The sequence below is a fragment of the Canis aureus genome, chromosome 1, assembly GCF_053574225.1.
Source record: "Canis aureus isolate CA01 chromosome 1, VMU_Caureus_v.1.0, whole genome shotgun sequence".
Taxonomy (NCBI): domain Eukaryota; kingdom Metazoa; phylum Chordata; class Mammalia; order Carnivora; family Canidae; genus Canis; species Canis aureus.
Genome location: NC_135611.1, coordinates 61,608,359 through 61,680,447, shown reverse-complemented (window position 1 = coordinate 61,680,447; position 72,089 = coordinate 61,608,359). Strand labels below are relative to the sequence as shown.

The window sequence follows — 72,089 nt, the reverse complement described above, 5'->3', positions numbered from 1 at the left end:
GGTTCGTAGGAGTTAAGATGGGGAGGGGAGCGAGGTCGATGTGGCTATAAAAGAGTAATATGAGACAAGTGATGAGTGGTCTTTATGGTAATGACAACGGTCTGTATCTTGACTGTAGGAAAGCCAATAAAATAGTTGTGATATTGAACTATATTTTGTAAGATGGTACCAGTGGGAAAACTGCATAAATAGTTCATGGGATCTCTGTATATCATTTACAACTTCATGTGAACCTATAATTACCTCAAAAATTAAAAGTATATATATATATATATATATATATATATATATACCACAAAAGTACAATACAAAAGTCTACTACAAAAGAAGAAAACAGATACAGATTATTCCATTCAAGGGTCCTACTTCATCTTTTTTTTTCCCAAACATTTTATTTATTTTTTCATGAAAGACACAGAGAGAGAGGCAGAGACACAGGCAGAGGGAGAAGCAGGCTCCCTGCAAGGAACCCGATGTGGGACCCGATCTTAGAATCCTGGGATTATGCCCTGAGCCAAAGGCCGACCCTCAACCACTGAGCCACCCAGGCACTCCCTACCTCATCTTATAAGTAGAAATAATCCTTATATTTGTGCTATTTAAATTTTTCTTCTGAATCATAGAGTTAAATGGAGAGTTCCAATTCATTTTTTGAAGCTAGCATAAACTTGCTGCCAAAACCTGAGAGAGATCACAGAGAAAAAAGAAAACCAAAGAACATTATCACTTATAAATAATACCAAGATCTTGAATAAAATATCAGGAAGTAATTATTTTTAACTATTTCCAAGAATGCTAAGATGATTTAACATTACAGAATTGATTCATTAAATTTCTCCTATTAATAGATCAAAGAAGAAGAAAAATGGTCATCTTCATTAACCAGAAAAAGGAATTCCTTGTAAAAATTCATAGTAAAATGTGAGCAAATACTCTTTATTAGTACATTAAACAATATCTTCCTGAAACCAAGGGCCAACATCACATTGTATAGTAAAATGCCAGAAATACTTATATTCAGGCAAAATAACCACTTTTGCTATTATTGCAACCATATTATCCTTCATAATTTCAATTAAAAAATCAAAATTCCTCAAATATACTTGAAGAACATGAAAACTAGCACTGTGAAATATAAAAGGTATATATAAATGGAAAGGTATTTTTTGTTGTTTGAATGCAAAGCTCACTGTAGTAAATATGTGTTTTTTTACCAAATGGATCTAAGCAAGTAAAATAATTCCAGTAAGAATCCTGATTTTTAATAAATTTAATCAAATATTTCCAAAAGAATTTTCCTTTGCTTGTTATTAGGACCCAATTATTCATTTACTTACTCACTAAAATATTTATTACGCATCTACTATAGGCCATGGATTGTGCTAGGTAAAGGAATTGCCACATTACATAATGTCTATTTGGATCCCGTTTTTATCAAGCATACATTCATATACAAGTAGCATTAGATCACCTAATTGTTAGGAGTCTAGCCATCTGATGGTGCTAGGAATTGTAGTAGTACTTTCCTCAGTATAGCTTATCTGTAATTTCCTTTTTTAAGCTGAAAAAATTACCTATGGAATTTTTCTTAACAAAGCAAATAAACACTTAAGAAAGTAAAGATACTCACCATTTTTATATAACCTAGATAATTTATTATACGAATACTAGGTATAAGAAAGATATGAAAAGCAAGATATGAAAATTACTAAAATTCCATTTACAATTTGCATTGTCTATGGCGTTTAATGCAAATATTCTTTTTTTTTGTATCTTCTTGCCACAAAGGTATTCTTAAAAAAGGGAGCACAGATACCCATGCAACAAACATAGCAGAAATATTTGTCAGTATGTATAAAAAGGATCAAACATGAGTTTTCTTCTTTCCTAGATTTGTAACACATGTAAATTGCAAGTCTCAAGGCACTAAATTTTTTTAACAATACTAATTTGTTTTAAAATGTAATTAATAGTTCTTTATCACATTAATGCTTTTTTTGTTTGTTTGTTTTCTGTCTTAGCTCTTCTTTTGGATGCTTAGTTTCCTTAAAGGCTGTAATTTCCCTCTCCAATTAGTATAATTTAGACCAAGTATTAGTATTGCTCCCTTTTACCAAATAAGAAAATTAAAACTCAGAAAGTTCATTCAATTTTCCCAAGACCACACAACTAGTAAGTTTTAGAGTTGAGATTTGAACTCAAATATTCTGATTCCAGAATTCAGTTGATAACCATCACTTAGTTTTCTTGAGTCTCTGATTATCAAGCATTATGATAGATAATTATTATGTTAACTACTTACTGATTATATTAGTCATATTACACAAAAGAGAAAGCTATTTCCCATATGGCCTATGGCCATATTCAGGATGACCTGGAGACTCAAAAAAAATATTTTAAATAATCCAAGTTAGAAAAAAAAGGGAAGGAAGAAAGACATAAAGTGAGAAGGTCAATCAGATTTATACTGGAAAGATTATTCATTGAAGGGAAAAAACGTAGTTTGGAGAAACAATGACTCATGATGTCCATGATGTAGGTAGGAAATAGACCAGGAAATAAATCACAGTACTGAAATGAGAAACTTTTGAGATTACTATAAAGTTTTCTCAACTTAAGTCCCACATTTTCTATGTAACGTACTTATATTTATTAATTGAAAACTCCTTATTTTGTGGGTAAAAGACACTTCTGAAAATGAAAAATCATTGACTGGTAATAAAAGTGAATCTAATGATAAAATCTAAACCCTTCAAGGATAATTTCAATTCCTCTTTTCTAATTTGATTCAATTGTGTGCTGTTCTTCTCATTAAGAGTTTATATTGTTCTTGTCATTTTGTTTAATTTAATGAGGTCTTTCCCTCTAATTGTATGTGTATACTTTGTATAGTGTGTTTAAGTTAATTTTGGCGCCTTAGCCAAGTATTAAACTCAACTTCCGTTTGAATTTAGTTAAATGTAATCTGTGATATTTTTACTAATCGGTTAGCTCTTCTGATAGTTTAGGTGGATAAACTACAAAGTAATTGTATTATGAAATAAAATTGACTGCATTAAGACTTGATTATCCTACTTTAAAAGAGAGAAGTAATGCATAAAACTGAGTATTTGGGGACAATAGAAATTGAAAACATTTTGTTCAGTGTATTGTCCACCTCCACAAATCCTACAGATATCATTTATTAATCCTAACAGGTTTTTTTTTTAAGTAGGCCAGTGAGTGATTGATTGTAAAGATGGACAGCCTAGTCGCAAAAAACTGGAAAATACTTTTAAAAAATGTTTTCTTGTCCATGAGTAGATATTGGAATCTAATAATAATACTCTAGTTTCCTGATGTAAGCTTAATTGGTTTTTTCCTATGGATCCCTTTAGAAGAAACTACATTATGTTTGCTCATACTTTTGAAAGAGGGAAAGAGGCATGGTGTCACTAAGTCCTCAAAATATCTTTTCATTGGATATGAGGGCAGAAGATCATTTGTTAGTCCCTAAAGGATGGTACAAAAACATTTGGTTCACAGTGAGAGTTAAACTGTGTCTGGCTCCTATCAGTAAAGGAAATTGAGTGAGAAATAGGTGCATACCTGTGCTAGTCACTAACAGTCCTAAGGTTTGTGTAAGAGTGCCAGTTTGCCTTACAAAATACTTCATAATTGTATCACATCATGTATTTCCAGGTGCCAAGCAACTGTTGCTGGTTTTATTATAGATTCACTCTCTGCCAGTTTATTGTGTTTTAAACAATAGGTGTTGCAGACCATGGGAACCTCAGTGAAAATGTATTCCCTAACAGTGTCCGGATGTCATACATATATTTCTTGTGGGAAAACAAGGTAGATAAAGTCATGTCATTGACCACAACAAATAATATTTAAAGTTGCTTAATTAGCATGAGGAAGTTCATGCTAAATTAGGAAGCATGTTTATTTAGAGTAGGAAATGCTCTATATTTTCAACATGGAAAAAAAAAATTCTTGTCTGGAAATTTAATAAACAAAATGCTTCTTCAGTTCTCCAGGTGTTTGTCAGAGTTAAACTCATTTTCCACTTAGTTTCCATCCCTTTATTCTAATAGTACTCATTTACTTTGTCTCATTCTAAAGGATGAGACTATAAAACTTTTTTTTTTTTGATTCCCCCTCCAAAAAATCTTCATTTTTAAATTTAACTTTCTGACAGTACTTGTGCCTTCAAATCTTTCACAGCAATTTTCTGCTCGTCAATGAGGAAAGCACTCTTGACCTTGGCACAGACACATTTAGCACACATGGAACCACCAAGCGCCCTGCTGACGTGTTTTTTCAGACAACCTCAGGAGACCTTTAGATCTCACAGCATGAACTCCACTAAGTTGGCCTGGGCACAGGCCACATGAGGATTTTGATGCCTTCAGAACCTTCTTGGTATAAAGGTAAATAATTCTATTCCTAGGGATTCAAGACAGCCTGCTTTGTTTTGTTTTGTTTTTCTTACAGAAAGAACAAGAATTTTCTATTTTCCTCCCATAAATCCAAAACTAACAAAAAATCCAACACTTAGACTCTAAATTCTAGTGGAAGATGACCTCTGACTGCAACATTAAGTTCTCCTTGAAATCATCTTTCTCAGCTGTCCACTGCCTTGTGCTCTCTGCCCACACTTGTCCTGAGGCCAGCTGGCCAGAGCATCCCAGCTGATGTCAAATGACAGTGAAAGCACTGCAGTGCCCCAGGGGGCAGCCAGTCTGCTGGGGCCACATAGGCAGAGGGATGACCTGCTTGAAAAAGCAACAGCAACCAAAGGCTGTGGTCTTCCTGACCTGGAACATCATGGGAAGTTTGCTGGCAAAGGTTTTGGTTGATATTGGGGAACAAGAAGGCTGGTTTTGGCAAGCCGTTTCCCAGGTGTTCTGGGCACACAGGGGTGTATCAGGGACCCTGACACCCTGCCCTATAGGTGCCACAATGTACACTCAGACACTCTGGAGAAGCCAGTCCACCCCTGTTCCCATTGGACTCCACAGATGTTGCTGAGGAATCTTATTTGTGAGAACACCTTGTCATGTTCCTCAGAACCATCTTCTACCAACACCTTGGAAAACACAGCAGCCTAGGAACCAAATTCTCCAGAAAGGCCCTTGGCTGAGCATAGATGGCAGTGATGGGAGTGTGGACAGGGACCTGGCACTCAGCCCTAGGGACACCATGACTGGCCCTGGTCCTGACAGCCTGGTTTTGTTAGACTATGTTGTAGGACAGTCTGTGATGGTATGTCAAACACTGGACTATTCTGAATGCCTCTAGACACCATCCCTGGAAGAAAAAAATATATATTTTTAAAAAATTTTATGTATTTACTCATGAGAGACATAGAGAGAGAGGCAGAGACACAGGCAATGGGAGAAGCAGGCTCCCTGCAGGGAGTTCGAGGTGGGACTTGATTCCAGAACCCTGGGATCATGACCTGAACCAAAGGCAGATGCTCAACCACAAGTCGTCCAGGTATACCCCCTCTTTTTTTAAAAAAATTTTTTTTAATGAACAGTTTTTTTTAATGTTACAGGAGGTGCTGGCTAAACTTACCTATATTTTTACCCCACAATATCTTTCAAAGACACACCGAAGTAAGTTTTAATCCAAACCTATTAAATCTTGTTAAATACCAAAAGGGAGGACTTTCCAAATGGACCGTCAAATTTATCAAGAGTAAATACATCTAATTTTTCAGTTTGATAGTTATTGTTACAGAAAGAATACTGGGCAGGTGTACTTGGCTAACATAATTCAAGGAATTAAAATTCCCATTTAGATTTAAGGAAAAAGGTAAACAATTTCATGTCAGATTAAAATGTCTATATAAAAGGTGACTAAAGTAAGTATTTTCATAATTTATTCATGCAAGGAAAACCTTCATGAGGTAACATTTAGCTTTAAGAGTATTGTGTGCTTCTTAAGATGACCACTCTTTTTTTATATATATATATCGCTTGTTGCCTCAATTCCTCATGACAGATAAAACTATATCCACTTTACATCGGTCACTTTATACCAGTATACTCTGTATATTCAAAATAAATGCATGCCAACTGGACTGAGTCACATGGCCACTTTGCTGAATGTTGAGAAAACAGCTACTTAATCCACATTGAGCAAACCAAATGAAAGATCACTCAGTCTCCAGTAGGTCATATCACCTTTTGTTTCTTTTTTTTTTTTTTTTTTTTACGTTTTCCATTAGGTTAGACAGGCTTGATTATATGATAGAGGCAGAGGTCCCTAAAGATAAGGCAGGGTGGCATCTCTGCCGCATTCTATTTGGTTTTGCAGGTATGGATCCTGCTTAAGATTCTCTCTCTCTCCCACTCCCTTGCACTCTCTCTCTCTTAAAAAAAAAAAAGTCAGAAAACTGTTCTCAGTGTTGGTCTCCATTATATGCTACATGACTTTATGCATAAAGTTAATTTGTGAGAGCCTCAGTTTCCTCACTTATAATATTGAAATAGTGATACCTGCCCTTCCTTCCTAACTGGGTTTTGCAAAACTCAGAGCAGATGATGTGGTGGGTGGTGTTTTGTAAACTGTAAAGCACTAGACAGATGTCAGGAATGACTGATAATGGCAATGTGACATGTGTTGCACTGACCACGAGTTAAGGAAGTTTATAAATAGTCCTTCAAAATGTGCGCTCAATCTGTTTCTTATTTAGACGATGCTCTATCATTTATATGCTAATAAGGTAGAGGAATAGATCAAAACATTTATATTATTAGAAGTTAATAAAAAAATAAAGCTCCCATCTGTCTGGGGCGGTGCTATACAAATGGAACAGTTTTGAATGATGATAAGTAAAAAAAAAATTGTAAGAATAACTGCCAATTTTTCTATCCTTCTGCAACAATTCAAGGATGAAACATCATGGCAGATTTTATGATCTTTTAAGCAAGGTAGGAAGGACATCAGCAATTTGATTCAAGAAAAGCAGGGAATGCAACTTAAGCCTGGGAGGAACAGTCCCATCTATAGTTTCAGAGATCTCACTCAGTAGATGGTAATTTGAGTTTTAGCTAAGAAAAAGTAGTCTATCACACATGATATATCACTAGTGGCTATTGTGTATTGAGCATTTTCACTGTATCACTTCTTTACATATACTGTCTTGTTTTTGCTTAACATCAGCATGGAGTATAAGAAAACCAACTTACAAAAAAAAAAACAACTTACAAAGATGATATATTCTAACCAATGCCACATGACTATTCAGCAGCAGGCTCAGTCCTCAAACCCCTAGTTATTGCACGGGAGAGTGAGAAAACATCTGAGGTTCTGGTCGCATTGCTTTTTTGGAACCTTCTTATATATTTATTTTTTTAACAAATTCACCCTGATGTTACAAAGACCTATATTACACATAGGTCAGTGAGAAGAAAGCCTTACTCTGCTTAGAGAAGTTAATTACTTGTGAGCAGAATAAAAAATGTAAAGTGTTGGGACGCCTGGGTGGCTCAGTGGTTGAGTGTCTGCCTTCAGCTTCAGATCCCCAGTATCACAGAATCAAGTCCCACATCGGGCTCCTGGCTCCATGAGAGCCTGCTTCTCCCTCTGCCTATGTCTCTGCCTCTCTCTCTGTGTTTCTCGTGAATAAATAAATAAAATCTTTAAACAAAAGTAAAGTGTTGAGGGCTGTTTCATAACCTTGTTCAGTTTGCACAGAATTGGCAATACATTCAAAGATGTGCTTAAGCCCCTGGCAGTTCCTTCACTAGGTACTATGGAGAATAGAAAAATTAATGTTACGAATTACCAGTTCCGGAGGAACTTATAGCTTCTTGGCAAGAAGATGGACAATAATAACAATGCAAAAATTAATAAATATTTTTAAAATAACAATTTTAAATAGAAAATAACTTTAAAATAGTAGCAATAACAAAATATTTGATTTAATAAAAGTCAAGGAAAAGGGGCACATGGGAAGCTCAGTCAGTTAAGCATCCAACTTTTGATTTTGGTTCAGGTCAGGATGTCAGGGTCATGAGATCTAGCTCCCAGGGCTCCGTGCTCAGTAAGGAGTCTAATTCTCTCCTCTTCGCTCTTCCTCTGCCCCTTTCCCTGCTTGTACTCTCTCTCTCTCTCAAATAAATAAATCTTTTTTTAAAAAAAAGTCAAGAAAAAGAAAAGACACATCCTGGGAGATAGGTGGTGAAGAAGAGATTCTGAAGGTTGGGATGCTTTAGCAACTTTATAATGAATAATGAATAATGGGAGATTATTCCAGGTGTAAGGATTTGTATGGACTGGGGAGGCACTGAATAGTGAAGTATCCTCACTCCTCAGGTTGAGGAATAGCAAGCAGTAAGCTGAAAAGGTAGTAAAGGTGATTAAAGGTTGTGCTAGAAAATTGTGATTGTATTCATTTACAATGGTAGAGTTTGAATGAAGGTCTGAAAAGTACAGAGCTATGCTTTAACAAGATTGACCTATCCATGTCCATGAAAAATGAGAGACTAGACATAAGGGGCCTAGGGAAGAAATTCTTGCAAGAAATCGGTCAAGTGGTAATTAAGATTTGTTGCAGAATTGTAGGAAAGGAATAGAAAGAAAAGCCTGAATGTGTAGTACAGAAAATTTGCTGATTGAATGGATGTTGGCTTCAAAAGAATAAGCAGTCTAACTAAATACTAACTCCAAGTTGTCCGGTCTAAGAAGGAAGTTCTTATTTAGGGTGAAAGAAAATGGGATCTGTTAAAGTTGAACTAATGAGGAGGCTTTTAAATGGAGATGTTAAGCAGGTGTTAAATGTTTGGATTTGGCTCTCTGCATAGTAATTGGAGCTGATGAACACGGATTTTGAAGTTAAGTTACACTTGAAGTTGACTTTTGAGGTCTTGGAAGCAGATAATGAGCAAAAAAGAAAAGGAAATAAAGATTAAGGACAGAACAGTGTGAAATGCCTGCATTTGGGGTCTGAGAAAAAAAAGCAAAGCCAAGGATTCTGCATTCTAATTGTTAGAGTGAAAGATTGCATTGAGAAATAAAGGCACTGTTGCAAAGCCCAGTAGAAGTGGTATAAAAAATAAAATTAGAGACTGAATTCCACGTTTAGAATTGGTAATCTTGCATATAGAGTGTAGTATCAGAATAAAATTCATATTTTTAGATATTCAAGAGTGAATAAAGAGATAAAAGATAAACTCTACCTGGAAGAGCCATTCCAGATAATTTGGCCCACTAATTCAACATATTTGGAAAGTTTGAACTATTAGGCCAGATTTTCACTTTGATAAAATCAAATGAACTCTTCCCAAGACTTTTTTTCCCTTTAAACAGCCTAAGACTTCAAGCCTGGCACAAGACAATCAGATTTGAAATAACAAAAGTGCTTATTCTGTGAAAAACTAGATGCAAACTCTCAGTCTTTCAAAATAAAAACAAATTGAAAAATAACTCAAAGTGTTCCTAAAATTGACCTGTTAAAATGGTGTACCACAGGGAAAGAACAAAACAAAGAGCCAGCCTTCTAAAGGAGAAATAAATGTGGAAGAGAACTTGCCTGGTAGGGGAGGATGTCATAGGAAATCCAACATAGGTATGGTAGGATTTATTGCAGGAGATGATAGATTATAACTTAGAGTTTATTATGTAATATAAGTATAGCATTCATCTAAAATAATTTTTGAAGAAATTCCTCATTGCTCATTTGAAGTGCAAAGGCCAGAGGAAATTATAGAAAATTGAGGAAATTGCAGGCAGCTGCCATCTGTAGTCTTTAGCAGACATTGTTGACCCTCTATTAAGGAGTACCCAAATGTGAACAAAGAAAAGAAATATGCCAATATTTCTTTTTAAAAGGTTAAAAACATCCAGGGAGTTTTTGAGCACCATGCCTTAAGCCTCTAAAATAGTCTTTTCACGGTATCCAAGAAATTCACAGCATAAAGCAGTTAAGTGTGGCATCCGAAAAAAAAAAAAAAAAAAAAGAAAAGAAAAGAAAGCATTGACCTCCAAAATGGCATTTCCCCTCTGGTCTAAAGTTGAGATTGGAACGAAGTGTTACAAGGTTCACACCCCAGCCCAGCGTGACTCTGTTTGTGCTTCCCAATCACACAGAATCACCCCACTGACTGAAAACACATACACTAAACTTTGTGATAAATTTCTCTGATGGTCCGATATGTATATAAATAAAGAAAATTATTCTCTTTGGTAAATGAGCATTCACTTCTTTATCAGTTGAGTAACATTTCTTTGGCTGTGTTATTACCAAGTGACAGAAACTCTAAAGTAAATAGAACTTAAATGTAAATTAAATCTACTCATTGATAATTAAAAGGTCCATATAAACATTTAATTTCCGATGAGTTTTTCCCCTCCCCCGGGGCTCAAATGGCATGACCAAAGGCCTACTCTTCTCCATCTCTCTGTTCTGCCTTCCATGGTAGTAACTTTATCCTGAGGTTTCAAAATTGGTTCTTTTGGCAGTTTTAGGTTCTCCCCTTACGGTAGATAGCATGGCTTCTACAGATTTTGACTTCACTTCCTCACATCATGCCCCTCAGGGTGAAAAAAAAAAGCCATCTTCCTCCCACCAGCCTCAGCAAATGTTTTCTCCCTCCCATAAAGGATGACTGGATTATTCTTCAATCATTGTGGCTGAACATCAGGAAAAGCCAATGACTTAACCAAGTCCTATTCCTAAAATATAGAATTGAGTGAAGAAGTGTAGAGTCAATCTCTCCACTGTCACTTATGGAGATAATAGAAAGAATGATTCCCTAGAACAATGTTGTAGTGCTATCTTGCTCCTCTCCCTTCCAGATAAAAAGAAAAAAGGGGGGGATGAGAAATAATGCTGAGTGACAAAAAAACAGGTGTTCATTAAAATCTCTCCTAGACTCATTAGTTGAGAGGTCTAAAGAGGACAGATTATCCCTGAGCAGAAACTATTAATAGCTCCATCATATTGTACAAAGTAGAGATCAGAGCCAACTGCAGATTCATTTAATCTACCAATCAAATATAAATACTAAATAAGAAGAAAAAGAGACAATTTGGAAAACAGAGAACTATTTATTTTTGTTGGTATTCACCTAAAAAGAAATTCCTACCAGCCATGATAAGGCTGTACTATGTTTATCTCTAGGCAGACATATTTTCTCTAATTCTATTTACTTCCCAGAACATCTGCATCAGTATATTTAGTACCTCGGTACATTTTTCAAGTTCTGTTGAATCTTCATTTTTCCAAGATAGAAAATCTTTCCTAATAGAAAGAAAGAATTTTTTTTTTCAACATGGGTTGTTCCCTGGAATAAGTCAGTCTCTGGAAAGGCTGACTGGCATAGGTTTTCACAGACCAAATCATCCTTAATCAATAAGTAAACAGAAGGTATTACTAAATACTTGCTATGGCTTTAGCTGCCAATCAGATTTTGAGATGTGTACGGCTGAGAGGCCAAACTCTTATGGAAACATGAGGAAACATGAGGCCTTTTCTTACTTTTAATCTGTATGCAGCACTCCCACAAGAGGTTTTCCACCTCTACAACAAGAAATATGACAGGAATTTCAGGAAACAGAAGAGCTTACATTTCTAAGCCAAATTTTTTTACCCACTTGTGAATTCGACAAATACTCATGAAGAGAAGGAAAGGATATTTGATGAGAAAAATAACATCATTCCAAAGTAAAAGAAATCTTTAAATATTGATTTTAATTTTAAATATTGCTGGAGGAAGACTGGGGAGGGGAAACATCTTTCTACTATTATGATAACCTGAGCAGAACATTTTACTTTGAAAACCTGGTAATGTAAATGTTGAGTCTCATTAAATCTTGGTTCTAGAGTCCATGGAGAATTACAGAGATGTTTTATGCTTTCATTGGTTGAAAAAATTATTTATAATTCTAATACCGGTTACCTTCCTTTGATGATGCTATAGTAATAAAAAAAAGTACTGATAGATGTATAAAATTTAACTGCTATAACCACTTTTAAATTTAGGGTTTTTAAATTATTATTATGTAAGTTCTTTGTATTTTCTGGTTACCAGTGCCTTATTAGATATACGATTTATAGGGGCACCCAGGTGGCTCAGTTGGTTAAGCATTTGCATAAATATATATGCATATATATATATAGAGAGAGAGAATAATAATGATTAATGATATTCCAAGGTAATTTTTTAAGATTTCAAAGAAATATTAATAATTTTAGGGTCTATTGTTTCCAACTTAGGTAGTATTTAATATAGTACTAATGAAAGATGAGAGAGTGTTGGCTATATTTTGATAAAGTCTTTGTAGAAAAGACCTTGACAAAAAAAAAATATATTTTTCTATCATGACAAAAAAGAAAGGGTCATATATAATTGCCCAAATTCCCATGTTTTAGTAACAGTGATTTTATTTTTTGTTTTGTTTATAAAACTTGTTTATTAACCATAATTCCCATTATTTTTTTATTTTATTTAAATTCAATTAATTAACATGTAATGTATTACTGGTTTCAGAGGTAGAGAACAGTGTTTTATCAGTCTTATGTAACACCCAATGCCTATTACATCACATGCCCTCCTTAATGTTCATCACTCAATTATTTTTAACTGTCTACTCCATATATTTCCAGGATATGCTTCATTTTAAATTAATTTTAACATCCTTCCCAAATCATGGTCTTATTTCTCCCATACTTTATGAATAATGACATCATATAGAATCTCACCCACATTTTATTTTTTCCCTTGATCTGTATAAAATTGTTTTAATTTTTAAAAATCTACTTAAAAGTAAATGTTCCCATATCATGTTTTTCTTTTAGAATAAAACTTCATTGCAGCAAAGGATAGAATGTCCTCTTTGGTCTGAAGATGGAATAAAAAGTAAAAAATAGGGATGCCTGGGTGGCTCAGTGGTTGAGCGTCTGCCTTCCATTCAAGGCGTGATTCCAGGATCCTGGGAACGAGTCCTGCATCCTGCTCCCTATGAAGAACCTGCTTCTTCCTTTGCCTGTGTCTCTGCCTCTCTCTCTGTGTCTCTCATGAATAAATAAATAAAATCTTGAAACAATAAAAAATAAACTATAGAATAAAATTGAAATAATGGGAATTTTATATATCTTTTATCTACCTATCATCTTTCTATCATCAATCTATTTATGTATCCAGAGAGAGAGAGATTGAGAGAATTTATATTCCTTATCATAAGACTTGGACATTTTCAATATAACTAAATGCAAACACAAAATGAGCAATAAGTTTAAAGTATGGGCACGCATAAGAAATCCTGTTAGACTTTTGAAATGTTGAATATTGTTTCACCAGATCTCTCTAGATTTCTCTTATTTGTATCTTCTAGTGAAAATATTTGCATTTCCCTAATGAGTAATGTTAAATGTCTTTTCATCTGTGCATGTTTTATGGGGCAAATGTCTATTCAAATCCTTTGCCAATTTTTTAAATTGAGCTTTTTAAAATTATTATCATATAAGTTCTTTGTATATTCTGGTTACCAGTGCCTTATTAGATATATGATTTATAGGGGCACTCAGGTGGCTTATTTGGTTAAGCATTTGTCTTTGGCTCAGGTCAAGATCCCAGGGTCTTAGGAGCAGCCCCACCCAGGAGAGTCTGCTCCTTCTCCTCCTGCCCCTTCCCTCAACTCATGCGCTCTCTCTCTTCCTCTGTTCTTTCTCTCAAATAAATAAATAAAATCTTTTTTTAAAGATATATGATTTATAAATATTGTCTCCCATTCTGTCTGTTTTCTTCATTTCCTTGATGGTATCATCTTTAGCACAAAGTTCTTAATTTTTATGTAGTCCAATTTATTTATGATTTTCTTTTGTGACCACACTTTTGTTGTCTTATCTAAGAAACCACTGCCTAAACCAAGTTAATGAAGATTTACTCCTAAGTTTTCTTTAAGAGTTTTACGGTTTGAGTTCTTACATTTTGGTCTATGATTGATTTTTAGTTAATTTTTTTGTGTTCTGTAAGGAAGGAGGTCCAACCTCATTCTTTTCTGTGTGGATATTCAGTTGTCCCAGCACCATTTGTTATAAAGACTGATCTTCCCCCAGTCAAATGTCTTGATAACTTTGTTGAAAATAAATTAACCATAAATTTAAGAGTTTATGGCTGGACTCTCAATTATATTCTATTTATTTATAAGTCTATCCCTAATGCTAGTATTACCTCATCTTGATTACTGCAGCGATCATCTTGTCAGTTTCTGCAAAGAAGCTGGTATTGAGCTAGAGATTGTGTTGTATCTGTCCATCCATTTTGGCAGTATTGCCGTGTTAATAATATTATGTCCTCTAACCCATAAATGTGGGATGCCTTTCCATTTATTTAGGTTTTGTTTTTCTTTTAACAATATTGTATAGTTTTTGATCGTGTAAGTATTGTACTTCATTGTTTATTATTATTAAGAATTTTATACTTTTTGATGCTAATGTGAGTGAAATTACATTCAAATTAGCTAAATTCATTTATTGATTCCAATGGTTTTTAGTAGATTCAATTTTTCATAGACAAGATCAAATCTATACAGATAGTTTTACTATACAGATAGTTTTAACTTTCTTTTCCAATCTGGGTGTGTTTTACTTATTTATCTATTTATTTATTTGTTTGTTTGTTTGTTTTTCACTGCCTAACTCACCTGGTTAGTACAATGTTAAATAGAAACCATGAGGGAATACATCATACCTGTTTCTTACCTTTGGAGAAAAGCACTCAATCTTTTATCACTAAATAGCTTAGCTGTGCATTCTTTGCACAAGATATCCTTTATCAGGGATCCCTGGGTGGCTCAGCGGTGTAGTACTGCCTTCAGTCCAGGCCATGATCCTGGAGACCTGGGATCAAGTCCCACATCAGGCTCCCTGCATGGAGCCGGCTTCTCCCTCTGCCTGTGTCTCTGCCTCTCTCTCTCTCTCTCTCTCTCTCTCTCTGTCTCTCCTGAATAAATAAATAAAATCTTAAAAAAAAAAAAAAAAAAAGATATCCTTTATCAGATCGAGGAAGTTTCCTTCTATTCCTAGTTTATTGAGTGTGTATTATCACAAAAGAGTGTTAGATTTTGTCAAATGTCTTTTCTGTATCTATGGAAATGATCGTGTGCTTTTTGCCCTTTATTCTAATTTCAATATGGTGTAGTACAGTTATTGATTTCCATAATGATAAACTAAGTCTGTATTTACTCCTCTGCCTAGTTCTATTATAGAAAGTGTAAATGGAAGTCTGCAACTGTTATTTTTGAATTGTCTGTTTCTTCCTTCAATTTTATCACTTTGTTTTATGTATTTGGGGCTTCTGTTTTTATTTGTGTATGTATTTATAATTGTTGCATATTCCATTTCCTGTAGATTTAATCTTTTATCATTAAGAAATACCACCCTTTCTCTAATAACATTATTTGTTTTAAGGTTTATTTTGTCTGGGATGCCTGAGTGGCTGAGCGGTTGAATGTCTGCCTGTGGCTCAGGGTGTGATCCCAGGGTCCAGGATCAAGTCCCGCATGGGTCTCCCTGAGAGGAGCCTGCTTCTCCTTCTGCCTATGTCTCTGCCTCTTTCTGTGTGTCTGTCATAAATAAATAAATAAATAAAATCTTTTTAAAAAAATAAAGTTTGTCTGATATAGCCACTCCAGCTCCTTTATGGTTGCTCTTTACATGGTATATCTTTTTCTATTCTGTTATTTTCACCAATCTATATCTTTGAAGTAAAGTATGTTCCCTGTAGACAGCATATATTTGGATCTTGTTTTTTCATCCAATCTCTCATCCCTTTCTTTTCATTGGGTTGTTTAAATCACTTACATTTTTTCTGTGTTGGTGGTTTTTTGCTTAGCATTTCTAATATGCCATCCTCTGAGCTCATTCCTATGTTGTTTCTGATGAGACGCCATCTATTAACCTTACTGGGGTTTTCTTTTACTTGGCAAGATTTTTTTCTTTTGCTGCTTTCAAGGAAGGTTCTCTTTGTCTTTAAATATTTTGTGTATGATTAGTACTAGTATGGATATCTTTGCCTTTATTCCATTTGAAATTGTTAGATGTATAGATTAATGCTTTCCATCAAATTTAAGAAGTTCTCAACCTTCTTTTATTTCATGATTTCATTTATTATTTCTGCCCTTTTCTCTTTTCTCCTTCTGATAATCTCATTATGCATATGGTGTCCTTAATGGTAGTTAACATTTCTCTGGATTGTTCCTTTTTCTTCATCTTTTTTTCTCTTTGCGTTCGAATTCCACAATGTCTAATGATTTGTCTTCAAATTTGCTATTTTTTTTTCCTTGTCATCTCAAATCTATTGTTGAGCACCTCTAGTGAATTTTTATTTTGGTCATTTTAATTTTCAACTATAGAATTTCCATTTGGCTTTTTAAAAATAATGTCTGTCTCTTTATTGCTATTTTCTATATGATCAGACATTGTTCTCACACCTTCCTTTAATTATTTATGCATGATTTCCTCTTGCTCTATGCATATCCTTACACAGACTGCTTTGAGGTCTTTGCTAAGTTCCACATCTGGGCTCTTTCAAAAACAGTTCAGTGTTGCCTGCTTTTGTTTGTTTGTTTGTTTGTTTGTTTGTTTGTTTTCCTTGTGTATGGGTCACCCTTTCCTATTTTTTTTTTGCATGTCTCATAATTTTTGACTAAAAATTAAAAAGTTAAATAATATAGCAACTTCTGGAGACTGATGCCCTCCCTCATGGGTTGATGTTGCAGCTGTTTGCTTAGCCATTTATTTATTTGTTTAGTGCATTGACTGATCTGATTCTGTGAGGTCTACTTCCCCTTGATATGCAGCCTCTGGGGTTCCTGTCAGATATTCTTTCTTTTTTTTGTCTTTTAGCCTGTCTACCTCCACATTTCCTCTGGGACTGCATAGGCCACTTATTGTTCAAAGGTTATACTTAAGTCTTGTTTAGTCACTTAGATTTTTATACTTTATCATTGCATGTATGAGTAGCTTAAAGGCTATTACCACAGTTTAAGAAATTTATGTTTTTACCCAATGCTCAACCAGGGACTAGTAGCTTCTATTTTGCCTCTCAGATAACTTCTGAAAAGGCACAGTCTTGAGCATGCATAGTCTGTCACACATCATATGCCAAGAATGCATATGATTTTATTTTTAAGACTCGCTTCTTAGGAGTTGCACTTTGGTAAGAGTAGTTTATTATTCAGTCAATGATTGGTGAGAACCTGTGCTTGTGGTCCTGATGCCAGTGAACCTTCTGGTCTTTGTTGATTGATCTGCATGCGGCTTAGGGAATATCAAATTTATTCCACTCCCTGCTCTGATTACTCCTGAGTGATGCCTAGAGCTTATACTCAGTACTTCTTACCTGCAGGGGTAAATGTGATACCAGAAAATTCTTTTTGGCTATCCCTTTTTTGATTCTATTAAACTTCTAATACCTGTGTCATTTTGCTTATTTTGGCTTGTATCATAGAGTTATGAGAGCCCTTTTAATTACTTTACACCAAAATCTTCCTTCTTTTTAGCAATGCCATTAGGCATAAAATTCTCCACATTCTGTTCCATACAGAGTTGTTTCCTCAGGGAAAGCTATGGGGCCCTTTAAGACTTGTTTCTCCCCCAGGGTAGAGCTTTTGTGACATCACACTAGAGCTGGAGGTAGAGATAGTGACCTAGTTCTCATGGAGTAGCACTGTTTGACGAGGGCTCACTGGGAACATGATATGGTGGTCCCTAGTTTTCCTGGTTTGCCTTCCCCAAAGTAAAATCTCTGCCTTATGAATGAGCTGAACAGGATCAACTGGGGCCCTGCTTTGGATCAGCCTTACATGCCTGGGGAGAGTTTCTAATATGAATGAGGCTCCTTGGGGAAGAGAGACCTGATCTCTCTGCTGCTCTTGCCTGGAATAAAGCTCCTACAACAAGGGACTGAGAGATGAGAAAAACCTGACAGCATGCTCTTCACAAGTTGGAAATGTAGCCCTACACTGATGCTATGAGGAAAGGGAGCCTCCATCTTCATCACTGTACTTACCAGAATGAGAGCTCCTGGAACATTTTCATAAGAAGTGATGTGGGGGAAGAAAAAGGACAGGAGTGAGTTGTGGCTCAAATGCTTCAGATTTTCACTGTTCTTACTGAGATTTAGTAGATTTTCTTGAATGAATGTTTCTCCATTTTCTGTATGCCCTTAGGGCAGTTTCCAGATTCTTTAAATGATTGTTTTAATACCTTTTTCCAGGAAAATGGTTGTTTCTTTTGGGCAAAGAATCTTCCATGCTACTCAGTCCTCAATTCTGAACAGGGCTCAAAAAGCACTCAACTTTTAAAGTCAAGAACATTAATATCCTAGTAAAAATATTTTAAAAATACATTGCTGAAACCCATTGGAATAATAATTTATCATAAGCCATAAACCAGAGTTAATTCTAGATGTCTGAGCAGAGTTGTGTCCTGTTTTTGAGTAGCATATGAAATGCTTCTAAAGGGTGCTTTTGGTCACTGAGTCAAGAGGAGAAGGGAATCAGGTAAATTTCACTTTTCCTGACATTACTGCTCTGTTCAGCACAGTGATTTTAGAGGCCTAGAAGCAGTCTTACATCCCATTTCATCTGTAAGGAAGGATGCCATCTAGACTTGGTGAGGCTAGACATAGACTGCCATGTGACAAGGGTCTACTGAGTGTAAAAACACTCAAGCACTCTGAAAAAGCCCTGCTCACTCTCTGTGTACTTGCCGTTTCAAAAACAGGTAACCAGATGTCATCCAATCTGGAAATTTGGCCTCTATTTCAATGATATCAGGAATTAAACTATTCAGGTGATTGGCTGAGGACTGGTTGGAAAGATCAATATCATATACAGTTAGTGGTTCAGAGATAGATGGGAGTTCTGTGGGACACTAAGACCATGGCATGAGTTCTGATCTGCTCACCTCCCTGGGTCTTGTCTCATTTCTTTGCAACAGGTCTGGCTTAAGATGAGATTATCAGTTTTATACATTACTCAGTGCTCATCATGACAAGTGTACTACTTAATCCCTATCACCTATTTCACCCATCTCTCAATCTTCCTCCCCCTTAGTAATCATCAGTTTGTTCTCTATAGTTAAGAGTCTATTTCTTGGTTTTTCTCTCTCTCTCCCTTTCTTTGTTTCCTTTGCTCATTTGTTCTGTTTCTTAAATCCCACATATGAGTGAAATAATATGGTATTTGTGTTTCTCTGACTTATTTCACTAAGCATTATACTCTCTAGCTCCATCCATGTTGTTGCAAATGGCAAGATTTCATTCTTTTGTATTGTATATATAAAATTAATATAATACTGTATGTTAACTACCCTGGAATTAAAATTTAAAAATGTTTTTAAAAATGAGATTGTCCCCCAAATCTCCCCCAAGTCCAAAGAACATTAAAACTGAAAATGACTGTAAAGGAGATGGTAGACAAAATAATGACCTTCAAAAGATGTGCATGTTTTAATCCCCAAACTTTATATATGTTATGTTACTGGCAAAGAAAAATGAAGGTTGTAGATTAATTAATATGATACTCATCTAATCTTAAAATAAGGCACTTATAAGGATTATCCAAGGGGGCTCCTGAGTGGCTCAGTTGGTTAAGCATTGTACTCTTGGTTTCAGCTCAGGTCATGATCTCATGGGTTATGAGATGGAGCCCCGCATTGGGCTCTGTACTCAGTAGGGGGTCTGCTTGAAGATTCTCTCCCTCTGCCCCTCCCCGACTCATGCATACATGCACGCACTCTCATGCACTTTCTGAAATAGATAGATAAATCTTTTAAAAATAAGTATTATCCAGGTATGTCCACTGTAATCATAATGGTTCTTAAATGGGGAAGAGAAGGCAGGAAAGTGAGTGTCAGACTGGTGTGACATAAAAAGACTTGACTCCTCATTGCTGGCCTTGAAGATGGAAGGTAACCAAGAGCCAAGCAATGTGGGTGGCCTCTAAAAGCTGGAAAAAAACAAGAAAAGTGATTCTTCCCTAGAACTTCCAGAAGAAACCAGCTCTGCTGACACCTTGACTTAACCCAATGAGTTCTATTTTAGACTTCTGCCCCCTAGAACTGTAAGATAATCAATTTATGTTGTTTTAAACCACTGTTTGTTTTTTGTTGTTGTTGCTATAGCAGCAATAGAAAACAAAAACAAAGGCACTGGGCTTTACACTCTGATTTTATAAATGAGATATTAAGGCTCAGAGATGTCAGGTGATTAGCTGCAAATCACACAGGTAGTAGAAGCAGAGCTTGCTGATTCTAATTCAGTAGACAACTCAGACACCAACCCACACATTCATCTCTCATTGATAAAATGGGAATGATAACTCATAGCTTCCAGGGTAAACTGTGGGTTAAAAGATCTAGTCCCATGACTAGCAAAGACCTCATCATCATCAAATGCTAGCCTGAGCATCCACTGCCCTCATCTCTCCTTTTCTACCAGTACTGTTCTAATAAAACACTTCCTTACATCAAACCATGTCACCCATAGTTTGTACCCATTATTCTTAACTCTACCCTTCACGTCATAAAGGAAATCTCTATACCTGAAAATATTTGATACTGAAAATAATCCTCCAGAATCCCCTTCTTCAGGCTAAGTATCCTGGATTTTATTCTTCATCTTGCATGGATCAGAACTCTTGCCTCCTTGTTCCTGTTCCACATGTAATGAGCACTACTTCATTCAGAGGTAGTGAAAGTGGCATCTAGGTTTATATGAAACATCTATTTACTGCCCTACTGACAGGGGCAGAGCTGAATAGGGCAATTTTCTACACAGTTCTATTAATGGTTTCTAGATCTCACACTGAGCTGCATCTCCCATGAAATAACTATATATTTGGCTTGGGGCCCTCAATTCCTCAAAACATCATTAGCACTCGCTTATATTTAAAAGGCATAAAGTGTGACCCATCTTTCCAAATTATTAAGTCTTTTGCAGATGCTCATTTTGTCATGCTATGGATCTCCGTCTACCTACCATCTTAGATGTAACACAGTCACATCCAAACACATGAAAATGAGAGAAAAATGAGCATTAGGAATTTTAAAGAGCCCCAAATCAGTGGCTCCCAGAATTTTATATTTCTTGGATCAAGCAAAATTTAAAATAAAATTTGGGGGACTGACTAGAAGTAATGGTCTTTTATCTTAACAAAAGAGATCTTCAAGAAAATAGAAAAACATTAACATATGCTATTACTATATCATAATTTTAATATTCAAAAAGTAGAAAAACAGAAATCTCAAAATGAAAATTAGTATCTTTTTTTTAAAAAAGGACAAAAGAGAAAAAATTAAAAAGGACAAAAGACATCTATGTGCACACACACACACATACACAAATAAATATATATACTCCATACACTATAATTGTATTTCATTTACCCATAGATCAGTGGTCTTCAAGGCTGGCACATGTCCTTGGAACTACCTAGTAATCACTCTCTAATTTGTCTAATTATATCTAGGATTCCAAACATACTTATTTCATTCATTCACCTATTCAAATATTTATTAAGTAATGTGATGGGTTTTTAATGTTTTCTCCATATTCTGGGATGTGATATGGACAAGTAGGAGAACTGGAAATTTTGTAGGGCCAATATTTCTGTATAGTTTTCATCTATATTGCACTTCAATTTTCTCTTTCTAATATATATTGTATCCTATTTAATGCAAAAGTTTTTTAATTGATTGAGAAAGTGTAGGCAAAATACTACCAAGTGGACACCTCTCTTATATATCACCTGCATGTCTATAAAGTATACAGGCCTTTAATTCAGTAAAATAATATACAAGAGAGGAAGAACATATTGATCTACTATATAAGAGCACTACTTGAAATTGAAAAATAAAGCATTCGGCTTTTGCCCTTGAATATCTTACAGATTGTGCCCATAAAAACACTTAAAATTTAAGTAATTTCACATTATACAGCTCCTTTTTAGAATGTGGAAGATCTATTATCACCAGGACTCAGTCAACAACAATTAAGTAGAGCTAAGTGACTGCCACACCCTCAGATGGGGCAAACTTTCTTCATTTTGTTCCAGTCCCTGCCATTCCTGATGGTTAACTGTACAATGAGGTTAAGTGCTTGTTGCATCACTCATGCAGTGCACCCATGTCTTTAACAGAAGTGGGGGAAAAAAATACTGACTGTTGTTAAAGTGAAGTGGCCTCACTTCACTCACTTATATTATTAGTCTAGAGGGTAAACAGACAAGCCAAAAGGAGATTACAGTATTAGGACAATATGTGCAGTAATCAAAGTAAGCATCACACCATATACATGATAGGCACCAAACAAAAGCAACCACATCTTATAATCTAGTTAGTGTAGCTACAGTGCAGAGTTCAAACAATGCTGTGAATTGTAAAGTCCTGGTAAACTGTTTCTTGGTCATGGCTACAGTGCCAGCTAAACTGTGGCCCTTCCCTGGCACAAACTCCATGAAACAGGGTTTATTTTGTCCCACTCAGGAACTGAAGATTTTCAAGGTCATGGATTTGCTTCTCACAGGTGCTAGTTTCAGGCCCAGTGGTGTGTGTCATATTCTGGCAAGAGGCGCTGCGTGAAAATTTTCAAGGCTGAAAATAAAGCCTAGAAAAACATGCAAACAATGTGCTGTTGTGGATTTGGATTCCTTCTTCTTCTGGAAAGAATCCTAACATTTCTACCATGTTCCCAGCAGGAAAGACTTTTTTTGTCGTTCTTTCTACTTACTAACGTGGAATGTCAAGCATGTAGGGGAACTAATTGTATCAGTCTGCCAACCTCAGAACCATAGTAATTTGTAGTTTCCCTGGTTAGTAAAGCGAGATTGACTAGTATTGGCAAAAGAGAAAATAATTCTCTTAGGAGTTTTTATTTTTTCAATGTGCTTTAAGAAAGCACAGGTGCAGAGCTTTTGCAGTCAAGAAAAACAACAAAATTTATACATACTTGAAGCTAATACCAACTTCTAATGAAGTAAGATAATCTTATCTGCAGTAAAAATGAATTTGTATGCTGTTAAAACAAATCTGAGATCCTTGTAACTTTTGTGATTCATAGCTGTCAAATGTTGTCTTTCAGTCCCAACCTTTCCCTAAATTCTGTGCTGATAACTGAAATATTCAATACCTAGGAAATGTCTTTAAATATATGCCCACCAAGTAAGCAGAAGAGAGGGTCTCTCTCCTCTTTGCAGCTCTCTGTTTGGAAAGTTTAGATCTTTTATTCAAATGAAACTGACAATTTAATAAGATAACCAGGCATGTGGAAAGACTGAGTTTGATCAATCTTGGATTTTTCTACTAATCTCCACTTTAGCACAATGTACTCTCTGTTTCTTTCCAGGTTCTAGTTTTGAATGATCACACACCAACTCTGATCTGCTCATCTAGATTAAGAATGATCAAGTAAGTGTGTCCCAGACTACAGTTAAGAGGTTAATGTTTTATTCTCTTCTGGCCATCCTTACTGGATAGAGATGTAGGTTTCCAAAATCATCTCATTTTCATCAAAATGTCAGTTGCACTCGTTTTCTTAGGACATCTGGACCTATTCTTCCAGCATGGTCTTTAATCTCTATACCTCATACCCGACCTCTAACTGTGCTACCTCAAATTGGAAAGCAACACACACTGCAGAGTTTTCTATTTCTCTCTCTTTCTTCCTCAAAACAAGCTGCAAATCTGTAAAATCTTCTTCTAAGTTTTAATATTCAGTAATTTCTCATCCAATTCCAATCGACCTACGTATGTTGAATAGCAAGTGTAGCAAAACCAAGAACTCATTTGCTGAAGATTTACTAGCTTCACATTGGATAGAACCTTGCATCAGGAGAATTTCATAAAATTACACTAGTTTTAACCACTTTTTACTAAGTTTCTGAACACTGATGTTACTTTCTGATTTACTTTTAAATCCAGTTGTCTTTTAATAATTGTACAGCAGACAAGACATATGTATGACTACTGAATCAAGTACCTGGAGAGAGAAAAGAAATCATTAAAAGGAGAGGTGACATCAGCAAGACAGCGAAACGAAAGCTTTAAGCCTTCCTTGCCTCACAGACACACATTTCCCCAGTTCATGGACCAAATGCTTCTGTGAGAAATCCAGAAGCCAGTTGAGAAGCAACCACATCCCCGGTGCATGCAAAACCAGCCACACTGAAGCCAGTAGGAAAATCTGAGATACCCTTTCACCATAATCCCTTCCCCGGTATCGCACCATATGACTGGGAGGAAACCTCCAGCTCCCACCTTCTCTGTGGGGACAGAAAGAAAGAACTGGAACATACAATCAACATTCTGATTTTCCTGGGGGCCACCTAAGGGACTGATTTCTATCTTGCCTAAATTCGAGTGCTAACACAAAAGGATTCAAGATTGGGAGCCAATGAGAACAAAAATGGCAATTTAGCATACAAACCTTTGCCATAGTCCTTCCCCTAGCTTAGAGCAGAATGAGCATGTAAAGATCTTCAAATTCCAAGCCTCTCCTGGAGAAGGAAAGATTTGGACCACGCCTCCAGTGTCTCAACTTTTCTGGGAGCTCCCAAAGGATTAACTTCTGTCTCTCATGTCTCAGAGGGTTGATGGTCCCAGGAATACTCTAGATCTACTAGATGTCTGAAGAAGGCTTAGACTAGCACATCTTACCCATCAGAGTTCATCCCCCAACTCTGTGCAACACAATGGGCAAGATTCCAGTACCTGGCTTATCTCTGGGAAAGGAAAGAGAAGACTGAAACATATGACTTTAGAGGAACATATGTTCCTCTAAGATCAGCAACAGGGCAGGGATAAGCACTCTCTACTTCCATTCAATATAGTATTGGAAGGCTTAGCCAGAGAAATTGGACAATAAGAAGAAATAAAAGGCATCCAAATTAGAAAGGAAGAAGCAAAATGATCTCCGTTTGCAGATAACTTGATCTTATTACGTAGGGAACCCTAAAGACTCCATACACACAAACACAAAAAAAGCCTGTTAGTACAAATAAATTCAGTAAAAGTGTGGGATACAAACTCAACATCAGTTATATTTCTATACACTAATAATAAATTATCTGAAAGAAAATGAAGAAAACAATCCCATTTAAAATTGCATCAAAAAGAATAAAATATTTAGGAATAAATAACCAAGGAAGTGAAACAACTATACACTGAAAACTACAAAAACTTTCTTGAAAGAAATTAAAGAAGACACAAATAAATGGAGAGATATCCTATGTTCATGGGTTGAGAAAATTAATATTATTAAGATGTCCATACTACTCAAAGTGACTTACAAATTTAATGCAATCGCTTTCAAAATTTCAGTGGCATTTTTAAAAACAATCCTAAAATTCATATGAAAGCCAAAGGACTCCAAATAGCCAAAACAATATAGTGAAAGAAGAATGAAGTGAGGATCATCATAAGTCTTCACTTAAAAATATAACGCAAAGTTGCAGTAATTAAAACAGTATGGTACTGGCATAAAGACAGACATCTAGACCAATGGAAGAGAATAGAAAGGGCAGAAATAAACCTATGCACATGCAGTAAGCTGGTCCTTAACTAGGTTGCCAAGAATACACAATGAGGAAACTGGAAATCTACACACAAAAGAATGAAATTGGAACTTTATCTTACACCATACAGAAAAATCTACTCAGAACAGATTAAAGACATAAGCATAAGATCTGAAATTGTAAACCCCTAAAAGAAAATGTAGGGGGAAAACTTCTTGATATTTACTTTGGCTATAAGTATAGGAAACAAAAGCAAAAACAAACAAGTAGGCTACATCAAACTAAAAAGCTTATGCACAGCAAAGGAAACAATCAATAGGGTAAAAAGACAACCTAAACTATGTGAAATTATATATACAAAACATATATCTGATAGAGGTTTATATTCAAAATACATAAGGAACTCTTAACAAGGAAAAAAGAAAGAGAAGGAAGAAAAGAAAGAAAGAAAAAGAAAGAAAGAAAGAAAGAAAGAAAGAAAGAAAGAAAGAAAGAAAGAAAGAAAAAAAAGACAAAACCCCAAAACACCACCAGCAGCAACAATAACAAAAAAATCTCGATTTAAAAATTGGCAAAGAACTGGGATGGATATTTCTCTAAAGTAGACATGCAAAGAGCCAAGAGGTATGTAAAAAAAAGATGCTCAACATCACTATTCATTTAAAAAATATAAAATCAGGGATCCCTGGGTGACGCAGAGGTTTAGCGCCTGCCTTTGGCCCAGGGCGTGATCCTGGAGACCCGGGATTGAATCCCACGTCGGGCTCCCGGTGCATGGAGCCTGCTTCTCCCTCTGCCTGTGTCTCTGCCTCTCTCTCTCTCTGTGTGTGACTATCATAAATAAATAAAAATTTAAATAAATAAATAAATAAAATAAAAATAAATAAATAAATAAAAAATATAAAATCAAAGCCACAATGATACCACATCACACCTATTGGTGTGGCTATTATAAGAAAATATAAAAAATAACAAGTGGTGGCAAGGATCTAGAGAAAGTGGAACCTTTATGCACTCGGTGTAAAATGATGCAGCTGCTATGGAAAACAGTAGAGAGATTCCTGGAGAGATTAAAAATATAGCTACTAAATAATCTAGCAATCTTACTTTGGATATTTATCCAAAAGAATTGACAACAGGACCCCCAAAGGATATTTTCATTCTGATGTTCATTGCAGCATTAGTCACAACAGCCAAGAGGCAGAAACAACCTAAATGTCCATTGACAGGTAAGTGGATAGAGAAATTACAGTATATGCATTTAATGGAATATTAAACAGCCTTAAAAAAGAAGGAAATCCTGCCATAGGTGAGAGCATGATTAAACCTTGAGAACATTGTGTTAAGTGAAATAAGCCAATCACAGAAGGACAAGTACTGCATGATTCTACTTATGTGAGGTATCTAAATAATCAAGTAAAAGCAGAGTTTCATGGTTGTTGCCAGAGGCTGCAACAGAGAAAGTTGGAGTTGTTGTTCAAAAAGCATAAAGTTTCCATTATGCAAGATGAGTAAGTTCGATAATCTACTCTACAGCATTGTACCTATACTTAACAATACTGCACTGTACATTTAAAATTTGTTAAGAGGGTACATCTCATGTTAAGCAGTTTTTAAAAGAAATAAAGTGTATGGAACTCAATTTTGAACTAAAAAATTGGTTAGCATAAGCCTGTAAGATAACATAATGTACGTTATTTTCAAGCAAACTGTATTTATAATTTTGGAATATTCTTCCTGAGAGATTTTGTAGAGATATTAAACAAAAGTGTAAACATCTCTCCTGCACAGTAGGTATTATAATTTGCACATATACATTGATAGGATACAGGAATGGATATAAAGATAAAAAGAAAATTTGTCAACAGCGCTAATCATCAGGGAAATGCAAATCAAAACCACAATGAGATGTCACCTTCCACCTGTTAGAATGACTAAAACCAAAACACAAGAAACAACAAGAGTTGACAAGGATGCCAAGAAAAAGGAACCCTTGTTCACTGTTGGCAAAAATGAAAACTGGCACAGCCACTGTGGAAAACAGTATGGAGTTTCCTCAAAAAATTAAAAATAGAATTACCATATGAGACAGTAATTCCACTACTGGGTATTTACTGAAAAAAAAAAAAACAACCCACTCACTCAGAAGATATGCACACCCCTATGTTATTGTAGCATTGTTTATAATATCCAAGATATGGAAGGACCCAAATGCCCACCTGTAGATGAATGGATAAAAAAGACACATACATATAATGAAATATGGTATCTGTATAAATATATAGATATAGATGGATATATATATAAATATGGATTATATACAATGGAACAATATAAAAGAATATAAAACAATATAAAACAATATAAAAGAATGAGATCTTGCCATTTGCAACAACATGGAAAAACCTAGAGGGTATAATGCTAAGAGAAATAAGTCAGTCAGAGAAGGATGAATAACATACGATTTTATTCATATGTGGAATTTAAGAAACAAAGCAAATGAACAAAGAAAAGGAGACAAAAATCCAGACTCTTAAGTACAGAGAAAAATTGGTTGTTGCCAGAGGGAAAGTGGAGGGATGGGTGAAATACATGAAGACATTTGAGTAAACTTATTGTGATGGGCGCTGCGTAATGTATAAAATGGTTGAGTCGTTACATTGTACACCTGAAACTAATATAACACTGTATGTCAATTATACTTCAGATAGATCTATTTATTTATCTATCAGAAATTTTATAAATTTCTGACACGAAGAAACAACTGGAAGGGAGTGCAGGATGCCAAGAAGTATGGAAATAATTTTCTCTTGCACTTTCTTTGTATCAAGGACTGTCCCAGTTATATGACCCCTATAATAAAGGTGAGGAGCCCAACAGAAAATTTTCATCAAATTAAACTAAAAGAGTTTAATTCACTACTCTTGGTGTTTTGAAAAAGTGAAGTAAACATTTATGGACATGAAAACTATTCTTTAAGAGAAGAAACATTAACTAAAGTAAGCAGCAGTCTGTTTCCTCTCTCTTTTCTTCTCCCTCTACCCTGCCCCTTCTTTCCTACCCACCCTAACACACACACACACACACACACATCTAACTATGTGTGGAATGGCTGTTTAGAGTTCTTTGCCTCAAAACATTATGCAATCTCAGGCTAGGGTCTTAAAAATATCAAAAGTTGTTGTCTTATTTCTCGTAGCTTTGCAATTGGATTCTTTGCAGCTTATCTTAAGAATTCTAAGACCTTGATAAAATTTAGAATAAAGAATGATGTTGCCTAGGGAATGTCCATGAGCAAGCTAGGTATCTCATTTCAGCTACTTTGATAACAAAGTAAACAGTATGGAATGTGGATTATGATTTGGTCTGTTTTCATTCTCTTCTCTCTGTGATAATGGCAATCTGCTATGCATATACACAAAGCAGCATTTTTCTTTCTTTGTTTTTTTTTTTTTTTTTTTTAAACAAAAGCAATAAGGTCCATCTTAAGGTGTAGAGTGCATGCAGTTTTGGAGTTCTTTAGATACTCAACCAAATTTTGAATATTCTTTATGTGGCATAAGGAATAATACTGTATCACATTTGTGGGCACTTTAAGGCAAATACAGAGACAGAACTATTTATTTTGTTTTCAATAGATGACTACAACATTTAGAATGAAATGCTTGGAATATGTACTAATTTTTCTGTGTAGGGTTTTTCACACTCAAGTTACTAACCTTCAGTCACAGGACTGCAAATGTAACCATCCCTTACGCCACAAAATGTAATTCTATGTGTTTTGGGTTTTTTTACTACTTGAATATTCTAATCTAAATTTGAGATTATCCTTCCTAGTCCATATTTCTGCAGCTCTTAGTGTATAGAAAGGCACGAATACTGAGTTCAATGATCTTTTATTCTGATGATAAAGTTGTTAAAGCCTTATGTATTATGCCCTTTCCTTTTTTACTTTCTGCTCATGGCTCAGATATCCACAATCATATGCTCTAGATATTTGCACTCATGTGAAGATGGTCTGTGGAATGTGAAATCATCTTCTACCCAAATCTGAAACTTCTTTACCTTGCTCTATCAAGAGTTATCTTTAATTTAACCTGAGACTGGGATTATTTTTCCTCTTCAAGGAATATGTGAGAATCACAAAAAAAAAAAAAAAAAAAAAAAAACCACTTAGTTGATTCACTCCTGTTTATCTTGCCAAACAAAGGTTCCTTATCAGCTCCACAGGAATGACTACCCTGGCATCATAACCTGACGCAGACAGTCATTAATACCCTCAGAAAGCATTTGATGAAAAAGCCATCCTTCCTCCCTGGTACCTGTTTTTCCTCTAGGTCAGCTTCCTAGGAGCCCTAGAGCCATTTTCTATCCATTGTTTAGAGTTCCTATCAATCATTACAAAATAATTTTAAATTTAAGTCCAGATTACTCATGTTTTTGTGTAAGACATTTAAACAACCTTGAGTTAACATATAGGAAAACAAACTATTTTTTTAATCTGCTCCTGTCAGCAGAAGGTTTAGTATCATCAACCATAATATACTGACACTTTCCACAATTAGGGAACAGAGAATACTAAGAAATATAAGACATGGTCACAATGGAAACCAAAGACCTAGTTTAGTAGGAAAAACACAGATTTTTGTGTCTGTACTATAAAAGTTGAGGAAAGAGCGGGATTACAGGCTCTTGGGGCGACAGTAACAGGATTGACAGTAGCACCAATAAATCTCACACTAAGCTCGAGATAAATTGGTTCTGCCACTATTTGAATTTTATTTACACATTACATCCAATTTTGGTTATTTCCAATGAATCCTGATACAATTTTGTTCCAATTTAAAAAAAATCTTCCTAGACATATTTAGCAGAAGGAAACTGTAATTGTAAATATCCCGGCTCAGGAATTGTTAAACAATTTGTGCAAAAAGAGACAAAATCAAAATCAATGACAAAACAGGAAATATATATTATATATATATATATAACTTAGGAAGAAATAAAATACTATAGGACTTACAATAAGTGTCTGCTTTCACTGTCTTTTAGGTGAAAATAAATGTTTCCAGAAGAAAAATGAGTCCAGTGGGAATGTGTCAAATGTTTTAATCAATAGCCTAAATCTTTGGAGGAGAAATGATAAGCTCTTCTCAGGCAAATTCAATTTTGAACTCTCATACATAGTTTTAAAGACCTAATTTTGTTTTTTCACAACACGTTGCAAATCTCGTAGATATTCATTGGCTGGATTAAAGCACAAAACAAAACAAAAATGTGTAAAATGTGCTTTGAAATAGTAGCATCAAAGAAAAAAGTTCTCTTCCTGTTGGCTCGCCTCCCCCACACATTTTCATCTGTCATACTGAAATAAATAAGAGGGCCAAGGGTTTCTTTCTCCCACGGTGCTGTTTGTGGTTAAGGAAACAATAAAGGATATTGTTACAAATAGGTAGGCAATATAATGAGAGAAAGAAATGGCCTGTGGTCATAGTTGCAGCTGTGCAGGCAAGACGTAAAGTTTTCAAGGGTGTAAGAAAGCAGCTAGAAACACCCATTAAAGAATAAAGAGGTTTTTGACTGCTGTGTACAATAAGATTATTTGGAACACATTAGCTACTACTGAGCTTAAAGTTCTAGTCATAGACTTTAAAGTTTATGAGTGACTTTTTTATTTACCTTTTCTGGAGTGTTCTTGCTTTACTATGTTTCCTTTCTCTGAATACGTTTTTTTCAGTTATTTTCAGAAACTATGTATTTTTTATAAATAGTTTGACAAAGGAGGCACAGAAGTGTGATCCTTAGACTGACTTGCCCCACACGGATGGATGGGTGGTGGTGGAACATGAACCAGTCCAGGGAGCTAGGACAATGGCTTTCCTCACAAATCCCAGATGACCACAGAGTTCAACATTTCAGTGTGGGATTAATGAATTTAAGGCATAACCATGAAAACCAGTTAAAATGCACCCAATTTGGAATTTGCAGTCTTGGTAGTGGGTAGTGGTTGATTGTGCAGCATTCTGAAATCAGGAAATGACCAGCACCAGAAGATTATCAATTGAACTGTGGTTTACATCCACTACTGACTTCTTGATCGGTTGAATCTAGAGATAAGGAAAAGTATACGGGATAAGAGGATACAACCTAGAGTGAGATGCCCATATTTGACTCCTGGTAGCAGCTGTTGACCCTGTAGAAATAACCTCTCTGAATTTCAGATTCTTACTTCTAAAATGAGGTTAGTTACAGTACATGTATCATAGGCTTATTTTAAGGATTAAAACATATCTAATACATATTTTTAAATAAATTGTGTATTTTGGAATAATTTTGGGTATACAGAAAAGTAAAGATGGGACACTTGTGTGGCTCAGTCGGTTATGCATCTGCCTTCAGCTCAGGTTATGATCCCAGGGTCCTGGGGATCAAGCCCTGCAATGGGCTCCATGCTCGGAGAAGAGTCCACTGCTCCCTCTCCCTCCCTCCCACCTTGCTCATTTTCTCTGTCTCTCAAATAAATAAATAAAAATTTTTTTTAAAAAAAGGGAGAAAGAGAAAAGATAGTACTGAAAGTTCCTGTAAAACCTCACCCAGTTTCCTCTAGAGTTATTTTCTTACATTCCCACAGTACATTTGTCAAAACCTAAGAAACCAACATTGGTACATTGCAATTAACCAAACTCCAAACTTTATTCAGATTTCACCAGTTTTTCCACTAATGTCTTTTTTCCATTCCAAGATTCAATCCAGGATACCACATTACACTGAGGAAAATACATATTTTATATTTTCAAAACATTTAGAGTAGCGTCTGGCACATAGTAAGCACCTGCTTAATGTTATTTAGTCCTATTAGATGGTTGCCATGTAGGTAAGATGGAATGTTTCAGCACTATTATACATTAACAAGACTTTACTCCCAATTTCATATACTACAAGTTCGTGAAGAGAAATAAATAGAATTATTTCACCAGGATATTGCAAAGAAGCTATTAATACAAAACAAAGGGTAATTTGTGTTTGTACTAAAAACTGTAGGTTAATTGCTCTCAAAAGGCGGTAGGGTATCTTCTAAAGGTCAGAAAAACAAATCATGTCTCAGTCATGTCACTCCATTAACTGACTCATTCATTCAACAAATGTTTTTTGAGTGTCTACAGTACACAAAGCAGGGTGCCATGGCCTGAGGCACAGTGATAAATAAATCAGACTCAACCACTTTTTCATATGAAGCTTACGTTTTATGAAACTAACATACCATAGCCTTGAATAAGCAATTGATAGGGAATCTGATTCACCCCACAATGAAATGGAAAGGCATTAGAGTCCCCCATCTAAACACAACCAATGAATATTTACTTGAAGTGGTGATAGGTAGGCCAAAGAGGGAGATGGGCACAGTTCACCTTAGTTCCAGTTACCCAGACATGGCAGGATCCAAGAGGGACTTAGACAAAGATATGAGTGCAAGGAAAATCTGGAATGGACCCCAGATGTGTCCATTCCAACCACTCTGGTGTGCTTCCTGAAAGGTGCAGCCTTGCTTGTGACTGATAATAATATTAGCTAAATGCTATCAAGCGCTTACTCTATGCCAGACATCGTTCCTGGTGTTTTACATGGATCAATTCAAGTAAATCTCACAACCACCGTATGAAGTAGACATTATCATTCCCCAATTTATAGATGAGAAAATGAGGCAAAGCAATCTAATTCAAGAAATATATAAAGGAAAACCAGAAAAATCTTGTATTTTCACAACTTTCTGAATACAAAAGCATAAATTGCCCCAGGCATAAATAGTAAAATCAGCTTTATTTGCTCTTTATTAAAATAAAAATTGAAATGAATGATCTGGACTTGTAGATTCTGAAAGACAATATTCCTTAGAGTAGTAAAATCTTGGAATGTTTCTCAAGATGTCTCAAATAGCTGCCGCGCAAACTCACACATAAATATGCAGTGTACTAAATGCCATTTGTGTCTTCTTTTCACAATTCAGTAAATCCAGTAGTAATTAAAGCCTCTACTACCGCCTAGGACCTGTTGTGTGCTCTAGCAAAGACAAATATGAATAAAACACCCTCTTTCCACAGAGACTTTACGCTGTAATGGATGCATTTTATTTTATTTCACATATGAGTGACCAAAAAAATGCATTAAGCTGAAATAAACATATCCTGAAATAGCTAACGGGTAAAGTAGAGTAAGATTGGACCCAGTAGAATGGCACAAACACAATGCAACGTGAGGGAAAAGAGAGCAGAAACAGAAGGACTTGCACTTGGCTAGAGGACATGACTAGAACATGTGAAGACTAAGTGGAATTTTAACAAGTGGACACACATGACAAGGTAAGATAGTCTTCATGAAAAGAAGAACATTGATGAAGGCAAAAAGGTGGAGAACCACAGTTGTCCCAGGACTACTACCCACCCCTGTTTGGCTGAGGCGCAGATGGCAGTGAGAGGGAAGAGTGGGTAGGACCGTGTTTGCATGGACTTGAGTGGTGGAATGAAGGTTTTGTACCTGATAGAGCAGAAAATGGTCAGCTCTTAAGGATTTTTGGTAGAGCATTGACATAATTGAAACTGTACTTCAGGAAGATGAATCTCTAAGTGTATAGACTGGATGGATTTCAGACTGGAGAGAGACAGGAGCCAGAGGTACCAATTACATTTTGTTGTTCTGTCCAGGGGAGAACTAATGACTACCTGAAACCAGGGTAGGGCAGAAAAAATAAGAGAGGGTGGACATGGCAGTAGGGTGACTGATGTAGAAACTTAAAGAAAATAAGAGACATCTGAGATGCTCGCAGAGACCGGATGACTGAGGAAATGGAGCTGTTCTGAACGATCTGGAAAATCACCAGGAAAGGTCAGGATGCTTTTAAAGAAAACGTGATGAGTTTGTTTTTTGAACATCTTAGGTTTATGGTACTTGTGGAAGAGCTAAATGAAGAGTTTTAAGCAAACGGGAAGAAATTAAAAAGAGACTGGAACTAGACACATAAGCTCTGAAGTCATCTCAGTAAAGATGGTAATTGAAGATGTTGGAGTGAAGAGAGACTGAAAACAGAGAATTGGTGCTGGGAGAACACCTGGAGAAATTAGGAAGAGGATGGGGGCAAAAGAGAGAGAAAGAAAAAAAAAAAGATGCAGAGCAGAGGTAGCAGGAGAATCAAGGAAATGCTGTTTGGTGCTACTGTGGAAAATTAATTGTGAAGAAATTTCCAGAAAAAGAAATTAATCTATACTATGGGAAACTTCATGAATACAAAAGCCAGTTTCCTTATTTAAAATATCAATTTATTTTATTCTCCAGCGCTTCATGGGTACTGGTTCATCTAAAGAATTTTCAAACAAGAACTTCAGAAAAAAAATTCACTCCTGAAAATCTAAAATATTCATTAAAAGACTTTTAGTAAATCTGCAAAATCTATTAAGCAGCAATTAGATAAAGACACATAGGTCACACATGCATTTGAAAGCTTCTGCTCATGATCAGATATTCTGTTGGAAAAGCCACTTAGTCTTTTCAGGTTTTGGAGAAAATATGTTTGCAATTATTGCATTGCAATGCCTAACTGCAATTTGTCTTCATCCTAGGGGCTGGAAAGAATAATTTTTGAATTAGAACTTAGTTCATTTTCAGTATGGTTCTTTGTTTGGTAGCTTTCTATCCATTTCCCCCCTTTTAAATTTTTTTAAATGGAAGAAGTTGCCAAATACATCTTAGGCCTTCTTGAAACCAAAACTATAAGAGTCAAAAGAAATTTAAATTACTCCGAGGGTGAACTGACATTTCTTCGAATGATTCACAATCTAAATACAAACAATATAAAGTTCAAAAAATAAATGGATGGATGGTGGATGGATGGCAAGAGATTGAGAATAATCAACTTAAATTTTTTTATATTGTCTTACAGTTTACTTGCGAATGCCAGTCATTCCAATTTAGAATACCTAAGGAGGAATTTGGCTGGCAATTTCCTTTTTGTTATGCACATAGAAATGGCACACACACACAGGAATTTCTTCATCCTCAGTGTTTGCCGACTTCCACCCCTCCCGAACTTTTGAGTTGTTGATACCACAGTCATAAGAGAATAAACAAAACCATCTTCCTACGTCTTAAGTTGAAACCAGGAATGCATTTTTCATAAAGCAGCTGTTGGTCAAAGAGCATTATTAATATTCCTCTTCATGGGCATTTTAGATCAAGTAAGATTCAGTGTACTAATATTTGAGTCAACTAGCAATCATAAAATTTCATCTATGGAAAAATACATCCTAAACTCGAAATGATAAATCTATAGGAACCCTTCTAGAATACACCATGTTCATTCATAAAGGAAATTGGACATTTACAAACATATTAGGTATGCATCTGAAGATATGTAAAATTGATGGTTGTATTTATAATATAAAATTAGCATACTTAAATCTTTTGTATATAACTATTGAAGTTAGTATTTATTAAAAATACACTTTTGTGAAATTGACATCATATAATAAATTTTCTGAAGACTAATCTATAGTATCCAAAACTCTGAAGAAGTTAGGCATACTGTGTTTTGGAAGACTCTACATCCTGAAACACAATGTAGCCACTAAGGCAAATCCAGTAAATGCCTTTTTGTTTTACTGTCATTGAAACCAAGGAACAGGGCAAATTTAGTTTTATTTTGACAGTAACTTTAAAAACTTTTATTTATACAGTAACTTAAAAAAAAAAAAAAAGAAAGAAACTTTTCCAACAGCCTGAAGCTTGCTATTTTCTGATATTTATGCCTCAGTGTTCCTTAAACCTATTTGACCCATGTTTTTGTCTAGTTACTATACTGATTCCCTTGGAGCTTTAAGTCTACGCCTTTTTACTCAGACATTTTCCTGACTATGCCTAGCACTGATACGTTTTTATAAGAGAAAGTGCAAATGAGAAATGGAGAACCAGGTGCTTTCCGCACACTTCCTTGACATTTCGTGCTATTGTGATAGAACAAAAGACTACATGTAGTAAAGCAGGTCTCATAAAGACTGCAATCATACTGAAAGTGTTCTATAGAAACAATTATTTCCATATAGCACAACCAAAACCCTTATTCAGTGACCAACAAAGATTTAACTATAAACATTTATTTTAATGGCTTCCTGTTATTATTTACTACTCTAGCATTAAAGACAAGCAATACAGAGATTCTGATCAGAGACCAGTAATGCAATACAGCTAAAGCAGGTAGTTACCACAATCAGGGTATTTCCTTGATAGGGAGGGATGGAATTCATTTGTAAGGGTTTTCTCAGATCACATAAATCATACTTCCTCAAACCACATGCCCTCAGACACCAAACACAAGCACACACACACACACACACACACACAATTTTACTAAATAACAGTGGTCTGTTTAAAATGAACTACAATTTAAAGCTGCATTATGTAATCTATGCATTTATTTCACATGTTTTGACCATGCCCCCTGGTCTGTGATCCAAAGCAGGAGGGTGGCTGATGACTATGGAACCCATTAGCCTTTCTGATTCCATGTGCATACATTGCAGATTAGCTATGGTTCTAACTTCCAGGGTTAATGGAAACCACTGGGTGGTTCGGTTGTGCAGTACATGCGTGCATATGTGCATGTGTGTATGTATGGTACTACAGAAAAGTTCACCAATGCTTATAAGTTGATTAACAACAACAGTACTTTTCCATTTTTCTCTTTGTTCTTTATATTTTCCCATATTACAATCCCTCCTTCACTGCTGCTGGCCATTGCTCTTCCCCCATGACCTCTCTTACCGAGACCTCCCATTCATGTACCCTTGGAAATTTAAGAAAGTTCTTCCTTTTATTCAGTTCCTCTGGTAACTTGTATTAAATAAAAAAGGAGATCAATTTAGGGGAATTAATCTGTACTACAGAGTGGTTTCTTTTTTTATCATTGCCTAATTTTAATTAAAAAAAAAAGAGAAGGGAAATTTGTGACCAATAACCATTAAACAGAGCTTCTAAGATTCACCTTTATTTCCCTAAATTATGTCTTCCCTAATTAAAAGGAGAACACGTTGGCCCATGGTACATCTTTCCATAGGCTCTGATCCAAAATCAGTTCTAAAGTTGATTCAAGGTACTTTGAAGGGTAAGAGTGTAGTAAATTTATAAGCAATATATTACAATTTGTCTTATCTTCCTTCAAGTGCTCATCTTTACAGTGATTTGTGAGAGGGTTTAATAGTACACATTTCAGAGTAGATTTTCCCTGAGATGATGTTCTAATCGCCAAAGATTTAAGCTCCATTTTCCACCAAGTGGTTTGTCACCTTTGCAGTGAATCTATAATAAGAAATCTCCTGTTTTGGAAACCTATCCATATTCTCTTCCCAAAATTTAAACATATTCATCTTCATTTTAAGAATCAAGAAATATTTTATTTTTGAACACCCTTTGGACTTCCTAAAATGTAAGCTCCTCCCCATCACTGGGTGCATTTCACTGTGAAATCCATCTTCCACACAGACTATATAGTTAAGTCCTGCATCCCGTCCATCACAGCAAAAGGATTGGACTTACTCGAAATGCGGTTTTGTCAGAAGAGTAGATGGACAGATTGACACGAAAGTAATCAGTAAAAGTGTTAGTCCTCCTGTTTAAAAATGAAAGCCATAACATTTTACTTTGCAGTTTTGTACATTTGCCACATCAGCTATAAAGTAGAGGTGGAGCTGTTGGATTTAACTTATTGAAAAGGAAACTAGGGATCCCTGGGTAGCGCAGCGGTTTGGCGCCTGCCTTTGGCCCAGGGCGCGATCCTGGAGACCCGGGATCGAATCCCACGTCGGGCTCCCGGTGCGTGGAGCCTGCTTTTCCCTCTGCCTGTGTCTCTGCCTCTCTCTCTCTCTCTGTGACTATCATAAATAAATAAAAATAAAAGGAAACTAGACTAGGTGGGGTGTGTGGGTGGTGAGGAGGGCCGGAAAGGAATTATTCCTAGGGGGAATAACTTTCAAAAATCCTCTAAGACTAAAGTTTACGCGAAATCAATGATGTAAATTAAGAAACACGTTATGGTTTTATTTGTTCTGCAACTGTGTAAACCTCACAAATTTTCAAGTGGGTTTCCAAACAGTTTACACTTGAACCTTTCTTCTCTGCAAAAAAAAGTTTCCCCAGAAGTATAAAAACCAGAATGAATTACTACAGATAGGGCTGACTTCACACACCTAAATATGCTCTTGACTTGTGTCAGCCCCCACAGGCTTCCTCAGACTCATAACTTTTGCTAGGAACATGGTGTCAATTCTGCTAAGATTCAAAGTAAAATCAGAGCAAGCCCTAGCTCTAGAAATCTAGTTCAGTGAAGCATGACATATCAATTGCACCATTTCAGAAGAACCCAATTACACCCCGGTGACTAACTTCACCCTAATATTTTAGCCATATCAAGACTGGGAACAAACACCCAAGGATGCAGGGTGCTCACTAATTTGCACAATATTAACTCAATATTAAAAATAATATTTATTTAGCATTTACTTAGAGGAGAAGCTGTGAGCCACATGGCTTAAAGTTAAAGTCAGTGATGGGGCATAGCTCAGTTCTACACAACCTACACAACAAATTAAAGCTCCCTTTTAAATTGAACCAACCCTCCCAGGGAGTCAGTTTAATGACCATCTGTTTTTACTCAAAATACTCCTTGGGGGAAGGAGGCATCTCACCTCACACTCCATGCAGCTTATCAAAGTATTTCCTCCCAACCACAGACAAGTATGTTCTCTGAGAAGAAAGCTAGTAAATATTTTTTTTTCCTCCATCTAGTTAAAAGTCCTGGGATGGTTAGGCAACCTAATAATGTTTAATCATTCCTTATGGACCCTTCCCTCAGACCCAGCCTTGATCAAGATCTTGGGGAAGAGTACAGAGTTTTCTGATTAATGTTTCTGCAATACTTGAATTATTTAAACCTGAGGCTATTCTGCAAGAGAAATCATTCACCCTTTTCACAGATGAGAAAACTGGGTTTCAGAAGTTAAGATACCTAATTATAAAGTCTGGATTCAAAACCAGTATTCTGCGGGAAATAATGTACCAGACGATACAAGTCCCTGATTCAAATACATAAGAAACAAAGCCAGGGATTTGGTTTGTGTGGACAGAAGGACTTTACTTGGTTTGCTTCTCCTACAGGAGCAAGGGTGTATTGTGAAGAGCAAAGGAAGATGAAAACGGAGAGGAGAGAAATTAAAATGAGAGGATTTACTTTGGTTTTTGGAGAATTGAATAAATAAACACTTATTTTATTATTGTGACCTAACATATACTAAGCACTTACCACACACCCTACGAGCTGCCATGATTTTTGTCACCACTTCTAGGGCAACTGGAACTTTACATCAAGCATTCTTCCCTTGGATTCTCTAGACAAGTGAAAAGGAGCTTCAGCGGGGAGTGGAGGCGGTCCATGAATACAGAGATTATATCCAGAGTTTTACCTGTAAATGAATTTCCCTGAGAAGAGGATCAATAGTTCTATCAGATTATTAAGAGGTTATTACTAATGGTTAAGGAAAACAAAACTATAACTTCACATGGTACCCCTGAGGAATTTCATCTATTTTCATGGTTTCGATGACTCAATACACTGTTCAACCTCAAGACTGTTCTCTTTTTAGAACTGCAGAGATAAATATTGGATCTCCTACCGAATATCAGCCTCCTCAAGCTTGTTCCATAGCAAATCAAATTCAGCATGCCCGGATGCACGCACACACATTCTCCTCCTGCACCTCACATCTCATGTGGTGACAACACCACCCTCCTGTCACCCATCCTAGAAAGCTGCTAGTCATCCTATTATTCTCTCTGTTTTTTTCAATCAAGCACCAAAGCCTGGTAATTATACCTCATAAGGAACTACTGAGTCCATTCTCTATTTTATAGCCCTACCACATCTTATGTGTGCTTTACAACATATCTGGTGTCTTTAAACTATCCACGTTACTTTCAGTAGCTCATTAAACATGTTAAGACTTTGCGTGACACACAAGGTCTACAACAAATTGGCCTACAGCTTTCCCTCTTTCCCATCATTATTCCTGCATGTCCACATTGTCTATGCCGTCTTCCGAACGACACCTTTGATGGAGTAAGTGCCTCTATACTTTTTCTTAAACTGTTCACTCTGTTGAACGCTCACGCCAAGTTCTTCCCCTGATGTATTTCTATCCAAGGTCATGACTCGTCATTCCAGCAGCCTTTGCCAATTGCAAGGGTGAATTAAATGCCCCTCCTCTGTGCTTCAGAGTCTAGAGCAGTGGTTCTCGTACTCCAGCATGTATGGGAATCACCCGCAGTGCTTGTTAACACACATATTGCTGATTCAGTCTCTGACTTAGCAGGTCAGAGGTGGGGCTGACAGGGTTGACCGGGTCAGAGAGTCACCACCAAGGATTTGCCCCATACCTACTGAACCAGCTCAACTTCTGGGACACTTCTAAGCGCAAGTAAGACACCTGCCACACTTATGGGTAAGCATGCTACCAAGGAGCTGTCTACACGTAATGTCGTCCTGCATTAGCCACTCTTCTCAGAAGGGCTTGTGGCACTGGCAGGCACGTGGAGGCTCTTTCTGTTGAGAAATCAGCATTTCACATCTTGCAGCTAAGGTCGCTGCTAATCACATAAACAATTTTACTGACTTGGTCTTCAAAATTTTCAACTGACTCACTCTTAGGAAACAATTATCAAGGCTATTAGAGTTATGACATCTTAGAACCGAAATGAACTTGAACCTTCCATTTCCCAATCTAAGAAGCAGTACAGAATCAAATGGTGTCATTCTGCATATAATGATGAGTGGCAGCAGTGGAAAAGTAGGTTTAGGGGCGCCTGGGACGCTCAGTCAGTTAAGCACCTCCCTTCAGCTCAGGTCATGACCCCAGGACCCTGGGGTCGAGCCCCGCAGCAGGCTCCCTGCTCAGCAGGGGTTTGCTTCTCCCCCACCTTGTGCTCTCTTTCTCTCTTGCTCTCAAACAATCTTTTAAAAAAGGCATTTTAGAGTTATTTGCAAAACTATTACCTTTGCAAAGATAGAACAATCCTTTCAGTCAGCTTAAAAACATCTCTCTACAAAAAGAAATGATTCAAGATTTTCTTCCTCCATCATGGAATAAGTGTATCCAAGAACAGTCTGACAATTTACCTATTTGAAAGATAAATATGCAAGCAGGTTTCTTAACAAGGACCTCTTCTCTGGAGTGGTCTTTATGAGGGTCATAATGCAAGTTATGCTATAAAGCTGGATGCAAACAGCCACAGGAAGCCGCTTTATTTTAGTACCTAATTCTCTACTTTGAGACTCCCTGAAGATCATTTTACATCTCAGTTGAAGAAGTCACAGGAAAAAGTTACATTGCATGCCTTCAAAAGATTACTTTTGTGTGACCCTGGAGAAACATAGGAACACAAAGAAACTTCTATCTTCTTTCTGGCCCCTCCCCCATTTAACGATGCTCCTTTTTTGGTTGACATTTATTAAATTGGACGGTCTTTTTGAAACTGTCTTCAACATGTTTCAAATTATGTAGCCTGTTTAAGACATTACTTACTCCATTCACGTGGATAAATCTACTTCTTGTACATGATCTGTTCAGTATCTGGCGCCTAATGAATGTTAAACACCCTGGACTCTGCTTCTCCCATCGTGTCAAAGGAGGTGCCTGTCATCTGCCCTCTCAGACATGGATTAGAAAAGAGCCCCAACTGCTCTTCCCCAGCAGTTGTTTCTGCCAGAATGCTTTTGTTTGGCACCAGAGTCCCTAACTGGCAGCCATTCTGGACACCTGTAGTTCTCCTCACTTTAAAGGGTATGGGTCACGAACTTCCTGGGTCCCCTTCACACCCTAGGCGCACCCGAACTGGTAGACTTTTGGGAACTTACTACATTTATCAATGTCTTTATAAAAACAGTCCAGAATTATATACAGGTAGCAGGATATTTTTGTTTAGTTTTTTGGGTTTTGTTTTTGATTTTTCTGTACAGTGCCACACACAGATGTTTACTCAATGCTTTCTAATGATCAGAACCCACCTGGTAATTAATTTATAGTTTTTCAAACTATATTCATGCCAGCACAAATGATTTTAATGCTTTTTTTCATCTACTGGGATACTAACCCAGAATTCCCAACAGATTATCTTTTTCCTCTTTTTTTAAGATTTTATTTATTTATTCATGAGAGACACAGAGACAGAGGGGGGCAGAGCCACAGGCAGAGGGAGAAGCAGGCTCCATACAGGGAGCCTGAGGTGGGACTCGATCCTGGGTCTCCAGGATCACGCCCTGGGCTGAAGGTGATGCTAAACTGCTGAGCCACCCGGGCTGCCCCAGCTTATCTTTTTTAAATAAATTCTTCCCATCACATCCGTGCCCCACCTTCCTTTCCATGGTGGGATAGAACACAGCATCTTATTGCAATAATCAAGAGAGGAGGAGTGAAGAAAAAGTCTAATATCCCAGGGTAGGATACGTCCTTGGTTTCAACCCAGTTTCATCCTATGATTCTAATTATCAGGAGACTGATAATTAGTGGCAAGAACTTTAGCTTTTCACGTGTGATGAAAAAAGGAAATTTTCTCTTTCCTTTATGCACTGTTAAGGTATTTGTTGCCGGCAAACACTCATCTTTATATTGATAATTCAGAGTCTAAAATGATCTATATTTACTATGTTTTCTTTATAAATAAAATCCCTCATTTTCTTTCTCACATTAATTTCTCTTTAATCATAATTTCCCCCTCAAAATTCATCTATTTTCAATTGTAAGGACTCTTAAATTAAAAGCAGGATCTGGGATCCCTGGGTGGCGCAGTGGTTTGGCGCCTGCCTTTGGCCCAGGGCACGATCCTGGAGACCCGGGATCGAATCCCACGTCGGGCTCCCGGTGCATGGAGCCTGCTTCTCCCTCTGCCTGTGTTTCTGCCTCTCTCTCTTTCTCTCTGTGTGACTATCATAAATAAATAAAAATTTAAAAAAAATAAAAATAAAAAAAAATAAAAGCAGGATCTAGGGGAACCAGGGTGGCTCAATGGTTGAGCGTCTGCCTTTGGCTCAGGTTGTGATCATGGGCTCCTGAGATCAAGTCTTACATCAGGCTCCCTGCAGGGAACCTGCTTCTCCCTCTGCCTATGTCTCTTCCTCTTCTTTGTGTCTCTCATGAATAAATAAATAAAATCTTTAAAAAGAATCAGGATCTAGGGTTATCTCCCAGATAAGTAAAGAAAGATACCTTATGGAAAGTTATTAAAGAGATCTGACTATGTGATTTGAACATAATGGAGATAAAGCATTAAATGTTTCTACTAAATTATATCCTTGACAATCTGATGAATTAGAAACAAGGCAAGGCAAGGCAACAGGACATTAGGCCTTTACGAGTCATTTTCTAACACTTAGGGGCATTTTCTAACACTTAGGGGCATTGCTTACTACATCTCAAACAATATGCTTAATATTTTGATAATTAGTTTTTTAAGATTTTATTTATTTATTTGAGAGAGAGGGAAAGAGAGCATGTTCAGGGAGAGGGGCAGAGGAGAGGGAGAAGCAGACTCCCCACTGAGCTGGGAGTCCAATGTAGGGCTCAATCTCAGGACCTTGAGGTCATGACCTGAGCCAAAGGCAGATGCTTAACTGACTGAGCCACCCTGGTGCCCCTAATAATTATTATTTTATTTAATATCCACAATAACACTGAAATAGATCTAACTAATCCCAAGTTTCAGATACAAAACTAATGCTCAGAAATGTTGAGTGTATCTAAGGCTTCACAATAACCTTGCAAATAAGACGGATCACATAGGAATTAATTTCATAATAGTGATACTATTGACATGAAATATTCTAGAAGGTGAGTTACATGTATTATGCTAATGCATGTAGGAACCTGAAAATAGGTTATTTTTATAATTAAATTTCTTATCTTCCTCTCTCTGCCTTCATAAATGTAAGGTCATCCTCCAAGCACTCATTTACTGGAGTCAAAAGTTTGACTCTTGGTAACACAAAGGAGCCAGTTTTTCTAAGTATGAATTTCCCATTGATATCTGTGCATAAGAAAAGAAGAGCACTGTTAGCGTTTAAGGGATATTTTTGAAAAGAAAAAAAAAAAAAGATTATTCTTCACAGACCAGAGCATAGCAGACATAGTGTTTGAGACCATCATAAATTACCTCCTAGCAAGGAAGCACTTCCACCTTGTTCTTTCTGTGTTCTTTTTTTTTTTTTGTATAGTAAAAATATAAATGTAAGCCCTGCTGAGTCATTTCATAAAGTTCTCTCATACCCTAGTATTGACCACTGTAAAAATAATAGCGACTCCCAGCTGCTTTTTGTTGAGTATTTCTATGTGCCAGGTTTTTGTCTATTTAGCTGTTTGTGTAAGATGCTCTGCTTCTCAGAAAACTCTCATGAGGCAGGCATTATTAGCCACCCATTCTCAAAGCAATAATAATTAATGAGGTAACTGAAATGTGGAGAAATCCCCAGGAAGGGAGAAAGCTGAGATTTGAGCCCAAATTCAAAACCCATGATTTCCACTTTGCAATGGGAAATCTCAAAGTCTCCACCAGCTGACAGAACAGAAGACTTTCGTGCTATTATTTCACGTGCTTCAAGGCTTGAAAAGAAAAGAAAAACCTTGGCAATGTTATCAAGAGTGGATTAGTTAGAAGTCATGGCCATTGGTTTGTAAGTCTTCACTTAAGCAGTTAGCGGCTGGATGTGTGTGTTGTTGACACCAACTCAGATTTCATACACCCACCCTTACCATCCAGCACATTTTTTTCACACTCCTATTCACATTTTTTCCTCATTAGCCTAGAACTTCACACGTCACCTATTCATTTTCCTCCAATTGTTGATTATGCTTTACCTTTTTTCTCCTGTCATAAAATAGACTTTTCTGTAGGTAGGCATATATTCACATGTATTCACAAACGAGTGAACGTGAGTTTAGATTGTGTCCAAGAGGGTGTGACACGTTATTTTTGTTTTGCTTTGCTTGTTTTCAAAAGTAAAATGCTAGAAGGACACCTAGATGGCTCAGTCAGTTAAGGCACTGCCTTCAGCTTAGGTCATGATCTTGGAGTTCCCAGATCGAGCCCCATATCAGCGGGAAGTCTGCTTCTCCCTCTGGCCCTCCTCCCTCTCCTGCTCTCTGTCTCTCTCTCTCAAATAAATAAGTAAAATCTTTTTTTAAAAAAATAAAATGCCAGAATGGGTTGCCTTCCTTGTTATAGATGATGGAAAAAGACCTCTTTTATGCAGCCTTAAGGAGAGCACAAGTAGTGACTGAATGACGAAGAGGGAAGGAGAGAAATGGAGTAGTCAGCAGGAGTAAAGTTTTAATAGGGGAGACCTCAAGAATCTAAAGTAGAAAAAGAGCAAGAGTGGAATCAGATTTTTCTGTAAACCACAACAAGTGTTTGACACCACCATGCATATTCAGTATGATTGGACTCCTTTTTAAAAATTTCCTTCGGAGCTCGCTTCTGTCTTTTTATTGGAGAGACCATCTTCTCACTGATGGCTGATGCTTACACGTGCATTTTCTAGTGGGGAATCTTGCTGTTTCCATTGCTATTCTTTACACTACTTTCATTCTTCCCTTCAGGAAATCTACCATGATGCCTATACTAGTAGAAGAGCAATCACTCTCCCTCTCAACAGAGCTAGCATTCTTTCAGATTGTCCCTTCTGTGCTCCAAGTTCAGAACACTTTTTATTGATGTAGTATCTTTCAAATTCAACTGAAATGGAAAAATAGAATCACAATGAGATTTTACTATGTTGAAAAAAGGTAAACTTACAAATCTCATTGTAAACATTCTATGTAAAACTGTGAAAAGAACGTCAACTTCTGAATCACCCAAGTGACCCTGGATTTGAATCCCACCAGGGAAACCAGAAAAAGCCATTGAATCTTCCTGACCTCATTTTGTTCAAAGGTAAAATGATGGTAGCAACAACTCCCCCAGGCTCTAAGGATTCAAGATAAATTGCTGAATACTCTACCAGGCACAGATTACTGGCTTAATAGATAAAGACTATCATTATCGTATTACTTGAATCATACAGCAGTAGTATAAAGGGAAAAAAAAACAAGTTTTTATTTTTTTATTTTTCTCTCATTAGGCACCTAACTCTCCTCCTCAAAGTTCGATGGAATTAAGCCCTCTTACCCTACCCTTTATTGCATTTATGACCTTGCATTGGAATTTTGTGTTTACATGCTTGGCTCTCTTTTCTAGACTACAAACTTTTCAAGGACAAAGCACACGTTGTTAGCATAGCATTTCCGATGACTAATGCTGTGCTAGACATATTTTTGGTGGTTAATGTCAACTTGACAGTGTCACAGCGTATGCCGCCATTTGGCCGCCATCATTATCTGTGAGCGTGTTTCTGGATAACATTAATATCTGAATCCATAAACTGAATAAAGCAGATTGCCCTCCCTAATGTAGGTCTCATCTCATCAGTTGAAGACATGACCAGGATAAAAATGTTCACTAGAAGGGTCTCATCCTGTCTGACCATTTGAGCTGGGGCATTGGGCTTTATCAGCCTTCAGCCTTGACTGAAACATCAGCTCTACATGTGAGCCTGGAACTACACCATCAGCTCACGTGGTTCTCAGGCCTTCAGACTCAGATTGGAGCTACAGATTGGCTTTCCTGAGTCCCCAGCTTGTGAACTGCATATCCTGGGACTTCTTAGCCTCCCTAATTGTGTGAGCCAATTGCTTCTGATAAATTTATTTATATATAATCACACATAACCTATTGGTTTTGTTTCTCTGGAGAAAACATAGTATACCGCTTAATTAATATTTGGTGAACTGACCTGATCGCTCAGAATGGAAAATTCTTATAACAACACCAGTTTTTCCTTGACCCTATTACCTTTTGAAAAACAGAAGATTTTTGACATTTCAAATGTCCCCAAATAAAAGTCCCAGATCCTATTGTTGAGCACTTAAAATGAGCAAAATCTGTCCCTAGCTTATGAATTCTCTGAGGGACAACTTTTTTGATGGATTTTAAACGTTCACCTCAGAAGAACAGGTTTAGAGTTTCAAATTGAATTCCAGTCTTTGATGCTGAAATCAATTTCTGATGGAGAAGTGCAGCTCTGGTTTTGACTGGAGGAAGCAAAAATATCAAAATGGCTTTTTTGACATTAAACAGCTGTTTTTTAAAATTCCATGATTTCATTGTAAGTGAATAAGACACATGTGGATTAAATTTCCTTAAAATATACAAGGTTTGAAAAATTAAGGGAACCTGGTTTGGGTTTGATTGACTGAAAAGCATTTGCAACCCAACGCTTATCTCCTCCTTCCATGTCTCTGCCTGAGAGTTTTCTTCTTGCAAACTGCTTTGAATTCAACATATAGAAGAGTGATCTAAGGAATTTGAAAGATGTTGAAAATCAGCCCTGGGAGTTGTTTCTGGAATTTAATGAACCCAAACCAGTCACTATGCACAACTCCTGAAAGTCTCCTTCTGAGAACCTCATTCCACCAGAAAAATATTAAGCTATTTTCAAATTATGTTAAAATTGCATTTTAAACATTATATCATTGCAGTTTGGATCTTTATTCCTAATCTAATATTATTTCTAGACTTATGAATTATTTCCTTTATTTTTGAGGGTAGTTATTTCACAGTTAAAAAGAAATTTAGCAGTTTTCTTTCAAGCATAAGATATTTTCTAAGAGACAAAAACACAGTTGTTAAGTTTCAGATAAAGTTGTGAATGAGCATTCAAATGGCCTACTCCGAAATACTTACATTAGTGAGAGAATTGTAAACTCTGGTTTTCAAAACAAACGGTTCACTTGGTCTCCAGTTCCGAGCCAAGATTCACCCTGCAAGCATAGTGCACACTTTTTCTCGTTGCTATTTACATTTTTTAATTGGATGTCTCTATAAGACTGTAATTGTTAAATAAGCAGGGGGTGCTGGGGGATGTCCATTGCATTCCTTTTAAAGGCTCAGAAACTAGTAAAAGCAAAGATTTTGCTTCACTGCTGATGAAGTGAGCAATGAGTTGGTGAAAGGTCACATGGGGTAAATGGTATATCTAGAGGGTCCCGGGGTACACATGTCCATGCAAGCTCACCCACCAGACCACTGTGGTCTTCTCTCTGCCCAGACATCCTGTGGTTTGGTGAATCAATAATTGAGTTCCCAAAGCTTCTTCTCTAAAAAAGTAGTATAAGCCTTAATAAAGTTCTATTGACTTTCTTGTATAGAGAGTGAGACAGAAAAAGAGAATAAATGAAAGAATCCATTGTTAGATTTATTATGGCATTGCCATCAACAACAAACAATTATGAAATACCTGCTATGTATAAGGCAGTACACTGACCCCTTTGGAGGCAGAGTATAAGATATAAGCCATACCTGTACAGAATTTACAATTTAGTTTAGGAGATGGTAATATGTAGTCTTTCTATTGACACACACACACACACACAAATATACGTGGGTATATAAAAACACATACATATTAAAAACTCGACAAATTAAGGCAGCCTGTAAGAAACATCCGGAAGGTGGTACAATGACAACCATTCCAGAATTTTAGAGAGAAATAGGTCTGTGTATGATTTTCTGGTTTGTTTTTGTTTTTGTTTTTCAGAGTGGATACAGAAGAGATATAGAAGATGTGAGGAGGAAGAAGGAAAGGAAGAATTTCCCCAGGAGCATATGTTTTTACTGATGTCCATGTTGTGGGTGATTGGAGTTTGAACCACAGTGGTGACTATAAGCATCAGCATAGAAAGACACGAATTTTGGAGACATTTGGGAAGTCGGAGGCTGCAGTTCTTAGCCTTTTATTATTCTTCCCTAAAGAGCTTTCTCTGACTATACCCATCTATAGGAATGCTTCTTAAGGGGCAAGGACTAGATTTACATTTTTTCCCAATCCACCTTGTACTAATACTTTTGTAAAAAGCAATAAAAATAAATTAGTAGAAAAATGAAATAGAAAATAAACACTCTCAAAATAAAGTCTTAGTATTTTATTATGAAATCCACCAAACATAAGATTACATTTTAGTTAACTTCGTAAGAACCAATCTAATGTAGAAAAATAACAAAATAAAATTAAAACTGTAAATGTTCATTAAAGATGTACAGATAGTCAATATATACAGAAAATTGCTACTATACTCATAATTTTTTATAGACTTACAATTATGACTACAAAGAATTATTAGTGAAATAGTGACTCCCCACAATAAAAGCCTATTTGCATACTTTAAAAATAGTATGTATCAATATCTAAAGTTTTTAACATGGCGATTGAGGTTGTTTATTGCTCATTAATTTATTTAATCTAGGTTGAATTGATGACAGTTCAACTTGCAGAAGATAATAGATAAATTTAAACCTCTTCTATATTTTGTTTTAGTTATATTCACAGTAGAGACAACATCTCAGAGATATGCTGACAGGAATGAAAATAGCCATTTAGCACGTGCAAAAAAACTCCATATTTAATTAATCCAAAATGAAACAAAGAGTATTGTAGTTTTAAAATTCATAATTATTCCTTCATCAGTAACCAGTTCCAATCATTGATCCTATAAAGTTCAATTTAAAATACCTTTCAATGAAAGAAATGACTTCTGGATTTTATACACATTTGAGTTGCAGTTGAAAAACTTGCCTTAAAATATCACAAGCTATAACTTGGTTTTATTGTACATAGGACTTCCACAGACCTCACACTACTTATGACATGAGTGTGATGGTCTCTGTTTAAATAATCACTACTCAATCCATGTGATTATTGCAGCCATGTCAGGTTGCTATAAAAGTTTCTACACATTCTGAATGTCTGTACTTCTTGTCACAGACAGGGAGTGGGCAATTCTACTATTTTACTACAAATCTACAATTTTACTATTCTACAGGTCACAGTGCAAGTAGCCCTGATAGAGAGTGCCCTCATCCGCAGCTCCAGTTCTCTATTTCAGCTTCCTATGTATTTCCTGCATGATCCTTACCATCATTTACCTTGTGATAATTATTTGTTTGTTTGCTTTTTTTCACATCAGTTTTCTCCATTAAAATGTACCTCCATTAGAGCAAGGACAATCTCTATCTTGTCACAATTGTGCTGACAACACTTTGTATAGCACAGGAGGGGATACATGAATATTTATTAAATGAGCTCATTAAGAATCAGTTTAAAGGCAACAAAGGATGATGATGGTGTGAGAGAAAGGGCAAAGGAAGGAAACTGACATTTATGCAGCCTTTATCATGTTCTAAGCCTTACACAGGGCACATTACTTCTTTCATTTCATTCCACCCTCACGCTAAACCTGTGAAACAGATGTTATCATTCTTGCTTTAAAAAGAAGGGGATTGAGGTTCAGAGAGGTTAGGAAACTTGCACAGGGTCACATAGCTAGTAAATGATAGAGGTGGGATTTGAAGAATTTGGCTCCAACACTGACAGGATTTGTTGAGTGATTACATGTGTGCAAGAGTCTGGGAAAGGAGGTAACTGATCATACACTAACACAAAGGAATACAAGCATAAAGGAGAAACATTCTGGGATTGGAGAAGTAAATACAAATTCAGTTTAGGCAAGTTGTGTTTTTTTTTTTTTTTAATTTTATTTATTTATTCATCATAGTCACAGACTGAGAGAGAGAGAGAGGCAGAGACACAGGCAGAGGGAGAAGCAGGCTCCATGCAGGGAGCCCGACGTGGGATTCGATCCCGGGTCTCCAGGATCGTGCCCTGGGCCAAAGGCAGGCACCAAACCGCTGCGCCACCCAGGGATCCCGGCAAGTTGTGTTTTTGATGTAATTATTTGCATATGAGCCTAGGATTGACATGAAGATAGAGACCTGAGACTGGGGTTGCTGTGATATCCATAATTGACTGTGAAACACTTCCACAGGTACAGTGTGATACTCTATGTAGGGTACTTAGGCCACACTATAGGCCAGGTTCTGCTGAATAATCCAAGAGAAACAGCTGATCCTCTACTCAAGAACTCTAACACACTAAGAGAAATAAGCCAGAGAAAGACAGTGTATGATCTCACTTAGATGTCAAAACTAAAAAAGTCAAACTCATAGAAACAGAGAGTAGCACTGTGGTTGTCAGGATTTGGGGAGTGGGGGCAATGGGGAGATATTGATCAGATAGGGCTTTCACCTATAAGTGGAATAAGTTCTGAGGATCCAATATACAGCATGGTAACTATAGTTGCTAACACTGTATTGTCTACTCGAAAGTGTTAAGAGAATAGATCTTAAGTGTTCTCACCACATACACACAAGATAACAACTATTATAACTACGTAAGATAATGGATGTGTTCATTAACTTGATTGCAGTAATCATTTGATGACGTATATGAAATTAACATCTTGTACCATTTAAATATATGCAATTTTATTTATCAACTATAGCTCAATAAAGCCGGGGTTGGGGGTAGAACTCCATACTCCGGAGGCCTTTCCTATGAGAACACTCACTTCAGCCATCTGGATCTCTATCAAAACCAATGCTTTCCTTTCTCACAGAGCAATTGTCAGAAATGAGTTTGTATTGGTGAAATGAATGACTTTTAAATTTTTTCAATGAAAAGTGTTTTCAGTGAAAGTATTAATAATATGTGGATCAGATAAAATATTTTAGAAGTACATCTTACCCAGCCTGATGCATGCAGAAACAGAGAATTAGAAACCAGAAAAGCCAGTAGGTGAATGCCATAGGTGATGCCATAGGTGAATGTCAGCGATGCCATAGGTGAATGTCAGCGATGAACTCGGGAGGACTCAGATTATCAGACGCTGATAATAAAGGAGAATAGAATCTTGACATCCCCTCAGGTTTGCAGAACAGATTACACACAATTATTTCTTCAGTGATTACTTTCTGGTAAATACTTAGATAATAAATGTTTTATATATGTAGCAGAATGTGCTCTGAGACTTGTTTTCATTATGATCAGGTAATGATAGTGGAATAGAACTAGCTCTCACCCTCCCTAATTTTTTTTTTTCTGTGGCTACTGTTATCTACCAAAAAAAGAACCTAAAAGTTGTGTTCAGGTCAGCCTGCAATAAGAGTTGTCCATGTACAGTTGGTAGTTCAGATCATCCAGGAGGAGTACGAAAAATGAGAAGACCACAAGATAGATACCTGATGATTTTCAGTATTTAGAAATGCCAGAAAAAGGAAAGTCCATAAAGAGATTGAAAAGTAACCAAAGTAAAGGGAGGAGAAGAGCCAAAACTAAGTTGTCATCTAAACCAGAAGATTTAAAAGTTTTCAGGAAAGAGTGTTGAGCAGTTTCAAAGACTTTTAAAACATCTAATAACATCCTACCTGGGAAAAAAAGTGCTGATTTTAACTATTAGTACTTTACTGATGACCTCAGTGGGAGCTGAACAAAGGTAAGAGCAGATGTGAGGACTGAAGTCAAATTTCAGTACACTGAGTGGTGAATGGGCAGTAAGGAAGTAGAAACAATAACGTAACTTGAGAAGTTTGGCTATGAAATGAAGAAGAAGGAGTCAAGTGGATGGAGTATGCAAAATAGAAGTGGCTCTTACTTGTATTTTTCTTTTCAGATTAGAGAATCTTGGATACAAGTAGAAGATGCATTTAAATGAGCTGCTGATATATGGAGCAGGAACAAAAAAACAGAAGATTGACCAAGAGGACAAGGTGGGGGAATCAAATGAAAATACGAATGGAGTTGTAGGTAAGATTGGGCTGGGTGAAGTTCTTTCTGATTTCAGTTTCACTATGAGGAGGCAAGGAGAGGTATGTGTGTAATTTGGCAGAGCTGCAAGAAGTTTGCTGTGGCAAAATACAGAGACGGAAGGAGGAAGCCTAAGGATAGTAATAATGATTCGGGGAGTTGGATGGGAGAAAGCATTTCTTTGGAAGGTTGGATTTCTTACTACTTTGCTTAGATTTATCACCCTATTTCTGCCTTTAAAAAGAATTTAGAGAGGGACACTAAGTGGTTGAGTGGGTTAAGCATCAGACTCTTGGCTTCAGCTCAGGTCATGATCTCATGGGTTGTGAGATCCAGCCCTGCTTCGGACTCTGCACTCAGTGGGGAATCTGCTTGAGTCTCTCCCTCTACTCCTTCCCATGCATGCACATGGGCACTCTCTCTCTCTCTCTCTCTAGTAAATAAATTAATCTTTTAGAAAATTTTAAAGAAGAATTAAGAGAGACCACAATCGAGTACTAGCTATTAATAAGGATCTCCGAGAGACAACTCCTAAGAATACGTGTAAAGCCTAGAATGCCTTCCCTTGGCTTTCCCAGGCAGCAAGTCCCAACTAAAGACAATTTATTAATGGGTTGCTTACTTGCACCTTTCCAAAAGTGATGGAAAGGTCAATAATTATGAGCTCAATGGTGAGAGCTATAGAAACCCTACTAAATAATAAATGCTTGTGTCCTGCCATAATGATAAAACTGTAAAATTTCGGTAAAGTTAAAGCACAGATAAACTTTGTCTTTAAATCAGCCAAAAAGCTGTTTCTGTATACTGTATAGAATCGTTAAACTCTTACTATCTTTGCCCTGAAGGGAATTCAGGAATAACCAGATCAGACCTCTCTTTATGTTTTGTTTTTTATTATCATAAAATGAAGTGCTCCTTCAAAAAAAAAAAAAAAAAAAAGACTTACATAACTTACATGTGTGCTATGCTTGGAATATTTGAAGGCCATTCTACAATTTTCTTAATGTCTATGGTCTAAAACAGGATTTTGTGTTTGGGACATATGCGGAGTATATACAGAATATTCGGTAAATGATTTGAATGTATTCTTTATAGTTACTCCAGCGGCACTAAGATCTTGCAAACTTTTCTCTCTCCACAGAGAGAGGCACTGCGTCCATAGCTGTTAGTGAGCATCCTGTTTACAGCTGATATCCTTACAGACCTGAAGGCATTGTACTTCCCACATCACAGCAGCAGACGTGTGCATGCACTAACATCCTGTGTGGAAAGCATTTGAGTTTCTAACATCACAACACTGTGTTCTATGAATAATTGGGAGAATTCCTTCACAGGAGCTCAAACAATTGGCCATCACACCTTTTTGAAGTCCTGGTTTTCAAAGGCTTTCCCAATCAAGGCACAATAGAGGCTAGAATTTTCACACAATCATTTAATGCTACGATGTGGACAAGCACAATAGCTGTTTTGTGGCAAATTAACATCCGCACCATGTAAGAGCCTTTGGTGGAGATCTGAAGGGAATGGAAAAAGAAGGAGAGGCAGTGATCTAACTTTACCGCTCCTCATTTTTTTCCAAACCTAGTGGTAGAAATCCCTACGTTCTTGTAGCAGGAGAACAAGAGTAAAGGAGATGCATATGAATGTCTTTGAAATTGTTTTTCTAGGGTTTCCCCAGGTGGCTCAGTCAGTTGAGGGCCTGCCTTCGGCTCAGGTCATGATCCCAGGGTCCTGGGATCGAGCCCTACGTCAGGCTCCCTGCTCAGTGACAAGTCTGCTTCTCCCTCTCCCTCTGTGATCTCTCTCACTCTCTCTCAAATAAATAAATAAAATAAAAATCTTAAAAAAAAAAAAAGAAGAAGAAGAGGGATGCCTGGGTTGCTCAGTGGTTGGGCATCAACCTTTGGCTCAGGTTGTGACCCAGGGTCCTGGGCTAGAGTCCCACATCGGGCTCCTTGCAGTGACCCTGCTTCTCCCTCTGCTTGTATCTCTGCCTCTGTGTGTGTGTGTGTCTCTCAATAATAAATAAATAAATAAATAAATAAATAAATAAATAAATAATATTTTTTTAAAAAGAAAATGTTTTTCTAGTACAAATTTCAGAAATATCACCAACTGCTACCTCACTAGATACACAAACTTTCTCAGATTCTTTAAACTGACTTAAATGGGGACACCTAGGTGGCTCAGCAGTTAAGAGTCTGCCTTCAGCCCAGGATATGATCCTGGGATCCCAGGATCAAGTCCCCCATCAGGCTTCCTGCATGGACCTGCTTCTCCCTCTGCCTAGTCTCTGCCTCTCCTCTCTCTCTCTCTCTCTCTCTCTCTGTGCCTCTCATAAATAAACGAATAAAATCTTTAAAAAAAATCTTTACTCAAAAAAAAAATAAAATAAAAATAAAAATAAACTGACTTAAATGGAAGAATCAGTTATTCCCAAAGCATACTTTTGGCACACAAATAAAGCAACGAATTCCTTCAGTCAATTGCCACCTCACTAGAAAAAAGTTGGGGCTCCATTAGCCTGGAGACAAGGTGAGGTTCTGACTCAGATGAAAAGTATTACTGAATATCTTTCCCTAGCCTGTTCAAAGCTCAGTTGTAATGCCTTTCCGCCCAGCACTGGTCCTCGAGAAAAGAAACCAGGGACCTGCCTTGAGAGGAAATAAGTCATCGTTACGCTATCTAAAATTAAAGTACCTATTCCTGCTTTACAGTTTATCAGATGTTTGGTCCGGATGCTGATTGTTTTAAAAGTCTGTCTAAACATAGTATATTTCCTAAAGGAATGTTAGCAAACTAAACACTTACTTCTAGTGACAACATCCTAAATTTTATTAACATAACCAAGATAAATGAGTAAACAGACACAGTGCTAGTAAGTATGTGTATTTCCCAGGAAAGCTAAACTCCTGACACAATATGATTTATGCTTTTTACTGTAAATTATTAATTATCAGCCTTAACAAAGATTTACCTAGTGCTAAATTCTTAGAAGTGAGAAACACCAACCTTCCCATTGTGAATGTGAAGTCATTAACTGCCTTTGTTCCTAGTTCCTGATAAAGTTATTTATGTAGCAGTAAACAAAAGCCAATGAATTTGATAGAACAAACAAATATCAGAACTCTATTCCCTATCACATCTTACACATATTTGCGGTTTGGGTTTTTTTAGCGAAAAACAACTTTTAGTGATGGAAACTTGTGTAAGCCACGATGTTTATTTTCTCAAGGTTGTTTTTTTGCTGTAAATTGAAAAGGAATCCACTTTTCTGGATTGAAGTTTTTGCCGTTGGGGATTACAACAGCTTTGCTTAATTTTTCCCCCTTTATTTTTAAGTTCACCACACTTTCAACCTCTTCCTGAATGAAGAATAATTATTTGGCTGAAATTCATTTTCAGCACATGACTAAAAAAAAATCTTTTGAAGAAGCTCAAAATAACACAGGAAATACTGAAGGGTTAATGGCTCTGACTCCTCCCTAGTTAGACCTACAAAAAAATTAAATAGATCAATGTGTGTGGTGTGGTAAGAGCTCTTAAGACATTTTCAATGAAATAAAAAGTAGTCTATCCAGCAGGTAAACACACCATTCTGGAGTGTATTTGGGGAAACTGGGGAAGAATTATAATAACGTAGATCAGCAAAGCACCATTTAGTACTTTGGAGTTGTCTTAAGGAACTGAGTTTCTCAAAGCACAGTTGTGTAATACCGCTGAGTCACTTAGGAAATTATGAGCCTGAGTCCTGTAAGATGCCACCGGGTCCAACAAATATTATGCTTTTCTTCTTCCATCTCTTTCAACACATCTGCATAGTCTTCTTGGTCTGAAGGTCATCCAGCTGCCATGTGAGTAACCATAGCTATCTTTCCTGTAACTGATTTTAGTTTTCCGCTTTTCACTTAATTAATAATCCATGCAGAATTTTGGTCTTTTGTTTATTCTATGATCTGATGAGGCAACAATCACACAACTTACAATTGAAGAGAGTTGCCTTTCATTCAATTAGCCTGGCTTCTAACATAAGCTACAAGTAGCGAAGAGTCACTGTAGTCAAAGACTCTTTTTCCTAGAAGGGTACTAAAGCATTTATGATATGACCTTCCAAGTGTTATTATAGTTGACAAGAGCCATATAAATGGCATTATATACAAAAGCCAGAAGTTTTTCAGATATTTAAAAATAATTAGGACTAATGTTCTAATGTAAGAAAAAGAGCCCAAAATATTAGGCCAAAAAAAAAAAAAAAAGGGTGTAAAATATCCATAGAAATGTTAATATATAACCCTTAAAACCCTAGGAAAATGCATGTGAGTAGTAGGCTATGTCTGAATAGTCTTTTTTTAAAATAACTAGATTTTAGGTTAAAAAAAAAACCTCAAGAAGATCAGTTCTTAATATTCCTATTTACTTTGATTTATTGATAATATTGGTATTTGATACTGGTTCCTAAAGCCTTCATCTAGCCTTCAGAAATATTGTGTTAATAGGCAAAAGGTAGAGTCTGACACATGACATTAGGTCATCCACTCAGCAACCAATTATTACATACTTGTTGCATACACTGCCTTGGAAATTTGGTACGGAAGAAATAAAAGAAACACTGTTCTTAGAGGAATTTTTTTTAAAGATGTTTTTATTTATTTATTTGAGAGAGAGCAAGGGGAAGGAGCAGAGGGAGAGGGAGAGAGAGAGAATTTCAAGCATTCTCATCCCAGATGAGCAAAATGCCCAACAACTCAGGGCTTAATCTCACAACCCTGAGATCATGACCCAAACTGAAATCAAGAGTAGGATACTTAAATAGCTGAGTCACCCGGATGCCCCTCTCTTAGAAGAATTTTTAAATTCTTCGGCATAAAAAAAAATGAGTAACTTTCATTGCCTTTTCCTCCTCTGACCATTTCCTAAATTCTGCTCACACTTTCTTCTCTTTTGCTTATAATCTTCCATGGACATCAGTAACCTTTCCCACAAATTCCAGGGCCCACTCTCCAACTTAACACCCATTAGGTAATGTGTCCAACATCTCTATTTTTTTTTATCCCAAACTCTTGCTTAAGCTTCAGAGTTGTGTTTTTCTTTGCCTTCTGGATAGATCCATGTATGTGTCCCACAAGATCTTTAAAAATTGCAAGTTGATGTATATTCTCTATGTCCTCTGACTTGTTTCTCCTACTTTCCCTAGGTCTTAGTAGCTCACAAAATCAGGAATCCTTCACACTCATATCTCATCACTAAGATCATCTAGAGATTGAGCTGAGCTTCTTGAAGGGAGAAGATTTTATCATTTACCCTTTTATCTCAAGTCCCAAACATGGTAACAGGAAAATGGTTGCAACTTCATTAAATATTTGTACAGTTTAATTGAAAGGAAGGACACTGCATCAATTATAGTTTTGAGAGTTGAAGTGACATAGAATTAAAGCACAATCAGGGAGGAAATAATTCAGGAAAGACAAGAAATGCTAATGTGTTTGAAAAGTTGAGTTTGGATCCAAGTCTTAAAGGAAATGGTGTCAACTGACATGGAGGAAATCTCTGTTCCACAGATACAGATAATCTTTTCTGACTTTGTGTAGTTATCTCACAAATAAAAGATTTTGATCATAAAAGAGAACCTGAAAGATAAAGAAGTCTCAATTTCTGTCACCACTATTGAAAAGTTATTCAATATGATGCCACAAAGATAAAGAAATAGGGGCCCCTGGTTGGCTTAGTGGTTGAGCTTCTGCCTTTGACTCAGGTCATGATCCTGGGGTCCGGGGATCAAGTTCTGTGTCGAGCTCCTTGCATGGAGCCTGTTTCTCTCTCTGCCTATGTCTCTGCCTCTCTTTGTGTCTCTCATGAATGAATTAATAAAATTTTTAAAAAAAGAAAAAAGAGAAAATAATGAACATCCTCATGGAGGAGAGGTGGCAACATTTTCAGAATATTTTGTACCAGACATACATAGAGCATAATCTCAAATTAAAATATATGATTAATTTTGGTTTTGTTTCCTTAACTGAGTTCTTTATGATATATATAACGTTTACTTTCTTATATATATATAAGTTTACTTTCTTTTGGTATTGTAGATTTTGCCGTGAACTGAGAGGATCTAGCTGTGGTCCTGTCTGCAGAAAGCTGGAAAAATCTGTTATCACCGTCCTGAGTCTTGTTTACTTTTTCTTTAAAATACAAAAGTTAAATTAAGATGTGTAGTTTATAAACTATGCTAGTAATAAAACCATTTTTACACTTTAATTTTTTATGGTTCATACTGTCAAGATTCAAAACACAAAGACAGAAGTGAAAAGTCCTGTCAATAATCCATTACCCAGACTGATGACACTAAGCCTCCTGCTTCTTGTGTATCTTTTCTGGGATATTTTAGGTATAATTATGAAATGTATTTACAAAATATATATGGATATATGTTACACGAAACAAATAGAAAATATACTTATATTTTCTTTTTTTTAAGATTTTATTTATTTATTCATGAGAGATACAGAGAGAGAGGCAGAGACACAAGCAGAGAGAGAGGCAGAGGGAGAAGCAGGCTCCATGCTGGGAACCTGACATGGGACTCGATCCTGGGTCTCCAGGATCACTCCCTGGTCCAAAGCCAGGCGCCAAACTGATGAGCCACCCAGGTGTCCCTATATTTTCTTTTTTTTTTTTTTTTTATCAAAATGGGGCATATATTATTCATTTCATCTGAGCCCTGAATTTTACACTTAATCGTGTATCTTGGAAATCCTATAAGTATATAGATTACCCATCTTCTTTCACAGCTGCATGATAGTCCATTGTATGAATGTATAATCATTTATTTGACCACTCCCTATTAGACGACATTTAGGTTGTTTCAATCTTTTACAATTACAGAAAATACTTCAATGAATAAATTTGTATATAAATCATTTACACAGTGTATTTGTAAAATACAGTCCCAGAAGTAGAAATGCTGGATCAAAGAATATGTGCATTTGTAATTTTTATAGATCTTGCCAAATGGAACCCCTGAAAATTTACATTCTCATTGACAATGTGTTAAAAAAAGTATGAGAGCTAATGTTTCTCCACCTTTATGCCCACAGAGTATATCACGAAAGATTTTATATTTAACATTTGATAAATAAAACATGAGATCTTAGTGTCATTTTAATTTTCATTCCACTTATAATAAACAAGTCTTTACATAAACACATATTAAACATTTTTTTATAAAGATTTTATTTATTTGAGAGAGAGCATGAGGGAGAAAGAGAGATCACAGCAGGGGGGAAGGGTAGAGGGAGAAACGGACTCTCCACTGAAATCCCTACTTGGGACTCAATCCTGGGACCATGGGATCATGACCTGAGCTGAAGGCAGATGCTTAACTGAGCCACCCAGGCACCCCATTTTGAACATTTTGTTGTTTTCTGTAAACCTTGTGTTCCTATCCTATGACTATACTTCTGTCAGGATATTGTTGACTTTTCAATTATTTTAGGTACTATTATATATATATATCTCTATACTGTCTTGGCTTTGGTTTGTCATCTTCTGATGGCAGTAGTTCTTGTCAGTTACTAAATATATATATATATATATATATATATATATATATATATATAGAGAGAGAGAGAGAGAGAGAGAGACACTAAATATATATATATATACATATATATATATATATATATTTAGTAACTGTATATAGCAACTATATATAGCAAGCAAATACCAGGCAACTCCGTGGAAGTATTCTCTGTTCCTATTCTCCCCAGAGGGAGCACACAAAGTGGGTGCCAACTATTCTCCAAAATGCTGGGATTGCTGCCACCAGCCATAGACCAAGAGTCTTCCCCATCATTATTTAAGCAGACATGAACTACTGCCATCAGAAGATGACAAACCATAGCCAAGACAGTATAGACAGCATACTAGTTATTACAGAAGTTTCGGCCAACTGGTTTTGTAGGCTTATTGCTGGTTAGGTCACTTCATTAATCTCATAGTAATATATATTAATCCCACATGTTAAATAACTGAATTTTGATATATCACTTGTTTTATGGTGGGATCTTATTGTAGCATGTTATGATTTTTTTTTAACATTTCAAGCTATGAAACATCAGTAATTCATTTTAATGTAAAGAATGAAGTCTGCATAAATTTCCAGTGTCACTTAAACTTCAAAAATAGTGTTTCCATTCTGATACAAAATGTCACTTTTATGGCATACTATGTACTATATGTGATGTAAAAAAATGATAGATTTTTTTTTCTAGATTTGCTGTTCTCTTCATTGAAATGTCTAGTAAAGGGATTGTTATATTATTTTAGTTCTTATACTTTTATAACATGTTCTTGTAGAATTATTAACCCCCACCACTTCACTTTTCTCTTACTGTTTTCTGACTATTCTTACATATTTTCAGTGAACTTGAGAATCATCTTGCCTACTTTCAGCTATTTTTTTATTTGAATAACACTAAATTTATGGATTATACCTTAGTGAGAAGTGACATGTTTGATGTTAAGTTTTATTATCTAAGTATGAGATACGGTTTTCCTATTTTTTCATGTCTTTTTGGAGGGCATCCCTCAATATTGATTTAAAGTTTTCTTTGTATTGATCTTGTACCTATCACTTAAAGTTTATTCTAAGTATTTAATTGTTTTGATGGCATGGAGATAGAGTCTTCCTCAAATATTTTCTGATTGTTGCCTGAATGACAGTGACTGATTTTGTTCCAGAAAAATTAGTGAGTTGCCTTACTGTTTTTAAATTTGGAGTTTATTTGGTTTTATTTTTTTTTAAGATTATTTATTTATTTATTCATGAGAGACACAGAGAGAGACGCAGAGACATAGGCAGAAGGAGAAGCAGTCTCCCTGCAGGGAGCCTGATGCAGGATTCCATCCGGACCCCAGGATCACAACCTGAGCCAAAGGCAGACGTTCAACCACTGAGCCACCCAGGCATCCGTTTGTTTTTATTTTTAACAATTTTCTTGGGTTGTCCAGCTAGACAATCAAAATATCTACAAATATTGGTAACTTTATCTCTTCCTTTCTAATATTTGTAAGTCTAATTTCTTCCTTTTATCTTCTCATGAGATTAGGCATCCAGTTGAATATTAAATGTTAAAAACTACAGTGGTCATTCCTGACTGTAATGCAACTTCTTCTAGTGTTTCACCCCTTTTTTTTTTTTTTAATTTATTCATGAGAGACACAGAGCATGAGAGAGAGAGGCAGAGACAGGCAGAGGGAGAAGCAGGCTCCATGCAGGGAGCCCGACGTGGGACTCAATCCCGGGGTCTCCAGGATCACAACCTGGACTGAAGGCAGGGGCTACACTGCTGAGCCACCCGGGCTGCCCTAGTGTTTCACCTTTAAGCCTAATCCTAGCACTGGTGTTGAAACATATATTTTATTATATCACAAAAGCATCTATCCCTATTTTAAACTTTTATCAAGAATTGAATTTGTAAATTACAAAATATTTTTTAATTTTGTTTGAAACTATTGAAAATGTTTCTAACTCTTCTACAATCCGTTTTAGTAAATTACATTTTCCCCCAGAATTATCCCTTTAAATTTAGATTTCCATGTTTGTGTTTTTTCACATGGAATTGAGAAATAAAGTAATCTCATAGAATTCCTTTCATTTCCTTTTTTATTTGTGATCATTCCTACATACTTATTTGCAGCTTAAGCATACCCCTTCTTGATTGAATTAGATACAAGTATATTGTTACCTTGTTCTTGTTTTTCTCCCAAAGAACTAGTCAATTGATTTATCAGTTCTACCATTTTCTGATTTCCAATCACAAATCAACCCTTCTCTTCTTACTTGCTTTTTACACTAACTTCTTCCTTATGCTTTCCATGGATTTAATTTTCTACTTTCCTTAGCCTATAATGTCCCTTTGTCTCTGATAAAATTCTACTCATACTTCTCTAGCTAGGCTCAGATCATTCCTTCTCTAACCCTTTCATCAGAAGTAGTCATGCCTCATCTTTCTTACATGGCATCTGTACACATTTAATTTGTCATATCTTTTATATTTTATCTTAATTTTGTCTATAGCTACTTGAGGCCAGGGACTATATCTTAGTTCTCTAATACACTGCTTATAATGTAATAGACGTCAAGTAATGTTCAATAATAAATTCATAATACAGTGATTCAGTGGGCTTGCATGATGCTTACCTTTCTTATCCATCATCTTCAGCCACGTGTAGAATCTTTATTTGTTTAGCTTAAAATTCAGTGAAATGTATCAAAGCCAACAGATAGTGAAAATAATTGTTCACAGAGAAGTTCTTCAGGTTATGGATCAGTGACTTCCCAATGGATCTTCATACTTTTGGGGAAAAAATGGAACTAAATGTGTTCAATTTTATAAGGAAAGATGTCAAACCATGCACCTGCTTATTCAAAGTGGACTGAATGTTATCAGACTATTTCTCAACAAATGAAGTACTTAGAATTATGAACTTTCTTTGCACTAATCTTCTTCAAAGATCTTTTTATATATAAGGTAATCCTTAGCCATAAGTGAAACAGAATCACCTTACCACACGCAAACACACACACACATACACACAGAGTCTGATTTTAGATGTATCATAAAAATTTCTCTTTCCTTAGAATAACATTTTCATTCAGCTCATTGAAACCTCAAAACCTGATTTGAAATATGTTCCTTTGCCTAAAGATTACTTTCTTCTCTCAAAGTGGAAAGCTTTTAGAAGATAACACATATTATCAAATAATCGACAAAGTTATAGGTCATCTATTTTATGCAAATGCTTTAAAGATTAAATTTGTTGAACTCTACCCATGGAGTATGCCACTGTCTGGGTCTTAAGCAATGAAAATGAGCAGCATATTCAGTGAAAGGCATTGAGAAAAGACTGGAAACATGAACTTTTTTTACCCTACATATTTGCTCATAGTCATCATCTTTATAGCCCCATGTGCCACATGCCCTGTATTAATGTATGTTTAAGATTATGTTGTTAAAAGGTCAAAAACCAATATGGCATCTACTTATTCAAGTTAACAAATATTAAATGCCTACTGTGTGCCGAGTACTTTTTTAGGTGTGTGGGAGATAGCAATGAATGAAACAGATAAAAATTGCTTTCATATTGGAGCTTAGATACTACTGGGAAAAATTGAATAATAAACAATAATTGTAATAAATAAACAAATTAAGTAGTTTTTTTTTTTTTTAAGAGAATGATGAATGCAGTGGAAGGATAGAGCAGTTTAAAGGGAAGAATACGATGCCAGAGGTGAGGCAGTTTGCAGTTTTAAATAAGATGATCAGGGTAAAGCACACTGAGTTTGTAATATAACACACCTCAAAAGTTTAAGTGTAAAGAAAGTCAGTCATGAGAATATCTGGAGAAAAGAATGCTTTTAGAAGCAACCAGTGCAAAGGCATAAGACGGGGACATGCTTGGCATGTTCAAGTAACACTGGGAGGCTAATGTGATGAAAATGAGAGATCAAGGCAGGGATTAGAGAAAGAAATGAAGTCAAAGAAATACTAGGGTGAGGGGTGGGGTTGTCCTTGTAGGAGTTGGATTTACTCTGCATGAGATGTGAAGCCATTGGAAGGCTTTAAGCAGAGGACTGACGTGATATGACTTAGAGACTACTCTGACTCTGTATGAAGATGAAACTGCAGTGGGACAAAGGTAGTAGCAGGGAGACTCGCGGGGAAGCTATTGCAATAATCTAGGTGAAGATCATGGGTTTTGGACCAGGGTAGGACCACAGGTAGTGTTAAGAATTGATCAGGTGTATTTTGAAGGTAGATCCAACAGCATTAGCTAATGGATTAAATGTGGGTTATGAGAGAAAGAGCAAGGAAAAGATTACTCCAGAACCATGGGGCTGGAATCATCATCAAATGACAGGGCAAGAGATGACAGGCAGAAGAGATTGGAGGAGAAGACCAGAAGTTTCATTTTGGACATGTTAATTTTGAGATCTTCATTAGCCATTCAAATAGAGGTTTTCAGCAGGCAGTTTGATGTACAGGAGAGAGGTCTGGGCTAAAGATATAAATTTGGGAGTCTATGGCACATACACAGAATTTAAATCGGCAAGATGGATTAGACGGCTAAGGGAGGGGATGTATATGGAGAAGAAAAGGAACTAAACTCTGAGGCACTTCAACATTTTTGGCCGGGGGGTGGGTGGGGGGGACCAGTAAGATGAAAGCAAGAAGTAGCAACCAGTGGCAGAGGTGGAAAAACCAGGAAACTAAGATATCTTCAAAACTAAGGAAAAAATATATATCTAGAAGGAAAGATACTTTAACTCTGCCAAATGCAGCTGATACGTTAAGTAAGATGAGTCCTGAGAACTGGCCCTACGTGCAGTTAGCACCATGGATGTTACTGGTGACCGCAACAAGAGTGGATGGCATGATGGGGGCAAGCCCTTGATTGTGGGGAGTTTAGGAGTTAGGATAGAAATAGACAACTATTTAAAATAAGTAGATACAATTATTAAGTCTGTTTTGCAGAGGCCCAAAGAGTGTTTGCACTTGTCCAAGTTCATGTAACGGTGACCAGTAGCTGGGACCTGAAACAAAGTTTGCTGGAATTCAAACTCTGCTCTCTTCACCACTACGTTTTCTTGCCCGGGATCTGCCTTATTCACAGATATAGCAATTAAGCAAAGGAAGAAACATAGATTAGAAGTTCCTAATTATCTCTTATCTTTTGTGTTTTTCCACCAAGAATTCAAACCAACATTCCTAAAACGTCCCACAGCATAAATTCCTTTGTCCCCTCTCAGTGTCATCCTCTGTGTGGCCTTCTTATTTTTTGTTTGTTTATACATCTTAATCCCTTTCACCTATTTTGCCCATCCCCCACCCCCTCCTCTAGCAACCACCAGTCTTTTCTCTGTATTTATAAACCTGTTTCTGTTTTTGTTTGTTTGTTTGTTCCCTATGTGGCCTTCTTATTAAGTCACTTTTATAACCACTTATCCTCACTCATCTTAAAAAAAAAAATTCTTGTTTACCTGTATGTCCAATTACTGTAATCAACTGTTTCCAGATCTCTGAACACATACTTTATTTCCCATTTACCTAGGAACCCTATCCTTTGGTCCATTTCCTCTACCCAGTAGACTCTATCTATAAGATCTATTTAAAAAATCCACCACAAAAAATAATAATAAATAAAATAAAATAAATAAATAAAAAATAAAAAATCCACCACTGATACTGGCTGAGAGGTTATCATAGCTCATGTAGTCAGAAAATAAAGAATCTTTGGGCACATGTATGTGGTTGAAGGGGGAGGAAATAGCAGATAAGCAACAAACCAAATTGGAGCTAAAACTCCAGAGTAAGTTAGATTTCTAGTAACATCCCTAGTAGTGTTGGCAAAAATGGACCCAAGGATGGCAAAAAGCAATACGGTCCATGGCATGATAAAGGGAGGAATTGGAAAATACAGTTTCATGCCAAAAGGCTGGCAAGGGAAGATAGAGAATGAGTCTGATATCCATAGACCTGGGCCAATCAGATGGCAGGCTAGATCGTCAAAGTAAGCCCATGAGCATGTAGATGACTTAGCATGAGTGTCTTGCTTTCACTTCTCTCCTCATCGCATGTCTTCAAGTGGCTGTGGCTTATTTGTTCCATAAAGTACTACCCAAACTCCTTCTCATGCTGGAAATTCATAGTCATAGTGACAAGTTCAGTATAAATAAAGCCTCTATTTTACAATACACTCTATTTTAGATTGCTTGAAATACTGATTTCTTCAGAGGTACAGCTAACCCTTATTGACATGACAGTCCTAATCATAATATGCATTTTTGCAACACTGTGATCTATCCATGGTGGATTTACGCATTTTTCAGCCTGTTTTTGCATACACTAAGTTGTTCCATGTGTATGGCCGGGCCTATCTCAGTGAAAGCCCATGACTCATGATCTGGAGCTCTGAGTCACGCTCTGAAGTTATGTGAATTAGTTTTAATTTGGTGCTTTCCAGCTATCAGTATAAGCCTTGTCTGCTGAGAGCTTTGTTTTGTTTTCCTTCCTAGCACTTGGAACTTGTTTAATTGGTAGTTGATAACTTCCACAGTGTGCATTTGGCATGATGGAGTGAAAGTTGGCTCAATGGCAAGCAAAAAGAACAAAACAAGCTGGCACTGAAGAGAAATTGTATTGTAAAAGACATTAGTGTTGAGAAAAGCAGAGATTTGGGAGATAAAAAGTTTCTTGTTTGCTTCACTGTAAAGCAATTCACTTCATCCTCTAGTTGCAGATCACAAATGAGCATGATAACCCTGGAGACTAGATAACGGAGCAGGAGATAGGAGGAGGAAGTCTTGTCTGTTCATGTAACTATACATGTGTCTCTGAGATTAAGTTACTGTACCAGAAAGGGAAAATTGGATTAAATAAGAGGATAACATGCAAGCACCCAGTGCTTCTACCATAGCCTAATGCCTCAGGGGAAAAAAAAAAGAAATCTGAAGTTGTAACATCATTTTATGCCCTGACACAGTCTGTTATTTGAAATGCTTTATGAGGGATCCCTGGGTCGCCCAGCGGTTTGGCGCCTGCCTTTGGCCCAGGGCGCGATCCTGGAGACCCGGGATCGAATCCCACATCGGGCTCCCGGTGCATGGAGCCTGCTTCTCCCTCTGCCTGTGTCTCTGCCTCTCTCTCTCTCTCTGTGACAATCATAAATAAATAAAAATTAAAAAAAAATATTGAAATGCTTTATGAACTAGCAACTGAGAAATGTGCCTAGGATTGAACTATCTGGTTTAGGAAACATGTAGGTGATGATCTGAGTAATTTACTTATATGTTAGAACAGAGAGGGAGGAAAACTTATCTAGTTGTTAAGATGTTTAGAAAGAGGATCTTCAAAGTGTGTCTATCATTTCCTTTTTTTTTCTTAATTTCTCTACTATTTAATCTTCACTGGTTTTCTTTGGTCATTTTTTCAGTAAAAACGTTTACTTTTTACTAATGCTTCACATAGATTACCAGACTTTTAAGTAAAGAATACTTTACATTCTGAGAATTCTACAGTCTCTTATTCATAATAGTTTTATACACAATCAACACTTTATTATTCACTCCCAGTGGATAATACAGAATTTTTATTTCATGCTGAAACATATTATGTTTCTTTTCCAGAAAATTCATCGACTTTTGGTGTTTAATGAGATATTAATAAAACAAGGCCAAATGTCATTTCACATCTAGGATAAAGCAGTCTATGATTCCACACTTTTTGTGTATTACAGATATGACTAATTCAGAAGCAGATTGATCTTGAATAGATATACATTGCATTCCACTTTTACAAAAATAGATCAGTTTCTTTTTCCTTTTTTCTTTTTTCCTTATTTTTTCCTTTGAAAAATATTCATGGAGTCCCAGGTATTGCATGGGTATTATGATAGATGTCATAGATAAGGAGGTAAACAAGAAGAGCAGACACATTCCTTGTTCTCATGGACCATAACATCTAGAGACATGGCTAGTTAGTAAAGAAATCCCAATTGTCAACATAATATAAAAAAGTATAAGGAATAATATATTAATCTATGAGTCTGGCTTTCTGAGGAAATGATAGCCCTGGGACCTAAAATATAATAAGGATAAAGCCAGATGTCAAGGAGATTTGGGGAAATGAGTACATTCCAAGCTGAAATTTGGTGTAGTGGTCAGGGTCAGATCATGAACAGTCATGGACTGTTTGGTCCTTCCCCTGAACCCAAATCTGTAGATGCCACAAAGTTAAAAAAGGAATTTGATGGATCCCAAAATCTAAATCAAAGACTATAAAAAGCCTTCGGAGAACCAGAACATAGGTCAGTTCCCACAGAACCTACAGGAAAGCTTGCTAGCTCTGTACTTTTCACATTATGTTGGCCAACTAAGTGCCTACTCTTCCCTACCAGGTTCAAGAAGTGGACAGAAAATGAAAGCTCCCATCCAGGGCCTGCCACAAGTGGCAGTTCATCTGGACCTTGCTGGTGCCAGGTGGGTAGGAAGTAGAGAATAACCACCCAGTGCTGAAAAACTAAGTAGCTTCCCATCATTGAATTCCCACTGGATAACTACAAGAAGAGGCAGCCCCCAGAAAAAAAAAAAAAAAAAACAGTGCTTGGTATAGGTTGAGGTAAGGACAGGTTACAAAGTACAATATCAGAAATTCTTTATCCCTTTGTGGCTATTCATTTTCACCAAAAGGTGTGTCAGCTGCAATCTAAGTCGACATCCCTCCCTTCAGGTACACATCACCAGCGAGAAAGATGCTGGTCCCACCATTCTGAACATGCAGGAAAAAACAAAAACAAAAAAACAGACATCTGAGGAGTGCATACAAGCTCTATGAAAGAAAAACTCTATACATAAGAAAGCAAAATTAATGGACCAGATTAAAATGTACAAAATATCTTTATCGAGAATAAAGAAACAATATTATAAACATCAAGCACTTAAGGTCATTAGAGATACTAAGCATGAAAAATATAATATTGAAATAAAGGACCTAATTTCTTAGACAGATTGAGAAAACAAAACATCAAAAATAATTTCAGAAAAGTTCACAACTGACTCCTTTGATTAATACTGAGATTCCTATACAAAGTGAAACAATTTTTCCTCTCTAATCATTGAATATATATTTTAAAATTCCTCATAGCTTTCTTTATTACTTGTCCTTTAGCAGAAGTAAAACAATCAGGTAATTCTCTGTAAAAAAAAAAAAAATCACTTTTTCACAAATAACACAGATATTATATAAATACGTAACTATTGCATAAACTTGAGGACAGAGTACCAAGAAGAAAAAGTGAACATCTCTTCAACATCACTCTCACCACAGTTTGCTTTTCTTTCTCTTGAACAGAAATAGGATATCATGTTATTCTATAACAGGCTTTTTCATATAAAATATATTTTTTGAATAATGTAATATGTGCATATATATATGTAATATGTAATATGTGCATATATATATATATATATAACCATGACCTTATTTATAACTCATCTACTCTTTTTTAGTCAAGTCTTTTTTAGTCAAGTTTTGTCTTGATCTTCTACTTTATTTCAAAAGTATACATAGTTACATGCTCATAAAAAAATCAAACAACACACAAGTGTATATAGAGCAAAGCCAAAAGCCCCTTTACCCTTTTATCCATTTATACATACACACATGAAAAAATATTTTATGTTTTCCCAATGCTGTGGATTCAAAGCCTGGGGGAAAAAAAGATAGAAAAAGAGGCTTCTACTCAGATAGGTAATGAGAGAAGACTACATTGGTTTCCATTCCACACTGGTGTATAGATTTAAACTCTTGTGTTGTAGTTTAAACACAAATGGAATCAGACTATATGACACCACAGTTTATGTTTTCACCAGATAATCTTTCTTGGCAACCATCTCAAGTTAGCATATGGAACTAACTTATAGTATTGATGAATGAGAACTCTCAGTATTACCATTGCAGCCTAGATAGCATCTAGGTCTTTTACCAGGACTATTTGGAATTCTATTAGGTTGAACCTTACTCCAAAGATAAAACCACATGTTCGCCATCAAGAGTTTTCAGAATAAACAGTGGTAATACACAAACGTCTGTCTGGGACAAACAGTAGCAAACTATAGACAGTGTTTGAGTTTTCCTTTCATTGCAGTTTATGCAGTTTAGTAATATTGCATATGCATCCCATCTTCTGGGCGGCTCTGTGTCTTTCCAAAAATTGCACTTTAAAAACTAGAATGAACTGTGATAAACATCAAGTAATTATTAGAAAATAATTTCTACAAAAAAATTAGAAGAACATACTTAGGGAGTTTTCACAAACACAAGGGACACATAGTTATAGTTACAACTTAATTTTATAGTCACTGCAATTCAGAAGTAGTCTCTTTCTTCACATTGTGTTCATTAAAATAGCCCAACTTTTCTTTTGTGGTTATGTCACTAGTTTAGTTTAACTATATTAATAATAATTTATTGGTTAGTAGTAAAAATAAAATACTATCTTTTTCAGAATTTTTACTATTATACTCATTGTACAATGATGACATTATGTTCATGACATTTTATAGAATTACTGGGAAAATTAGAGATATAAAGTTACTTGGTTCTCCAAACAGGTCTGTATTCTCCTTTTTAATACTGGATACTAAGTAAGCTAACATTTGTATTAGGCTTATTCAATATCATCTTGTTTAAAAAATCAAAAATTTTACAGAATCTTTTTCAATTATTATTTTTCTTCAATTACTTTATATTTGAAGAAATGAGAACAAAGAGAAGAAGAGCAAAAAAATACAAAGTTAGCAATAGGGAGTTTTACATATAGTTTAGTGAATAAAGTATGGTAAAAAATAAGAGTGCTAACAACTCACAAATGATTAAATAAACAGCAGTTAAATTAATCAAAGCTTCATGTTGCCCTTATTTAAAACAAAATAATTTTTCCTCCCTCCAGTTCCAATTGTACACTTTTGTGTTGTCTCTGCTGTTAAATCTGGATCCTTATGGAGAGAGTGACCTTAGCTCTTTGTCTCCCCACAAAAGGACACACAGGATACCTCTGTAAGTGTTCAACACATTACTTGTTGAATTAATGGAATAAGACATTCACAATTTTTCATGACCACTATCTTCAGGCTGGGACAAGAGAACAATCACAATTTTATTTTGCAACATTCCTCTCCAGGGCTAGTAAAAATTTC

General features: G+C 36.2%; 1 long non-coding RNA gene across 3 annotated transcripts; it reads left to right on the top strand.

The window, feature by feature from the left end:
- Positions 1-17,623: 17,623 nt before the first annotated feature.
- LOC144316072 (uncharacterized) lies at positions 17,624-49,593 on the top strand. Of its 3 annotated transcripts, none has more exons than XR_013381875.1 (3): positions 17,624-18,073; positions 23,349-23,410; positions 49,232-49,593. It is a non-coding gene; the product is annotated as an uncharacterized LOC144316072 (long non-coding RNA). The 3 variants fall into 3 exon arrangements; XR_013381878.1 differs by lacking the exon at positions 49,232-49,593 and adding an exon at positions 30,568-30,791; XR_013381874.1 differs by lacking the exons at positions 23,349-23,410; positions 49,232-49,593 and adding an exon at positions 30,568-30,791 and having other exon boundaries at positions 17,624-18,504.
- The last annotated feature ends 22,496 nt before the right edge of the window (positions 49,594-72,089 follow it).